General features: G+C 43.8%; 1 protein-coding gene across 1 annotated transcript; it reads left to right on the top strand.

Moving 5' to 3' along the window:
- The first annotated feature begins 18,401 nt into the window (after nucleotides 1–18,401).
- On the top strand, nucleotides 18,402–58,311 carry LOC147980240 (uncharacterized). Its single transcript, XM_087515528.1, has 4 exons — nucleotides 18,402–18,938; nucleotides 19,512–19,788; nucleotides 19,874–20,049; nucleotides 58,081–58,311. Exons 1-4 carry the CDS (start codon nucleotides 18,402–18,404, stop codon nucleotides 58,309–58,311), a joined length of 1,221 nt encoding a protein of 406 aa, XP_087371654.1.
- Nucleotides 58,312–72,089: the final 13,778 nt, after the last annotated feature.

Raw genomic sequence — 72,089 nt, 5'->3', positions numbered from 1 at the left:
CCTCGTTAAACACTGGTCCGATCCGAAGTATCAGGTACATTATATATATGTCATCAGATCACATGTTGAAGTCCTATTTACGCATGTGCCACACAAATCTATCTTCCTGTAGGTGAACTGTTCAAAGAACAAGGCCAACCATACGAAAGTGAAATTCCAACAGACGACAGGATCTCGTAGCTATATTGCACACTGCGAGGCTCTTGTAATTAGCTGCTGTTTCACTCTTTTCGCTGTACCATATTATCAGATCTATATTGAGTTGTTCCAAATGCAGAGGAAAGCCCTCAAGGACCAAAAAGTACTTGAACCAAATGCTATGGAAATCTTCAAGGACTGTCACACCAGCAAGAAGAAGGGCATGACTACACCAGTCAAAGCCGCTGTTGTAAGTCCTTAATCCTCATGCCTTTTAACTACTACTTACTCTGACTTGCGCCTTGAACTGCATGGTTTGCAGCCAATGTCTATTACTCTTTTCAATTTTATACACAATTGTCTTAGCGTATCATTGCACCTTACAACGTTTAAAAGAGAGGAGTGATGTTCCTTTGATCTTGACCCGTAATCTAGTTCCGTGCTGGACTTGCCCACACAATGTTACAATTGCATATTTGTCTGTTCTCAGTTATTTTGTGATATGAATGACGTCATACTATGCTTACCTTATTATAAACTTCGTCTCTTTATCATTAGCCCTCAATACAGTGTGAAGAAATAGACAATACAATAGCGATGGTACATGGTGAAAGTGCTAGTGATCGACTAGAGGGGGGTGAATAGGCGATTTTTATGAAAGTCTTCAAAACATGGAAGTTTCGAAGACAAATGATAGAAATAATCCTATTACCATGCAGCGGAAGGTAGACTACACTAAGCAAGCCATAGTCAAATATTCAATGAAGTGAAAGCACAATGACTAATAGCAGCTAGGCAGTTTAGATCAGATAGGAAGATAGTGTGAAGCCAATCAGAACAAGCAGTCACTCAGTGAAGACAAAAGATAATGCAATCATACAATGACTTCACCAGGGCCAACAGTAAGTAGAGGAGAGGGAAGGATGAAACCAATGACTCGTTGAAGACAATGATTTGTTGGACCAGTTCCAGTTGCTGTGACAACTGTACGTCTGGTTTGGGAGGCTGAGATTCAACTCAGAAGACTGCATCTTCACCTTATTCCCCTTGAGCTAAGGACACCCAGTCCTCGCCCAATCACTCTGGTAAGTCTTCAAGGTAGACTCCTAAACCTTCACAGACTTCGTTCATCGGCGATCTACAATGACTCTTGGATGCTCAGAACCCAATGCCTAACCGGCTGGAGGATTCACAGTCCTCAAGTGTGATAAGTCTTCAGATCACACAGACAAGAAGACTTCAATGATGCCTAACACTCTTTGGCTCTGGGTGGTTAGGGCTTTATCCTCGCAAGGAATTCTCTCTCAAAGGCTTCGAGGTGGGCTGCTCTCAAATGACAAAAGCCGTACACTAACTCTAAGCAGCCAACCGTTTATGGTTGTAGGGGGTGGGCTATTTATAGCCACTAGGCAACCCGACCTGATTTGTCCGAAATGACCCTTGGTCACTAAGGAACTGACATGTGTTCCAACGGTCAGATTTCAAACACACACGGCAACTTTACGTGGGCTACAAGCAAAGCTGACTTATCCAACTCTGGATAAGATTTGCTCTCATTGTCTTCACTCGAAGACATATGATTTTGGTTAAGAATCACGTCAGTCATTCTTACTGGTTCTCTTGGACCCCACTTAACAGTACGGTGGTTCCTATGACTCAACAAGGAAAAACACAGAACGACGAAACTGCTAAGTCTTCGCGCTCCATAGTCTTCACGTGATGTCCTATCTTGTCATAGTCTCCAATGTGAATGTCTTCACATACCACCTTTGACTTCAATGTCTTCATACATTTTTAGGGGTCATCTCTGGTAGGAAAACCGAATCAATGAGGGACTTCTACCTGTGTTATCCTGCAATTCTCACAAACACATTAGTCCCTCAACCAGGTTTGTCGTCAATACTCCAAAACCAACTAGGGGTGGCACTAGATGCACTTACAATCTCCCCCTTTTTGGTGATTGATGACAAACTGGTTGAAGTTTTCAACGGGAATAAAATATGTGAAATTGTAAAGGATAGGGTATTGTCTTCATAAGTTGCAAGGGCTCCCCTGGAGATGTGCATATAAGTAATTTGCTTTAGAATGCAAATGCACATGGTAGGTTGTACTTGTGGAGATCCTCTTCAACCTATGATGGCAATTCATTATGCAAGATATGATGTAACGAAGATAATGACATGCATAATGAAAAATGGACGTCTGCAAAATGATCTAAGTGCGGAATTTATCGTCATACATGCGGAATTTATCATCGCATCACAGAAAAGCAAATAAGTAGCAGACGACCATCGAGTTTGACTGTTACAACTCAAAGAACCAAATGTATCAAAACGCGAGAGTTGTACACACTAGGCAAAATATAAAACCACCGCCCATATGGACCCGCTTGAAGGCAACCAAACTCATATGCTTCTCCCCCTTTTGTCAGTAAGGACCAAAAAGGTTTGAAGACATAAAGCACCTACTCGTTCCCATGAGAAGTTGATGAAGCAGCAGGGTCGTCGGAGTTGGTTGGCGGTGCAGACGAACTCGGTGTAGTGGTGATTCGCGCCGAAGGTGGTGAAGTAGCATCGTCTTCATCATCGATGACACATGCATTCACTGTTGCAGCAGAGGAGGAGAACTCAGAATCTTCAAGAGACGGAGTACGCCGCAGCAAGGTCCTTCTCGGAGGTGTTGAGTCAAACTTGAAGCGTTCAGAGAAACCATCATCTTGAAGATCATCTTCAGAACACATAAGCGTCAGCCCATTCCATGTACGTCGACAAGTTTCATGGGCGACAAAGGCATTCTTGGTGGCAAGGTTGCGAATCCTGTTTACGTCCACCAAGAGGCTTTGCATTTGGTGCTTCAGCCAGTCATGATGCTTATCCTGTTTTTGATGAAGGGCAACCAGAAGCTCTCGATCATTGAGAACACGAGATCGCTTCTTGGGCCGTTGTGCAATGGTGCTTTCAGTGGCTTCAGTGAGGGCACGATGAGGTGCACGGGTAGTACCAGCCAGAGGATAAACACGAGTGACTGCTGGGTCGCCTTCAATGTGTTGTGAGAAACTTTGCTTATCAGCATTCTGAAGACTAAGGGGCTCCTTGGCAGGCTCTGGATAGATGGCTTCAACTGACATATCGACGTCAGGCAGAAAAATCCGATGATTGTGAGCAAAGGGCTGATAGGTGACAGCTGAGTGTAGTTTGATCAGACGCATAATCCATGGAGCGTAAAACTTCAAGCCAAAGAGATCAGATCCTGATGCAGCAAGTTGGCAGATGAAGAAGTCTTGTGCATTGAAGCTTTTGCCGTGAAGAATATGGAAGAACAAAGTCTTCATTGCACCTTCCAGCTTTGCATGTGGAGAATGTACTTTGATGGGCCAGAGAGTTCGCCTTATGATGTGATAGATAGTGCGTGGCAAATACTCAAGGTCTTCAACAAAGAACTCCTTAGGATATTCAGCATCTGGAGGCAAAGGCTTCATCATGCTAAGCATCTGACTCATGTTGGGTTCAGGCTTGTGAAAAATGCTTTCCATAGCAGCACTGTGAAGCTGACAACCAGATTCATAAAGATCCCCTCGAGTGGGCAGGCCAGTGAGCTCAATGATATCAAAGGCTTTGGCTTCGTGGTGAACATTGCCTGTCATCCACTCAAGGACCCAAGTCTCCGGATCCCTGTTGTAGCCACGAATATGAAGAGTGGCATAGAATTGGAGCAGCAATTCTTTGTTCCAGTGCTCCTTGTGAGTGACGAACTGCAACAAGCCAGATTCTCTGAAGCAATCCAGCGCTTCTTCCAAATAAGGCAGACCAGTTATGGCTTCAGTGTCAAGATGCAAATGGGGAAAAATGCGACCTTGATTGTACAAGATGCATGAGTAATAACTGCGCTGTTGATAGCTCCAGAACCGATCAGAAGATATTCTTGCCTTAGAGTAGGGGTTCTTGGCGCTATTGAAGAAGGTGTTGTGTGCTTTGAAGCCATTGATATTGAATGATCCGGGTATAGATGCAGTGCCTGGAAACCTAGGCAGCCTTGGCATTGGCTTCTGAACCCGAGGCCTGCGCTCGACGTGATAGTCAAATTGGGGACCAGCAATAGGTGGAGGAACAAGAAGAGGCCATTTGACGGTGATGAGCTGACCATAGTTGTATGCTTGCTCAATAGTATGTGGCCTTGGTGGCGGAACAGGAGCAGTGGCATCAACAGAGGCATTAGGCTGCACATCTGTTGCAGGTGCATCATTGGCTTCATTGGCTTCTGGCATAGTGTTAGGTGCATGCTCCACACTGTCTTCAGCCATGACCACGTCATTGGCTTCAGTGGCATTAGTGGTGGCAGCCTCAGGATTCTCAACCTCCACTTGAGGAGTTGGAGGGTCGGGCACTGACATGTTCACTTCAGGAACAACTTCTTCAGTGATGGGGGAAGTAGGGATACGTTCTTCTGCTTGTTTTTCTTCGGCTGATGCAGCCGGATTGTCTTCAGCAACTTTAGCTTCAGACTCGGAGACGTTCACAGTAGGAGTGGCTTCGGGGAACACCTGACGTGCAACAGCTTGGTGGTGCACTTCTCCTTCTGAAATGCTCGAAAGAGGGACTTGGGGCCTTGGTCATTTGCGAAGCCTGAGTAATGCTGGCGACGCCTGTGAAGATGGAGTTGGCTGGGCCTCAAAGTCATCCTCTTCTTCTTGCACTAGTGGGGTGACTTGTTGTTGGGGAGTACTAGGGGTTTCTTGTTGTTGTGGGTGATCAACCCATGATGCATCCTGAGCAATTGGCGTCAGAGGACAACCAATGCTGATGAGTTCGCTATTCGTGAGAACAGGCGATGATACCGAGTTGTGCTCGATCTGAGGAAGAACTACATCATCTTCAACATTGTCATGGTGACCAATGTCTTCAGCAGCGGTGGGGTCAACTGCTGGAAAGTCTTCAACTTCAGGAGCCTCTGTGGAAGCAGGTTCATGAACTATCATCCGTCGTTCTTGATGCGAAGAGTTAGGACGAGCAATCGAGATGGGCTCGACAACAAGGGGCTCTGTGGGAGCAGCCCAATCTTTCTTGGTTTTGCACTTCTTCTTGGAGGGAGCGACATAAGAAGCATCAGGATTTTTCCTCTTTCTGGCTTCAGCCTCGGCAGCCCTTGTCTTCTTCAAGTCTGAAGCGATGGACGTGACCTTTGGCTTTGAGCCGGACATGCTGCTTGGGAAGACAATGCAGGGTTCTTCCTGCCTTGAAGGTGCAGATTTGTCAGTCGATGGCTTCTTCTTCTTCTTTGCATCCATTCTGGGGTCGATGCCAGGACGCCCAAGAGCCTTGCGCTTCTCAGCTTCATTGTAGGCTTGCACACACTTGTCAGCCAGACTCTTCATGCGCTCACGAGAACCTTTGTCTTCTTCTTGTTTCTTGAGAAAGGCTTCCTTGAGCTCGTGCAGCATAACCTTGAAGTTTTTGACATCTTGCACGCTAATCTTTGCCATGTGCTTCTTGAACTGAGCTTTCTCATAGTCGATCTTTTGCTTCAGTTCAACGATGCGCTGAGCTAGAGCTAGCTCAGAAGCAATTGCGCCAGTGAAAGAGACGCTGGGGCCAATTGGAAGTTGCAGATCGTCATAGCTGAGATTGGGGGTTTCAAACCACTCATCAATGAAGTTGTGGATGATTGCCATGTCAAAGAGAGGCAAATCATTGAAGATTTCTGCTTCTTCCTTGCTCTTAATCAGTTGCTCAAGAGCGTCATCTGCAAGATCTTCATCACTGGACAGGTCAATGTGTTTGTCTCGCAAAATGGCAGTAGGAGTCAAAGCCTGATCAGTATTCTTTGTCATCTCCGTCTTCTTGGAGATACGTGATAGATCTTCAGACTGCACATTGTCTTCAGGAAGGTGCAATAGCCAGTGGCTTCACACGTGAAGCTTTTGGAGGAGCAGTTGACTTTGAAGCTCTAGCCTTCTTTGGGTTCTGTGGCTTTGGAGCAGGAGCTGGGGCTTCATCAGTGTCGGCATCATCATCAGAATGATCTACTTTGGCACCTTGAACAAAAATGTGAGTGATAAGGCCATCAAGGTTGTAGAAAGGTCCGATGATATTGGGTTCAGCATCGCGTGTGCCGTCAGCCCGTGGAGCAGAAGGACCAGGGTTGAAGTCTAGTCCCAATGACTTCTTGTTTTCCTTGGCCGATGCCTTTGCGTGCTGGAAGTTGCGCTTGAAGAGATTATCGTCACGACACCAGAGCAGTGATGATGGGTCAGCATTGTCAGGCTGTGGTCCACGGACCATACAGGGATAGAAACCCTGAGCAATGGCTTCAGCTCTGGTCTTGGGTTGAAGATTTCGGAAGAGAATGTCACCCCAAGGACTCTTGATGGCATTCTTCTCAGCATACTCCTGGGTCACAAACTTGTATTTAAACCATTGTTCGGCCCAATGTCTTCGAATCCATTGGATTCGTGTCTTGCGCTGATTGTAATCCTCTTCTAGATCTGTCTTGTATAGCTCTGAGAGGTCATCAGGCAGAACTCTAGATGTTCCCCCTCGACGCTGTCTGCCACCCTTCCTTGCTGATTTCTCTGTAGCCATGAACTTCAAATTGAATCGCATCAACATGTTCAAAGGCTTCAAAGGTTTCCACTTGCTGGTCAAACAGGAACTGGCTTTGGGAGAGTTAATGTGGTGCTGTAAGAATTCTTCAAACGAATGCAGACTATGAGAACCAAGGGATTCTCCCACGGACATGTACCTGTGACAGCATTAGAGATGCGAGGGAAGGGGAGAGGTCATATGCATTCTCAGAAGATTTTGAAGATAAATCAGTTTGAAGACATTGACCTCATGGTGCGAAGACATTCACTTATGTGTTTGGAGTTGGTTCCAGATTTGTACGAATCCAGGAATAGGTTCAAGTGAGGAATCTAACTCGTTATGAAGCTTAAGTGAATATACTAGGCATTATATGAGATGCAGACATGATAGATCTAGTATTGAGTAGGCAGAAACCACTTTTGGTAAACAGGATGAATTTCTTAGGATAAAAAAGATGGTAAAAAGAGAGTTTTATTTACCACACAATGAACTGCTAGATGGGAAGAGTAGGAGACTGAGCAGTTCAATCCACCGTGCCCTAACTTGGCGACGGAGGACACCTACGGTGGCGGCGGAGAGGACGAGGACCGCGGCCGGCGTGAGTACGGCGTCAGTGAAGTTGTGGTAGCTAAGCATTTCGTCGCCGGCGTCGTCGAGAGCTAGCGGTGGCGCTAGGGTTTTGACGAGGTGGAGAGGTGGAAGAAGGTTTTCTTGACCGCAGGGGACATGTATTTATAGGGAAGTATGCGGCGCAGCGTAATTACGCAGGTGCCCCTGGCGCTTCACATCTGAGGGACACATGGCAAGCATGCAACATACTCGGAGTTGTCCCACGTTCCCACGCCCGCCCGACCTGTCGGATGGTCGTTCCGGCTTCTCCGGATTTCAGGCAATAAGGATAGAGCATTTAAAACAGACTTAATGTTTGTCTCTGTATCTTCTGCTGACAAGGACGCAGAGAAGACATTCGACAGTTTCAATAGAATGCATATGATTTGGACAGATAGAGTTTGAGATAGAAAGCATAGAGACATTAGGGTCCGATCACATTCACTTAGTTCAAAAGATTCAACAAGGAAGACGTAACTATAAGTGAATGCTGTAGAGGACAGAACACTAATATGTATATATTAGAAGACAATAAAATCAACATAGTGAAGATAATCATGAAGACAAGTTGAAATTGAAGACAATCCAAATGTGAATACATATCAAATGTAACGCCATGAGTAAAACACTTCAAACAGAAGAATTTGGTGGTGGCGTTACCCACCGTATAGGAAGTATTAGACCCAGACACGACGCACAATTATCGTGGCGCTCCGAAGTCAAGTTCCACGTTAATGTATTCACACTCAGAATGTAAGTCTTCATTGATTGAAGATATACTTTACTTCGTGTGTTGCACATCTATGTCATCAACATGCTTAAGTGTTAGGATGTGTGCCTGATCACAGGACATTTGAGGATTCCAAGATATTTAGCTCACACCGTAACTTGCAAAACCTCTTCTCATCCAAGGGCTTGGTGAAGATATCTACCAATTGCTCTTCAGTGTTGACGTGTATGATATCAATATCTTCCTTCATTACATGATCTCTGAGAAAGTGATGACGAATTTCAATGTGCCTTGTCTTCGAGTGCTAAACTGGGTTGTTGGCAATCTTGATGGCGCTTTCGTTGTCGTAGTAGAGTGGCACTTGCTTCAGATGAATGCCATAGTCTTTGAGTGTCTGCTTCATCCATAGAAGCTGGGCGCAGCAAGATCCAGCAGCAATGTATTCAGATTCAGCAATGGAGAAAGATACACAGTTCTGCTTCTTTGAAGACCAACATACAAGTGATCGTCCCAGAAAATGACATGTGCCTGATGTAGACTTGCGATCCACCTTGTCACCAGCATAATCAGCATCCGAGAATCCAACTAGATTAAACTCTGAGCCCTTTGGATACCATAATCCTAGTGTTGGGGTGTGAGCCAGATATCTGAGAATTCGCTTCACAGCTAAGTGATGCGATTCCTTTGGTGTCGCTTGGAACCGGGCACACATGCAAACACTAAGCATGATATCTGGCCTAGATGCACATAAATAAAGCAAAGAACCAATCATGGAGCGGTATACCTTTTGATCGAACTCTTTACCATTGTCGTCGGGACCGAGATGATGTTTGGCTGGCATTGGCGTCGTGAAGCCTTTGCAATCTTGCATCCCAAATTTCTTCAGGCAATCTTTGAGGTATTTCTCTTGAGATATAAAGATGCTGTTGCGTTGCTGACGTATTTGAAGACCAAGGAAGAACTTCAGCTCACCCATCATGGACATCTGATATTGCTCTTGCATCATGTATCCAAACTCGTCAGTGTATTTCTGATTGGTGCAGCCGAAGATAATGTCATCCACATATATTTGGCACACAAACAGTTCACCATCATATGTCTTCGTGAAGAGAGTGGGGTCGAGGGAACCAGGTTTGAAGCCTTTGCTCTTCAGGAAGTCTTTGAGTGTGTCATACCAAGCCCGAGGGGCTTGTTTGAGGCCATACAGTGCCTTGTTGAGCTTGTACACCATGTCAGGATGTTTTGGATCTTCAAAGCCAGGTGGTTGTGCAACATACACTTCTTCTTCAATCTTGCCATTGAGAAAAGCGCTCTTCACATCCATTTGATGCAGAAGAATGTTATGATGATTTGCATAGGCCAGCAGTATGCGTATGGCTTCAAGCCTAGCCACAGGAGCAAATGTTTCTTCGAAGTCAATCCCTTCAACTTGAGTGTATCCTTGAGCAACGAGGCGAGCTTTGTTTCTGACAACTTGACCATGCTCATCTTGTTTGTTGTGATATATCCATTTTGTGCCTATTATATTATGCTTACGAGGATCAGGACGCTTAACCAGTTCCCATACATTATTCAGCTCAAACTGTTGAAGCTCTTCTTGCATAGCTTGAATCCATTCAGGTTCCATGAAGGCTTGATAAACTTTCTTGGGTTCAGATATTGAGACGAATGCGATGTGCCCACAGAAATTTACTAGCTGTGTTGCCCTTGAACGAGTGAGTGGACCTGGTGCATTGATGCTATCAATTATTCTCTCAATCTGTACTTCATTTGCAACACGAGGATGTACAGGACGAAGATTTTGCTCTTGCTGATCATTGTCATCGTTAGAAGGATTGTCTTCAGGCTGAGCATTGTCTTCAGGTTGATCAGGTGTGGAGATGATAAGTTCCTCTTTAGGCTGAGCTTCAGATGGTATGATTTCTCCAGTTCCCATAAGTTTGATTGATTCACTGGATGGAACTTCATCTAGCACATTTGGCGGGTGCTCTCTTTGCGAGCCGTTAGTCTCATCGAACCGCACATGCACAGTTTCAACCACTTTATAGTGAAAGAGGTTGAAGACTCTGTAGGAGTGCGAATCCTTTCCATATCCAAGCATAAAACCTTCATGTGCTTTCGGTGCAAATTTTGAAGTGTGATGTGGATCCTTGATCCAGCACCTGGCACCAAATACTCTGAAGTAACTGACATTTGGCTTCTTGCCAGTAAGGAGCTCATAGGATGTCTTATTGAGAAGCTTATGAAGATAAACACGGTTGATGATATGGCATGCAGTATCAATGGCTTCAGGCCAAAATTTTCTTGGAGTCTTGTATTCATCAAGCATCATCCGGGCCATCTCAATAAGTGTTCTGTTCCTGCATTCGACGACGACATTCTGCTGTGGCGTGTACGGAGTTGAGAATTCATGAGTGATGCCCAAAGTATCAAGATATGTATCTAGCCCAGTGTTCTTGAATTCAGTGCCGTTGTCACTTCTGATGTGATTTATCTTGACGCCATAGTTGTTCATGGCTCGATTGGCAAAGCGTCTGAAGACATCCTGCACTTCAGTCTTGTAGAGGATTATATGCACCCAAGTATATCTTGAATAATCATCAACAATGACAAAAGCCATAGAGACAAGCAGTAGTAGTAAGAGTTGAGTAATGAGTGGGACCGAAAAGGTCCATGTGGAGCAGTTCGAAGGGTTGAGTCGTTGTCATGATTGTCTTCGAGGGATGCTTGGCCCTCGTCATCTTTCCTGCTTCACAGGCTCCGCACAAGTGATCCTTCTTGAACTTGACGCCCTTGATGCCTATGAAATGCTTCTTTCTTGCAAGAGCGTGCATGTTCCTCATGCCAGCATGCCCTAGCCTTCGATGCCAGAGCCAGCATTCTGAAGCTTTTGCTAAAAGACATACGGCAAGTTGTGGTCCTGCTAAGAAATCTACCATGTACAAATCATCTTTCCGATACCCTTCAAAAACTAGAGACTTGTCAGATTCCATTAGAACAAGGCAACGATATTTTCCAAACATCACAATCATGTTTAAATCGCAAAGCATTGAGACAGACATTAAGTTGAAACCAAGGTATTCAACAACCATGACTTTATCCATGTGTTGATCCCTTGAGATTGCAACTCTACCTATACCCAATACCTTGCTTTTACCACTGTCAACAAATGTGATGTGACTTTTGTCAGATGGATGTAAGGTTGAGTCCATAAGAAGACTTCGCTTGCCAGTCATGTGATTAGTACACCCACTATCAATAATCCATTCTGAAGTAGCTCGTGTCATACCCTACAGTGTAGTTAGGGGGATAGGCTTCACGAAGAGAATTGTGAAGCAAAAACATTTGATGAGCAAGTGGATTATGAAAGCTTAGATCAAGGTTAGGACTGATAGGGCAAGTAGCAAGAGACTCAGGAACAAAATACATAATAAGACAATTTGGGCATTTGATCTTGTGCCCTGCAAGATGTTTAAGGTCACCAGCAATAGCTTCAGACGATTTTGGATTTCGGCTGGAGACCTTTCCCTGCAAAAAGAGAGTTAAGCTTTCTTAGCCACCCACATCTTCATGGGTGGCTTCGAAGCAATGCGTCTAAGTGCAGCATCTGAGAACTTTGGCTTTGGAGCCCTAGCAAAAAGTCTTGCAGGTGGACAATAGTACTCATAAGAATAAGCAGAGTAGTTCTTGGTCTTATGAACATGGCGGTTAGATGAAACGCGCTCATATTCATAGGCTTGAGTGAGGTTTCCCTGCAAAACATTTGCGTTAGTGCGACTCAGGTGAGTCCTCTGTCTGTATGAAGCCTTTGGACCGTATGAAGCCTGTGGTTTGGGGTTTGTCTTCTTCATGTGTGGTGTCATGACGACATTCACAGGAAGATTCTCCAAACATCTCTTCGGCACCCAGACTTTCTTCATAGGCGGCCCATTCCTGCAGTTAGTACCAATATACCTGGCAAACACTTCACCATTTTGATTCTTAAACAGTTTATAGTTTGCATCAAAGGATTCATCAATAACAATGGGGTTAGCACAAGTGAAGCCAGATAGGGTGGATGGATCCACTGAAGGTTCCTTTGCAGCAACCCATGTGGTTTTGGGGTACTGCTCAGGTTTCTAGTAAGAGCCATCAGCATTCATTTTCCTTTCGAACCCAACACCCTCTTTCCTAGGGTTTCGGTTCAGGATCTGCCTTTTGAGAACATCACATAATGTCTGATGCCCTTTGAGACTTTTGAACATCCCTGTTTCAAGCAATCTCTTCAACCTAGCATTCTCATCAGCAATAGCAGTGGCATCCTCAGCAGTGGGGTTAGTTACCACATCAGCAGTTGAAGATATTGCAACAGTAGCAGCAGTAGAACATTCAGCAACAGAAGTAGCGTTATCACACTCAATGCATTTAAGACATGGTGGTTCAAATCCTTCCTGAGCGGAACTGATCTGTTTGGCGCGAAGTGACTCGTTTTCCTTTTGAAGATCTTCATGAGCCGCTCTCAATTTCTAAAGATCTTGCTTCCTTTGAAGATAATCATAGGAAAGCTTTTCATGAGTTGTTGAGAGCGTTTCATGACGACTTTCAAGTTCCTCATACTTAACATGAAGATTTTTTATGTCTTCAATTAAGGACTGCGATCGAGTCATTTCAGCGTCTAACAGGTCATCGCTTTTGTCTAATAGTTTTTGAATATGTTCCATAGCTTTCTGTTGTTCAGTTGCAATTTTAGCAAGTGTTTTGTAGATGGGTTTGGAACCACAATCAGAGTCATCTTCACTTGATGTTTGATAGTGAGTGGCGCGTGAGTTTACCTTGGCACCACGTGCCATGAAGCAGTAGGTGGGAGTGGAGTTGTCCTTGTCATTAGCATCGGCGTTGGTGATGGAGTCATTGTCTTCAGTGTTGAAGATGGACTTGGCCACGTAGGCTGTAGCCAGACTTGCCACGCCAGAATAGGACTCCTCCTCAGACTCCACCTCCGCCTCCTCAGAAACGGACTCCTCCTCTGAATCCATTTCCTTGCCAACAAATGCACGAGCCTTGCCAGATGAGTTCTTCTTGTGTGATGAAGACTTTGAAGAAGACGTGGAAGAAGACTTTGAGTATTTCTTCTTCTTCTTGTCGTCAGAATCATACTCCTTGCTCTTCTTTTTCTTCTTGTTCTCATTGTCCCACTGCGGACACTCAGAGATGTAGTGGCCAGGTTTCTTGCACTTGTGGCATGTTCTCTTCTTGTAGTCATGAGCAGAAGCTTCATCATTCCTTGAGCTTGATCGTGAGGACTTTCTGAAGCCTTTCTTCTTGGTGAATTTTTGGAACTTCTTCACAAGCATAACAAGCTCCTTTCCAATGTCTTCACGATCATCAGAACTGCTATCAGATTCTTCTTCAGATGACGAGACTGCTTTTGCCTTCAAGGCATGAGTTCGCCCTTAGCTGGGACCGTAGATGTCTCTTTTCTCAGAAAGTTGAAACTCATGTGTGTTGAGCCTCTCAAGTATGTCAGACGGATCGAGTGTCTTGAAGTCAGGACGTTCTTGAATCATCAGGGATAGGGTGTCAAACGAGCTGTCAAGTGATCTCAGGAGTGTCTTGACAACTTCATGCTTGGTGATCTCAGTAGCGCCGAGGCTTGAAGCTCATTGGTGATGTCAGTGAGTCGATCAAACGTGAGCTGGACATTCTCATTGTCATTTCTCTTGAAGCGGTTGAAGAGGTTGCGAAGGACACTGATTCTCTGATCTCTCTGGGTTGAGACGCCTCCATTGACCTTGGAGAGCCAGTCCTAGACTAGCTTAGATGTTTCCAAAGCACTCACACGGCCATACTGTCCTTTGGTCAGATGACCACAGATGATGTTCTTGGCAGTGGAGTCCAGTTGAACGAACTTCTTGACATCAGCAGCGGTGACACCTTCACCTGCCTTGGGAACGCCATTCTTGATGACATACCATAGGTCGACATTAATGGCTTCAAGATGCATGCGCATCTTATTCTTCCAGTAGGGATATTCAGTTCCATCGAAGACTGGGCATGCAGCGGAGACTTTGATTATCCCTGCAGTCGACATAGCTAAAACTCCAGGTGGTTAAACCGAATCACACAGAACAAGGGAGTTCCTAGCTCTGATACCAATTGAAAGTGCTAGTGATCGAATAGAGGGGGGTGAATAGGCGATTTTTATGAAAGTCTTCAAAACATGGAAGTTTCGAAGACAAGCGATAGAAATAAACCTATTACCATGCAGCGGAAGGTAGACAACACTAAGCAAGCCATAGTCAAATATTAAATATAGTGAAAGCACAATGACTAATAGCAGCTAGGCAGTTTAGATCAGATAGGAAGACAGTGTGAAGCCAATTAGAACAAGCAGTCACTCAGTGAAGACAAAATATAATGCAATCATACAATGAATTCACCAGGGCCAGGAGTAAGTAGAGGAGAGGGGAGGATGAAACCAGTGACTCATTGAAGACAATGATTTGTTGGACCAGTTCCAGTTGTTGTGACAACTGTACGTCTGGTTAGGGAGGCTAAGATTCAACTCAGAAGACTGCGTCTTCACCTTATTCCCCTTGAGCTAAGGACACCCAGTCCTTGCCCAATCACTCTGGTAAGTCTTCAAGGTAGACTCCCAAACCTTCACAGACTTCGTTCACTGGTGATCCACAATGACTCTTGGATGCTCAGAACGCGACGCCTAACCGGCTGGAGGATTCACAGTCCTCAAGTGTAATAAGTCTTCAGATCACACAGACAGGAAGACTTCAGTGATTCCTAACACTCTTTGGCTCTGGGTGGTTAGGGCTTTATCCTCGCAAGGAATTCTCTCTCAAAGGCTTCGAGGTGGGTTGCTCTCAAACTACAAAAGCCGTACACTAACTCTGAGCAGCCAACCGTTTATGGTTGTAGGGGGTGGGCTATTTATAGCCACCAGGCAACCCGACCTGATTTTTCTGGAATGACCCTTGGTCACTAAGGAACTGACACGTGTTCCAACGGTCAGATTTCAAACACACACGGCAACTTTACGTGGGCTACAAGCAAAGCTGACTTATCCAACTCTGGATAAGATTTGCTCTCATTGTCTTCACTCGAAGACATATGATTTTGGTTAAGCATCACTTCAGTCATTCTGACTGGTTCTCTTGGACCCCACTTAACAGTACGGTGGTTCCTATGACTCAACAAAGAAAAACACAGAACGACGAAATTGCTAAGTCTTCGCGCTCCATAATCTTCACGCGATGTCCTCTCTTGTCATAGTCTTCAGTGTGAATGTCTTCACATACCACCTTTGACTTCAATGTCTTCATACATTTTTAGGGGTCATCTCTGGTAGGAAAAACTGAATCAATGAGGGACTTCTACCTGTGTTATCCTGCAATTCTCACAAACACATTAGTCCCTCAACCAGGTTTGTCGTCAATACTCCAAAACCAACTAGGGGTGGCACTAGATGCACTTACAATGGTCCGCAAAATCTTGTGGGCATTTAGTTGGGCAGGCCCATTTAAACTTGTTGGGCCGTGCCACGTGTCGACGTATCATAGGCACCTTCTGTCCAGTGAGTGGATGACATCTGTCCCGACGATGAGCCGACACGTGTTTCCTCTAGCCAATGATGATTTTACACATGGAAAATCCCCATTGGTCGGGGCTGTTAACAGGTTATTGGATCCAAAACCCGACCCGATAGCTTAACGACGTTTCGTTACGGTGGATGCCACATGTTGGCCACCCTTGACGAAAGCACTTCTGTGACGCGCGATTTATCGTCATGGAAGTGGACACTTCCGTGATGATAATTTTGGTAATGTCATGGAACACTTCTACGATAGCACAGGTATGACTATCTTGATTCTGTCATAAATTTGTCATGGATGTACATGCATGACAAAAAAAAGCGACCTACTGTGACAAACACGTATCATCACGGAAGTGTATTTTTTTGTAGTGCCATCTGGGACTTATCCGGCTTCAAGCTAATATGTTACGGTGACTTCTCAAAACCCTATCTCAAGGGCCCGTTCGCCGATCACTATTACCTCTAAAATATTACACTGCGTTTCTATTCCTATGTATGCTGCCGAGCTAGGAGTTGATCCTCAGGCCGATTTCATGACCTGAGTCTCAGAAGCTACTAGGATCAATGGTTTTATATTTTCCTTCAGGTGCATCTTGGATTTTAGGCCGATAGACACCTTGAGGGCTACTGGCCATACATCTCATCAGCAAATAAATTTATACACATCGAAAATAGAATCCACAAACAATCAGCCCATGATCGAGGTGCTGAGCCACCTCGGAAGCAGTTCGGCATATAGCTCGGATGCAAGTGGCTGGTCCCTTAGAGGGCATTTCCGGCATTAAGCTCAGCTAAAACTTTTTCAAGACCAAGGTAATCTATGACACCTCAAATACAGTCCAACATTGGAGCTCGGATACATTCCGGCGTTGAAGCTTGGAAGCGGTCCAGCGTTGGTGCTCGGCTGCAAAAGATACCTTGAATGCAGTCCAGCATTGGAGCTCGGACGCGAGAGGACACCGCCGCACGAGAAACACTTCAAACCCGAGGTGGGTGTAAAAATAACAAGGCATTGATAACGGCCAATGACTTAAAGGGGCTCCTCGGATACCCGACGTGTAAACTCTTAGGATTTACTTCGGCGATCCTCAAGATCGAAGATAAGAAGATTTGTTGAACCAGTTTTCAAGACCGACGACCGAACATGAAGAACAGTTCAGAAGAATCCAGGAGCGTCCCCTACTTGAAGACCGGTTCAAGGGGCTACTGATGGTGTCCTGGACTAGGGGGTACTCACCACGTTGTCTCCCGACCAGTGAGTCAGGCCGAGGACCCCAACGGCGGTTCACTAATGGGCCGGTTTGGATAGCCGATGACATATACGAGGAAGATTCCACAAGACTTGGTGATCAAGACAAGGACTCCTCTCCACCGACGTATTCTACTAGGACTCTTGTTATCCTAGGCCTTTGATATGTTATATAAGCCGAGGCCAGGCTAGTCGATAGATCATTATGACATTATTCATCATACCCTCAGGTTTTAGACCACAACATATGATCTCGAGGTAGATCAACTCTGTTCTTGATACTCCATCAATATAAACAAGAGCATGACATAGGGTTTTACCTCCATCAAGAGGGCCCGAACCTGGGTAAAACACCGTGTTCATCGTCCCTATTACCATTGCTCCTAAATCCACAGCGCGGGACCCCCTACCCCGAGATCTGCCGGTTTTGACATCGACACCTCCCCTTCCGGCTTAGCCCTAGGCATGAACTCCCTAACCGGATCACTACCGCAGAACGGGCCAAGTACGCGCCTACCTTTTCAAAAATAAGGGCTTTATTAGCCAACGACTTAACTAGAGTTGACCTGATCCGCTGCTGGGTCGCCTAGAGGATTTTACCTTTGAGCCGTCGCACCGGTTTAATGTACCAATATACATGTGATGTAAAGGACCCGCAGCGATACAACCAAGTATGCTTGAGGATCAGCAAATCAATGAAATGACCAAGACATTGCTCGGGGAGACCTTAGAAAGCTGCAGTAAAGCGGGACGGAACCCTTTCCGCGCTCTTAATCTAGCTCCCGACGTAAGTATTTTAAGTCATTCTTTAACTCATTCATCATTCTCTCATAAACTGCATATCTTCTCATTGTCATTTATGTTCTCAGGTTGGCTCTTCCTTCTGGAACAAGAAACTACAAGATAAGCCGGCTAAAAAGGCCAAAGGAAAATCTCGAGCTCCAAAAAAGACCAAAGGAAAGAAATAGGATGTTGAAGACTTATTTGCCCTTGACAATGAGTCGGAGGTAGAACTCGACTCTCTTGGCTTTCTTTCTATGCAACTTATTGACGCCGACTCCTCTCAGGATGATGTGGAGACCAGCCATGTAGACCCCGTAGAGGTAACTATAACTTCCTCCGACTCAGAGCCCTTGCCAAGACAGAAAACTCGGCGGGTCATCCGGAAGGTGAATTTTTCTCATCCTCTTGCTTACTTGGATCCCAACTTCCTTTTGAAGAAATAACAACATGAAGCAAGGCGTCCAACCCAGAGCAGCAGCTCTTAGGACCTTATTTTTGGCTTACCAAATACACCTGTTCCTCACAAGCGTCAACATGAGGTGCCACATGATCCAGACTCTCTTTATCCCTTAATTAGCCGGCTTCATACGTCAACCTCTTAGTCCTTCTATCTCAAATTATTAGAAGACACCTCCATCGTCTGGCGACTCTTCTGGAACCCAGATGCCTGTCTTCAAGGTTGCCCGAGGGTAAGTGCCTCCATTTGTTTATCAATGATTTGTCATGGTATACTCATATACTTTGTATCTTTGTTGCAGAGGTATTGCCAAAGAAAGCAAGAAGCAGAAGCTTGGCGGGTCTTTGAAGGATCCCAGGACTACTGAGCCAGAAAAGCAATCTGCATATATTTCTAAGGCCCTCACTCAAGACTCGGAAGAGCCCATTAATGACCCACCACCATCAATTGACGCCACTGTCCTTGAACAGATGGGCACTGAACTTAACCCATCGGCAAGCCGTGATCCGCCGAGCCCTAAGTCGCCGACTCTCAAGCCAGCTGAAGAGACCCCTATTGAAAATGACTCCGATGATGTGACTATCACTGGGATGGCTTACACAACGCCAAGAGTCTCAACAGTGCTGGCTAAGCCCAACACTAAGGAAGAACCTCCTTCCTTAGAAAAAGGCAAGGCGAAGCTGGACCTGGAGAGCTATGCTGCTCTTAGTGCGAGCGACATCCATGCAGGTTATCTAAACCGCCTTCATACTAGCCGTGACCTGGATGTCGTCTTAGTGAACCTTATGAAGGAACGCTATGAGGTATGTTACCAACACCTTTGCATATATAATTATATAGCCGCCAAGTCTTAAGTATAGGAAAAGACATTAAATATGCTTGAGACTTTATGATAATTTCCAAACTGTAGCCTCTCAAGGCCGACTTATCTTATCAAGATGAGCCAGGTCTTCAAATATTATTCTTGAACAAACTTTGTGCAATTTTTCAACCATAATTTCATAGTAACAAAATGAGCCATACTCACAATTATTTCTAAGATCCAAATATGTAGCCCCCAAGGGTCGGCTTAAACTGACAAGTTGAGCCGGGACTTACAGTCACTTAAGAAATCCAAACATGTAGCCCCCAAGGGCTCGATAAATCTGATAAGATACGCCGGGTCTCAATAACCTTAAATAGAATTAATCATGTAGCCCCCAAGGGCCGGCTTAATCTGACCAGATACGCCGGGTCTCAATCAAAAAAGTGAATTGACCAACATTAGCCCCCAAGTGCCAAGTAGAGTACCTGTAATGTGATTGGGACTTTAACAGAATAACACCACCAATAGTTAATCCTTGTTTTGTAACCATTGCTTCATCATTGTATTTCAGACAATATTGAGCATGAAGGAATCGCAAGTGGGCGTTTTGTGGAAGAATATAAAGTTGCAGCAGGCAGAGACATCCAAGGCCAAGCTAGAGCTGAAAACTTCTTTGGAGGAAGTCAAGAAGCTTAAAGCAAGTTTTGATGCCGAGAGAGCCGCCTGGGAATCTGACAAGACTGGACTAGTGAAAAGAGCCGAAGAGGCGGAATCACAACTTAAGCCGGTTGCTGAAGAGCTTGCCGGCTTAAAACAACATATGACCCATATGACAGCCACCATCTTTGGTATGACTCATATGCAGACATTACTTCAAACCGCCCGGCGATTCGCAATTCCTGCTGTTTAACTCACTTCGCAACTTATGAACAGGCCCTAGAAGCCCCAGCCTTGGCGAAAATACGTTGATGAAGCTCAAGGCAGTATATTCATTGACTGAGCAGCTATACACTGGAACCTTGCGAAGCCTTGTTGCTCTATCAGGTGGCAGAAAGCCTCCAACTCAGATCAAAACCATGCTAGATCAGCTCTCAACAGCATCGGCTCAAGTAATGAAATACAAAGTTGTCAGCCACCCGAGCCAGAGTCATTGTTGCTCTAGGCCGGGCCAAAGCGTGGAAATGAGAGCTTGACCTTGTTGAAATAGCCACCGGCTGCCCAGAATCCCAGGATGATAGGTCTGCCTTTGAGGAACAAGATTTCAACAATTGTGTCAGAGAGATGCGGCATGTGGCTTGTAAGCTGATTGAAGATCTAAATTTAAACCACTACACGCCGGCTTATAGCGAGAACAACCAGAAGATTAAGCCACCGGATCATGATGTTGTCAATCTTATTCCTCCCCAGCGTAAGCATACCTTCACCCCTGATGTTTATCATTCTATTATACTCAATGATGAAGCCACTTTCGAAGCTTTTAACCGGCATCTTGGGTCTGGCCCGTGGGCCGACGTCGTCTTGTGTTGTAATCGGGGCACGAGTATTCGAAGTAGAAGCGCTAACATTCCCCCTTCCTTGAGAAAGCGCTTGACCCCAAGCCGGTGCATAAGGAAAATGAGTCTTCAGGTCGACTAGACAACGACTGATCTTCAGATGATCGACAAAGAGAACCAGCGTAGTATGATCCACAATCCTCAAGGCGGCCAGACAAAAACTAATCAGTGAAGATGGCCCCCATGTCAACCTCGTAATCGGGTCAGGTTTGGTCGGGTCGACCATTACCAGACCCATGCCCGGAACACTTATCGGGTCTGCCACAAACCCACGACCCTACCCATGGGTCGAATCTCATGCCCATGCCCGAACCCATCGGGTTACCCGACTCAATCGGGCACCCATCGGGCGTAATTCATATTTATTATTTAATTTATATGCTCCCTGCCGGGACATGTACTTCCACGGAACCAAGGATTTCTACTGGCCAACTGCTTCTTCTATTGACTTATATAGGTGACACGTCTCCGTCGTATCTACTTTTCCAAACACTTTTGCCCTTGTTTTGGACTCTAACTTACATGATTTGAATGGAACTAACACGGACTGACGCAGTTTTCAGCAGAATTACCATGGTGTTATTTTTGTGCAGAAATAAAAGTTCTCGGAATGACCTGAAAATCAACGGGGAATTATTTTGGAATATATAAAAAATACTGGAAGAAAGATCCACGTCAGGGGGCCCACACCCTGTCCACGAGGGTGGGGGGCGCGCCCTACCCCCTGGGCGCGCCCCCTACCTCGTGGGCCCCCTGATGCTCCACCAACGTCAACCTTCACTCCATATATTCACTTTCGGGGAGAAAAAAATTAGAGAGAAGGATTCATCATGTTTTACAATACGGAGCCGCCGCCAAGCCCTAAACTCTCTCGGGAGGGCTGATCTGGAGTCCGTTCGGGGCTCTGGAGAGGGGAATACATCGCCATCGTCGTCATCAACCTTCCTCCATCACCAATTTCATGATGCTCACCGCCGTGCGTGAGTAATTCCATCGTAGGCTTGCTGGACAGTGATGGGTTGGATGAGATTTATCACGTAATCGAGTTAGTTTTGTTAGGGTTTGATCCCTAGTATCCACTATGTTCTGAGATTAATGTTGCTATGACTTTGCTATGCTTAATGCTTGTCACTAGGGCCCGAGTGCCATGATTTCAGATCTGAACCTATTATGTTTTCATCAATATATGATGATTCTTGATCCGATCTTGCAAGTCTATAGTCACCTATTATGTGTTATGATCCGTTAACCCCGAAGTGACAATAATCGGGATACTTGCCGGTGATAACCGTAGTTTGAGGAGTTCATGTATTCACTATGTGTTAATGCTTAGGCCCGGTACTCTATTAACAGGAGGCCTTAATATCCCTTAGTTTCTAATAGGACCCCGCTACCACGGGAGGGTAGGACAAAAGATGTCATGCAAGTTCTTTTCCATAAGCACGTATGACTATATTCGGAATACATGCCTACATTACATTGATGAACTGGAGCTAGTTCTATGTCACCCTAGGTTATGACTGTTGCATGATCGATCACATCCGGCATAATTCTCCATCACCGATCCAATGCCTACGAGCTTTTCCTATATTGTTCTTCGCTTATTTACTTTTCTGCTGCTATTGTTACAATCACTATAAAACCCAAAAATATTACTTGCGTTACCGTTACCTTTTGCTATCGTTACCACTACTATCATATTACTTTGCTACTAAATACCTTGCTGCAGATATTAAGTTTTCAGGTGTGGTTGAATTGACAACTCAGCTGCTAATACTTGAGAATATTCTTTGGCTCCCCTTGTGTCGAATCAATAAATTTGGGTTGAATACTCTACCCTCGAAAATTGTTGTGATCCCCTATACTTGTGGGTTATCAAGAACATTTTCTGGCGCCGTTGCCGGGGAGCGTAGCTCTATTCCTTGAGTCACTTGGGATTTATATCTGCTTATCATTATGAAGAACTTGAAAGATCAAAGAACCAAGATTTTTCCCTCAACTATGAGGGGAGGTAAGGAACTGCCATCTAGCTCTGCACTTGGTTCACCTTCTGTTTTGAGTAAGCGTGCGACACCTATACCTGCTTCTGCTATTAATTCTGATATGTCGCATGTTATTGATGATGCCACTTCTGCTATCATCATACTTATGATGAAACTACTTCTATGCTTGATACTACCGTGCCACTTGGTGAATTTCTTGATGAACAACTTGCTAGGGCTAGAGAGAATGAAATTATTGAAACTGATAATATTCATGAAAGTGATGATGAAGATTCTCCCCAAGATATGAATTGCCTGTTGTTCTTGAGGGTTATGTTATGGATGAAGAAACTGCTAGAGACTTTCTTGCCTGCAATGATAGAAGTGATCTTAAGAAGTTATTAGTAAGCTTAATGAAAAAACTCTGAATGCTAGAATGAAATATGATCCTGCTTATGCTACTTCACCTATCTTTATTACCGATAAGGATTATGATTTCTCTGTTGATCCTGAGTTAATTACTTTGGTTGAATCTGATCCTTTCTATTACTATGAATCTAAAACTATTGTGGCACATCTTACTAAATTAAATGATATAGCTACCCTATTCACTAATGATGAGAAAAATCGCTACTATTATATCCTTAAATTATTTTCGTTCTCATTAAAGGGTGATGCTAAGATAAGGTTTAATTCTCTTGATCCTGGTTGTGTGCGTAGTCCCCAGGATATGATTTATTACTTCCCTGCTAAATATTTCCCCGCTCATAAGAAACAAGCTGCTTTAAGGGAAATATATAATTTTGTGCAAATTGAAGAAGAGAGTCTCCCACAAGCTTGGGGGAGGCTTGTCCAATTAGTTAATGCTTTGCCTGACCATCCTCTCAAGAAAAAAAATAATACTTGATATCTTTTATAATGGACTAACCGATGCTTCCAGAGATTACCTGGATAGTTGTGTTGGTTGTGTTTTCAGGGAAAGAACTGTTGATCAAGCTGAAATTCTATTGAATAATATGTTGACCAATGAAAATAATTGGACACTTCCTGAACCAACTCCTAAGCCAACTCCAAAGAGAAGGGGTATTCTATTTCTCAGTCCTGAAGATATGCAAGAGGCAAAGAAATCTATGAAAGAAAAAGGTATAAAAGCTGAAGATGTTAAGAATTTACCTCCGGTTGAAGATATACATGGTCTTAATTCATCACCTATTGAAGAAACACACGATCTTGATAACCCGACACAGGTAGTAAAGGTAAATTCTCTCTATAGATATGATAAAGCTGAAATCCCTCCTGCTAAGTTTGCTAGCCAATGTTTGGATGAATTTGATAACTTTATGGTTAAGCAACAAGATTTCAATGCTTATGTTGGTAGACAATTGAAACATAATGCTTATATGATTGAACACTTGAGTGATTATATGGCTAATGTCAAAGGTGAACTTAAACTTATTAGTAAACATGCTTCTATGGTTACCACTCAAGTAGAACAAGTACTTAAAGCTCAGAATGATTTGCTCAATGAATTGAATAATAAGAATAATGACTTTGCTATTAGAGATGAGACTAGAGGTGGTAAAATGACTTAGGAACCTTTGTATCCTGAGGGCCACCGTAAGAGAATTGAGCAAGATTCTCAGAGAGCTAATGTAGATGTACCTAGTCCTTCAAAAAGGAAGAGAAAGAAAAATGATAGGACTTTGCATGCTTCTAGTGAACCTGTTGTAGACACACCTGAGAATCCCAATGATATTTCTATCTCCGATGCTGAAACACAATCTGGTAATGAACATGAACCTAGTGATAATATTAATGATGATGTTCATGTTGATGCTCAACCTAGCAATGATAATGATGTAGAGATTGAACCTGATGTTGATCTTGATAACCCACAATCAAAGAATCAATGTTATGACAAGAGAGACTTTGTTGCTAGGAAGCACGGTAAAGAAAGAGAACCATGGGTTCAGAAACCCATGCCTTTTCCTCAAAAACCATCCAAGAAAAAGGATGGTGAGGATTTCGAGCGCTTTGCTGAAATGATTAGACCTATCTTTTTGGGTATGCGTTTGACTGATATGCTTAAAATGAATCCTTATGCTAAGTATATGAAGGATATTGTTACAAATAAGAGAAAGATACCGGAAGATGAAATTTTCACCATGCTTCCTAATTATACTTTGAAGGGTGGAATACCAAAGAAACTTGGAGATCCAGGAGTACCAACTATACCATGCTCCATTAAAAGAAACTATGTTAAAACTGCTTTGTGTGATCTTGGAGCCGGTGTTAGCGTTATGCCTCTCTCTTTATATCATAGACTTGATTTGAATAAGTTGACACCTACTGAAATATCTTTCCAAATGGCTGATAAATCAACTGCTATACCTATCGGTTTTTGTGAGGATGTGCCTGTTGTGGTTGCAAACGTTACTATTTTAACGGACTTTGTTATTCTTGATATTCCCGAGGATGATAGTATGTCTATTATTCTTGGAAGACCCTTTGTGAATACTGCAGGGGCTGTTATTGATTTCATCAAAGGCAATGTCACTTTTCATGTTAATGCTAATGAGCATACGGTACACTTTCCGAGGAAACAACCTCAAGTCCACAGTATCAATTCTATTGGAAAAATTTCAACAATTACTATTGGAGGTTTTGAATTTCCTCTTCCTACTGTCAAGAAGAAATTTGATATTCTTATTGTTGGGGACATGCATATCCCCGTTGAGGTAACCTAGTGTTATTCGAAAATTCTCCGATTTCATGCAATTCGGAATGAGTTTGTTAACAAGACTTGATCAACCTTGTTAGTGGATTCCTTTTGATGAGCATGAGATGGATGAATTTAGAAAACACAAATCTCTGTACCCTCTTTTTACTTTCTGTTATTCATATTAAATAAAGCAAAAATACTATTTTTCTGTCTGTTTTATGAATTATCAATGCAATAAAAAATACCCCGAAAACAAAAGTTCTCCAAATGCCCTGAAAATTAAATATGTTTTTTTCTAGAATATTTGAGAATATCTGTCACTGAAAACACAGCAGGGGGAGCAAGCACCTGGCCACGAGGGTCTAGGGCGCGCCCACCCCCTTGGGTGCGCCCTGCCTCCTGGGCCCACGGTGGCTCCCCTCCACTTATTACAACTGCCACACACTCCTTCCTCCCACAAAAATCACCAACCAGCTCAAACCCGAGTCCAAGCTCATCTTGCTGCCATTTTTGATCTGCTTGCTCAAAGCTCCATTCACAAAACTGCTTTGGGGGATTGTTCTTTGGTATGTGACTCCTCCAATGGTGCAATTAGTTTTTGTTCTAGTGCTTTATTCATTGCAAATTTTTGCTGCTTAGGTGACCTTGTTCTTGAGCTTGCATGTCAAATTTATATGGTCAAAAGTTGTTTCAATGCATGATATAGACTCTAGGCACTTGTAGGAGTAGTTGCTATCAATTTTGTTGAGGTTGGTTCACTTTTATTTTGAAGTTACTAAAAAATTCAGAAATTTTCAGAAAAAGATGAAGAGATTTTTGAGGGGCTCATCGAGCCGAAGCTCGAAGGATAAACAAAGTGAAGAGAACAAGAAGCCCAAGTATAATCTCCCTCGCACCGCGGAGGTTCGGCCGTGTGAACGGCCTTGTGATAATTTCTTGAGAGCAGCTGAGATTTATGATGATATCTATGAATTGGCTGAGAATGCAGGCCTCACCGCCTTCCTCCATGACCAACGTGAAAAGTATCTCTTACTCACCAGGATCTTTGTGCAAAACTTTCATTTCCATGCTAGGAGCTCACCACCTACGGTGGAATTTTATTTATATGATGAGCATAAGGAGATGTCACTTCACGATTTTTGTCGGGTTTGTTTGATACCTTTTGAGGGCAGCATAGAGGAACCACATCGTGACGATGTGGAAGGGTTTATTGATACAATTGTTGTTGGGGAAACGAGGAAAGTTTCCGATGCAAGAATTACTAGCATACATTTTCCTGTTTTATGTTACTTCGCAATATTTGCTAGTAGATGCTTAATTGGTCGCGGAAATTGTGGCAACTTTAGTGCCCCTGATATTGTTATTTTGTGCCATGCCTTGTTCCGTGATGACAGATCTAGTATGGGCGCTATTGTTGCACAGTGGTTAAATCTTGACCGTACTAAGGGCCCCGTCCTTGGAGGCATCTTCGCCTCGCGCCTCGCTGCACACTTTAACATACCTATTAGGCATTATGAGAAGGAAGAGAAGTTGCTTCCTCCTGTTTTTCTAGACTATAAGAGTATGGTAGCACATGATTTTATCGTTAAGAATAAGGAAAAGATGCTTAAGTACAAGCTGATATTTGATAAAAATCACCCTGAGACTATTACTTTGCCTACTCCTTCCTTGTTTGACTTATCTGCAGGCAAGTACCTTGTTCCGCCAGAGGCCATTTACGCCTACCAAAACCCCACATCAGCTACAGAGCCAGAGCCGGAACCACAATTTGATCCTCACCGGCAGTCTGTTTATCAGTGGAATCCGGAAGAGATCGCCAACCAGTGGCACCAGGGGGATTCTTCTCAGTACGACCCCAACTATTACTTTGGATATCCGCCAGGCCAGCCGTGGCCACAGACCAACTTAGGCCAAAAGCCTAAGCTTGGGGGAGTACGTATTTCTCATCGACATTACATTCATGTTCACACACTCATGCTAGTTGTCGGTGCTCATACTTTTTCATTGTAATATCCATGCTAGTTTATTCCCCTTTTTATGTTGTCTTCTTGTGTGCCGTAATAAACCTTAAGAAAAACCAAAAAATCAGTTGTAGCTTTTAGTTAGTTTACTTTCCATGCCTGTAGTAGTAATTAAAAGGAGAACCCAAAAATATTTATCGTTCTTCTTTTGCTTGTTGGGAGCTTTCCCGTGTAAATAGTTTTATTTCTTTTCTTGCTCTTTGGGGGTCGAGAGGAGAAGAACATGACTAAAATGTTGAGTGGCTCTTATTTGCATTATTGTTGATCTAACAAAGAGCCCATATTACCTTGTCTTCTCTCTCGAATTGAATGCTTGCAGATTCTAGCTTAGTCCAATGCACGTGCACTATTATTATTATCCACACTATTCGGTCGTGCAAGTGAAAGGCAATAATGATGAATATATGATGAACTTATTGAGATGAGAAAAGCTGGTATGAACTCGACCTCTCTTGTTTTTGTAAATATGATTAGTTCATCGTTCCTGATCCAGCCTATTATGAATAAACATGTTTGCAATGAAAATTAGAGATTATAGTTGTTTATGCCATGCTTAATTAGCTAGGAGCTTATAATGGTTTACCTTGCGTGCCAACATGCTATTAAAATGGTTGTGATGTGGTATGATAGGGTGGTATCCTCTTTTGAATGATTAGAGTGGCTTGACTTGGCACATATTCACGCATGTATTGAAACAAAATCAACATATCCTCTATGATATTTATGTTCATGGTGCATCATATCCTACTCATGCTTGCATTCGGTGTTGATTAATTTTAATGCATGTTCATGACTGTTGTCGCTCTCTAGCTGGTCGCTTCCCAGTCTTTCTCTAGCCTTCACTTATACTAAGAGGGAATACTGCTTGTGCATCCAATTCCATAAACCCCAAAGTTGTTCCATATGAGTCCACCATACCTACCTATATACGGTATCTACCTGCCGTTCCAAGTAAATTTGTAGGTGCCAAACACTAAACCTTCAAATAAACATTCTATTTTGTATGCTCGAATAGCTCATGTATCAACTAGGAATGTCTGTATCTTCCATGCTAGGTGGGTTATTCACAAGAGGAGTGGACTCCGCTCCTCACTCATGAGAAAATGGCTGGTCACCGGGATGCCCAGTCCCATGATTTATGCAAATCAAATCAAAATAACTGCAAACAAAACTCCCCCGGGACTCTTGTTAGTTGGAGGCACTCATTGTTTCGAGCAAGCCATGGATTGATGCTTGTTGGTGGAGGGAGAGTATAAAATTTACCATTCTGTTTGGGAACCGCCTATAATGTGTGTAGCATGGAAGATATCGAGATTTCTCGGTTGTTATGTTGACAATGAAAGTATACCGCTCAAAATATTATTCATATCTATTTCAAAACCGAGCTCTTGCACCTCTACAAATCCCTGCTTCCCTCCGCGAAGGTCCTATCCATTTACTTTTATGTTGACTCATCATCCTCTTATTAAAAGGCACCAGTTGGAGAGCACCGCTGTCATTTGCATCCATTACTGTTAGTTTACATTGAGTATGACTTGACTGGATCTCTTTTACCATGAATTACAATGTCTAGTTGAAAGTGCAACAATCCCTAGGTGGTTTTGGTAATTCCTAACAACATATAGCTCATTGAGCTAATGCCATTTCAAGATTAATATCTCAGGAAAGTTCAATGTTTGGCATGGCATGGATGAGAAAAGTGGACCCCTCAAAATGCTAAGGACAAAGGATTGGCTCAAGCTCCAAGCTCAAGACTCTACATTTTCTATTTTAGTGAACCAAGATCACATTGAGTCTATAGGAAAAGCCAATACTATCAAGGAGGGATGAGGTGTTGCTTGATGAGGCTCTTGCTCAAAATGCTTAGTGATATGCTCCAAAGCGCTCAACTACTTTCTCACATCCACATATGACCTAAACCAAAAGTCAAACTCGGCCCCACTGATTCTTTCTATCCGGCACCAACGAGTTCAAATGTCATAGCCACTGCCACAAACCCTAGGCAAATCGGTCTCACCGATAGGGATCTCGATCTCACCGAGATGGGATTGTAATCTCTCTGTTTCCCTTCGTAACGTTTTGGTCCCACCGAGATGATCGATCGGTCCCACAGAGATGAGCGATCAGTCCCACCGAGATTGCAATGTAAACTCTTTGTTTCCCTTTTATAACATTTCGGTCTCACCGTAATGAGCGAATCGGTCCCACCGAGTTTACCTGACCAACTCTCTGGTTAGCTTATTACCAAAATCAGTCTCACCGAGTTTGTGTAATCGGTCTCACCGAGATTACGTTATGCCCTAACCCTAACCACATCGGTCCTACTGAGTTGCATGTCGGTCCCACCGAAAACCCTAACGGTCACTAGCTTTGCTGAATCGGTCCGACCGAGTTTATCAATTCGGTCCCACCGAGATTTGAAAGTTGTGTGTAACGGTTAGATTTTGTGTGGAGGCTATATATACCCCTCCACCACCTCTTCATTCGCGGAGAGAGCCACCAGAACAAACCTACACTTCCAACTTACCTTTCTCTGAGAGAGAACCACCTACACTTGTGTTGAGGCCAAGATATTCCATTCTTACCATATGAATCTTGATCTCTAGCCTTCCCCAAGTTGCTTTCCACTCAAATCCTCTTTCCACCAAATCCATATCCTGTGAGAGAGAGTTGAGTGTTGGGGAGACTATCATTTGAAGCACAAGAGCAAGGAGTTCATCATCAACACACCATTTGTTACTTCTTGGAGAGTGGTGTCTCCTAGATTGGCTAGGTGTCACTTGGGAGCCTCCGACAAGATTTTGGAGTTGAACCAAGGAGTTTGTAATGGCAAGGATATCGCCTACTTCATGAAGATCTACTGCTAGTGAGGCAAGTCCTTCGTGGGCGATGGCCATGGTGGGATAGACAAGGTTGCTTCTTCGTGGACCCTTCGTGGGTGGAGCCCTTTGTGGACTCGCGCAGCCGTTACCCTTCGTGGGTTGAAGTCTCCATCAACGTGGATGTACGATAGCACCACCTATCAGAACCACAACAAAAACATCCGTGTCTCCTATTGCGTTTGAATCTTCCAAACCCCTCCCTTTACATTCTTACAAGTTGCATGCTTTACTTTCCGCTGCTCATATACTCTTTGCATGCTTGCTTGAATTGTGTTAAGATTTCTTGACTTGTCCAAAGTTGCTAAAATATGCCAAGAACTAAAATTGGGAAAAGGATAAGTTTTTATTTGGTCATGTAGTCTAATCACCCCCCTCTAGATATACTTTCGATCCTACAAGTGGTATCAGAGCTTTGGTCTCCATTTGCTTTGATTTCCATAGCTTTTGATTGTCATAGCCTTGGTTTCACAACCTAGGAGAGTATGACGTCTAGCGAGGGAAATTACCACTGTAGAGGTCCTTGCTTTGATGGTACTAATTTTGCTAGTTGGAAGCATAAGATGAAAATGCATATTCTTGGACATAACCCTGTCATATGGGCTATTGTGTGTATTGACTTGCAAGGTGAATTCTTTGATGGGAGAGAACCGAACCGTGAAGCTACCGCGGAAGAGTTGAAGATGCTGCAATACAATGCTCAAGCTTGTGATATCCTCTTCAACGGATTGTGCCCCGAAGAATTCAACAAAATCAGCCGTCTTGAGAATGCAATGGAAATTTGGGATACTTTAATTGATATGCACGAAGGTACCGACTCCATCAAGGAATCCAAGTTGGATGTGCTTCAAAGTCAGCTTGACAAGTTCAAAATGAAGGATGGTGAAGGTGTCGCTGAAATGTACTCTAGGCTTGCTCTTATCACAAATGAGATCGCCGACTTAGGAAGTGAAGAGATGACCGACAAATTCATCATCAAGAAGATCCTAAGAGCTTTGGACGGAAAATATGATACCGTATGCACATTGATCCAAATGATGCCCAATTACAAAGATCTCAAGCCAACGGAAGTCATTGGAAGAATTGTTGCTCATGAGATGTCACTCAAGGATAAGGAGGAGCTCCATAACAAGTCAAGTGGTGCTTACAAAGCCTCATGTGAATCTCCCACATCATCAAGTGAGAAACAAACCTTCAATGAAGAATTGAGCCTAATGGTGAAGAACTTCAACAAGTTCTACAAGAGTAGAAGCAAAGAGAGAAGTTCCAAGTCAAGGTCCTACAATGGCAAAAGATCTTCTAGTCGAGAGCGAAATTGCTACAATTGCGGAAGACCCGGACACTATTCCAATGAGTGTACGGCACCCTACAAGAGAAGAGAAGATTCTCCAAAAAGAAGAAGTAGAAGAGAAGAATCACCATCAAGAGATGGAAGGAGTAGAGATGATCGTTATGAATGAAGAATATCCCAGAGAAGCAAGGATTCGGAAAGGAAGGACAAGTCATCAAGGAGCTACACAAAACGAAGACATCAAACTCATGTTGGTGAATGGGTATCTGACTCCGACAATCACTCCAAAAGAAGCTATCACTCCGACTCCGAATATACTCAAGATGAAGGTGTTGCCGGTCTAGCACTTGTGTCAACCAACTCCTATGACATATTTGATTCGCCAAATGAAGGACTTGGAAGATGCTTCATGGCTAAAGGCCCAAAGGTATCACACCCCGAGTATGTTGATTTCAATAGTGATGAAGATGACTTGTTAGGTGATGATGATTTACTTGTTGACAACTCTAGTGATGAATACTATGATGAAACTTCAATTAATCATGCTAATCAAGATAAAACTAATGACAATTATAAGGAGAAGATTGAGTTACTAACTAAAGAACTAAACACTCTTAAGTTAGCGCATGAAACTATCTTTGGAGATCATCGAGAACTTTTAAGGACTCATGAGAAATTACGTTTTGAAAAGCTCAACCTTGAGCAAGAGCATGAGTTCTTAAAGCAATCAATGATGATCTTCGCAAGAAAAGTTCTTCTTACATTGCCAAGCTTTTACTCTTATCCACTTACATGCCTCAAGTCAAGTCTAGTAACAAGAACAAGAAAGATTCTTCCTCTAGTAGTAATAATAATCACGCTAAATCCAATGTTGTTGCTTCTAGTAGTTCTCTTGATTCCACTAATGGTTCTCTTAGCCAAGTTACACTTGAGCAAGAAAATAGCTTATTGAAGGGAATTATAGAGAAAGGTGTTTACAAGAGCCTTGCCGGGAGTAAGCAATTCAAGGAAATTGTACGCAAGCAAGGAAGACACCGGAAGAACCAAGGTGTTGGTTTAGAACGAAAGTTCAATGCCAATGGAGTTGAGTGGGAAGAAGATCAATACCCAAAGACAAAGTTTGTTCCCCAACAAAAGAAGTATGATCCTACTTCCTCCAAAGGGACACAAGATCAAGATGATCTTCCACCACAAGACCACGAGCAAAAAGGCAAGGATAAGCTTCAAGAGGAAATTGATGCATTTGAAGAAGCACCTAAGGCCTTGGTCAAGTGGGTTCCCAAGACTACATCAAGTTCTACTTCATCAAGTACGACTACAACTCCAAGGATTCCCATCAAGATGATGTGGATCCCAAAAAAGAAGAACTAGAGAGTTCTTGAGGGTGACTCTGCCAACATACTTCACTCTTATCATTTTGGCAAGAACAAGTGCAATCAACTTCCACATCTTGCACTAGTTCAAGGAGTCACAAACCCTCTTGTTGGTAAGACAAGGGACAAGGTAACCTAATGCTTTCATAGACATCATCTTGTGTGTGCATCACTCTATGTCTATGGATATCCTTGTTTGTTCCTTGTGGGACTAACCCGTGTAGGTATTGAAAGTGCAACTCACTCTAAAGGATTGCTCGAAATGATCTACATCAACATTGAGCATCCACATCTTCAAAACCTACATGAAGTCATCATCGACAAAACCCAAGGCTAGTTCATCCCTCTTAGGGGGGATCTCATATCTAGGGGGATCTTTACTCTAAAAATTGAGCTAAAGCAACTCTAATGGTGTGAACACAACAACGCTTTATGTAAAAGTGGTAACCCCACTTGTGCTTAAACGATGAGTATGACCTACGATCAAATGTTCTCATTTGACTCCTAAGTCAATATACTCATATATAGATGACCTAGTCATTGCCAATTGCTTGATAGATGCTAGAATTGGTTGTGCATGCTTTGCCACATATTTCATTTGCCATTTTATTGTGTGAGCATGTTGGTTGCATAATTTACTCATTCGAGGACATCCACTTGTTGTTTTGATTGTTTGGTTCCTTTTTCTTTTTGCCAAGTGGATGGACAAGAATGCCTAAGAACCTTCTCTAGCTATCTATGCTTTTCTTGTCTCAAACTCTATTCATGCTACATCACAAAGTTTGATCAAGTCAGATTCGAACCACTCTGTGTGAGGAGCACTCGGAGTCCCCGATTCTTCATAGACTTAAACTTCCAAAACTTCTTTGTGCATTTCGGTCTGACCGATTCATCCATTTCGGTCATACCAAGATCACTATGTCGATCTAGGTTTTCAATCTCAGTGCAACCAATTTGAACTTTTCGGTCACACTGAGTTGCAGTAACTGCTTGCAGTTATGCATCTCGGTGCCACTGAGTTGTTCCACTCGGTCACACCGACAGGGTCAGGCTATATATATCCCCAGGCCAAAATTTGGAAAATTTTCCGAACCCCTTCGCACACGCTTAGCCTACTCTGCTTCCCTGGGTCTCCGGATCGTCCTCCTCATCGCCAGCTGCCTCCCGCTGCTGGTCTCCGCAGCCGTCAACGGGATTCGTCTCTACCGTTGCCACCGTAGCAGGTCCATCGCCGAACTAGGGTATGGACTTGATCCTTGTGCTAATCCCTCTACAATTCCTAGCACATTGTTCTGCCATGTATCTTGCCACGATTGAGATCATTCTATCCAGTGAAATCACTCCGTAGTTTAGTTGTGGATTGAAAATTTAGGGTTAGGTTTCCACCGAAATCATCTCGGACCAACCAAGTTGTTGAAATCGGTTCCACCGATTTGGCTAAGGCCATTGCACATGTGATTCTCGGTCTGACCAAGAATTGCACATCGGTGTGATCGAGTTCAATACTTTGTGAAACCCTAGAAGTCTCGGTGCCACCTGATGTCTACTACACAACCTTCTTCTTGTAGACGTTGTTGGGCCTCCAAGTGCAGAGGTTTGTAGGATAGTAGCAAATTTCCCTCAAGTGGATGACCTAAGGTTTATCAATTCGTAGGAGGCGTAGGATGAAGATGGTCTCTCTCTCAAGCAACCCTGCAACCAAATAACAAAGAGTCTCTTGTGTCCCCAACACACCCAATACAATGGTAAATTGTATGGGTGCACTAGTTCGGCGAAGAGATGGTGATACAAGTGGTGTATGGATAGTAGATAATAGTATTTGTAATCTGAAATTATAAAAACAGCAAGGTAACTAATGATAAAAGTGAGCGTAAACGGTATTGCAATGCGTGGAAATAAGGCCTAGGTTCATACTTTCGCTAGTGTAAGTTCCCTCAACAATACTAACATAATTGGATCACATAACTATCCCTCAACATGCAACAAAGAGTCACTCCAAAGTCACTAATAGCGGAGAACAAACGAAGAGATTATGGTAGGGTACGAAACCACCTCAAAGTTATTCTTTCCAATCAATCCGTCGGGCTATTCCTATAAGTGTCACAAACAACCCTAGAGTTCGTACTAGAATAACACCTTAAGATACAAATTAACCAAAACCCTAATGTCACCTAGATACTCCAATGTCACCTCAAGTATCCGCGGGTATGATTATACGATATGCATCACACAATCTCAGATTCATCTATTCAACCAACACAAAGGACCTCAAAGAGTGCCCCAAAGATCTATCGGAGAATCACGACAAAAACGTGTGCCAACCCTTATGCATAGGTTCATGAACCCGCAAGTTGGTCACCTTAACATACATCAAGTGGCATGCGATATCCCATTGTCACCACAGATATCCACGGCAAGGCATACATCAAGTGTTCTCAAGTATTTAAAGACTCAATCCGATAAGATTACTTCAAAGGGGAAACTCGATTCATTACAAGAGAGTAGAGGGGGGAAGAAACATCATAGGATCCAAATATAATAGCAAAGCTCGCGATACATCAAGATCGTATCATCTCAAGAACACGAGAGAGAGAGAGAGATCAAACACATAGCTACTGGTACATACCCTCAGCCTCGAGGGAGAACTACTCCCTCCTCGTCATGGAGAGCACTGGGATGATGAAGATGGCCACCGGTGAGGGTTCCCCCCTCCGGCAGGGTGTCGGAACAGGGTCCCGATTGACTTTTGGTGGCTACGGAGGCTTCTGGCGGCGGAACTCCCGATCTATCTTGCGTTCTGGAAGTTTTAGGTCACGTAGGTATATATGGGTGCAGGAGGTACGTCAGGGGAGCCACGAGGGCCCCACGAGACAGGGGGCGCGCCCTAGGGGGGCGCCCCCACCCTCGTGAGCACCTCATTCCTTCCTTGACGTGGGCTCCAAGTCCATCAGGTGTGTTTCCTTCCAAAAATAACTTCTCCAGTTGATTTCGTTCCGTTTCGACTCCATCTGATATTCCTTTTCTTCAAAACACTGAAATAGGCATAAAATAGCAAATCTGGGCTGGGCCTCCGGTTAATAGGTTAGTCCCAAAAGTAATATAAAAGTGGATAATAAAGCCCAATATTGCCTAAAATAGTAGATAATATAGCATGGAGCAATCAAAAATTATAGATACGTTGGAGATGTATCAAGCATCCCCAAGCTTAATTCATGCTCGTCCTTGAGTAGGTAAATGATAAAAAAGATGATTTTTGATGTGGAATGCTAGTTGGAATAAATTCAATGTAATTCTTATTAATTGTGGCATGAATATTTAGATCCATAAGATTCAAGACAAAAGTTTAATATTGACATAAAAATAATAATACTTCAAGCATACTAATAAAGCAATTATGTCTTCTCAAAATAACATTGCCAAAAAAAGTTATCCCTACAAAATCTTTTAGTCTGGCTATGCTCCATATTCACCACACAAAATATTTAAATCATGCACAACCCCGATGACAAGCCAAGCAATTGTTTCATACTTTTGATGTTCTCAAACTTTTTCAATCTTCACGCAATACATGAGCGTGAGCCATGGATATAGCACTATAGGTGGAATAGAATGGTGGTTGTGGAGAAGACAAAAAGGGAGAAGATAGTCTCACATCGACTAGGCGTATCAACGGGCTATGGAGATGCCCATCAATAGATATCAATGTGAGTGAGTAGGGATTGCCATGCAACGGATGCACTAGAGCTATAAATGTATGAAAGCTCAACAAAAGAAACTAGTGGGTGCGCATCCAACTCGCTTGCTCATGAAGACCTAGGGCATTTTTGAGGAAGCCCATCATTGGAATATACAAGCCAAGTTCTATAATGTAAAATTCCCACTAGTATATGAAAGTGACAACATATGAGACTCTCTATATGAAGAACATGGTGCTACTTTGAAGCACAATATATGAGACTCGCTATATCATGGTGCTACTTTGAAGCACAAGTGTGAAAAAAAGGATAGTAGCATTGCCCCTTTTTATTTTTTTTATTTTTTTATTTATTTGGCCTTTCTTTATTTGGCCTTTTTTATTTGGCCTTTCTTCTTTTTTTATTTGGCCTTTCTCTTTTTTGCGGACAATGCTCTATTGAATGATGATCATCACACTTCTATTTATTTACAACTCAATGATACAACTCGATACTAGAACAAAGATGACTCTATATGAATGCCTCCGGCGGTCTACCGGGATGTGCGATGATGCATGAGTGACATGTATGAAAGAATTATGAATGGTGGCTTTGCCACAAATACGATGTCGACTACATGATCATGCAAAGCAATATGACAATGATGGAGTGTGTCATAATAACGGAACAGTGGAAAGTTGCATGGCAATATATCTCGGAATGGCTATGGAAATGCCATAATAGGTAGGTATGGTGGCTGTTTTGAGGAAGGTATATGGTGGGTTTATGGTACCGGCGAAAGTTGCGCGGTACTAGAGAGGCTAGCAATGGTGGAAGGGAGAGAGTGCGTATAATCCATGGACTCAACATTAGTCATAAAGAATTCACATACTTATTGCAAAAATCTATTAGTTATCGAAACAAAGTACTACGCGCATGCTCCTAGGGGGATAGATTGGTAGGAAAAGACCATCGCTCGTCCCCGACCGCCACTCATAAGGAAGACAATCAATAAATAAATCATGCTCCGACTTCATCACATAACGGTTCACCATATGTGCATGCTACGGGAATCACAAACTTCAACACAAGTATTTCTCAAATTCGCAACTACTCAACTAGCATGACTCTAAGATCACCATCTCCATATCTCAAAACAATTATCAAGTATCAAACTTCTCATAGTATTCAACACACTCATAAGAGAATTTTATTATTCTTGAATACCTAGCATATTAGGATTTTAAGCAAATTACCATGCTGTTTAAGACTCTCAAAATAATATAAGTGAAGCATGAGAGTTCATCTATTTCTTCAAAATAAAGCTACCGCCATGCTCTAAAAGATATAAGTGAAGCACTAGAGCAAATGACAAACTACTCCGAAAGATATAAGTGAAGATCAATGAGTAGTCGAATAATTATGCAACTATGTGAAGACTCTCTAACATTCAATAATTTCAGATCTTGGTATTTTATTCAAACAGCAAGAAAGGCAAAATAAAATGACATTCTAAGAATATAAAACATCATGTGAAGAAGCAAAAACTTAGGATCAACCGATACTAACCGATAGTTGTTGAAGAAGAATGGTGGGATGCCAACCGGGGCATCCCCAAGCTTAGATGCTTGAGACTTCTTGAAATATTATCTTGGGGTGCCTTGGGCATCCCCAAGCTTGAGCTTTTGTGTCTCCTTAATTCCTCTCATATCACGGTCTCCCTAAATCTCAAAAGTTTCATCCACACAAAACTCAACAAGGACTCGTGAGATAAGTTAGTATAAACCATTGCGAAAACCTTATCATACTCTACTGTAGCAAATCACTAAAATTATTATTCAACATTGCATACTAAATGCATACACAGGGTGTACGCATTATATATGAATGAAACATATTCATTAACCTAAGAATGCCCTCAATTTTCTCTAATGAGTTGATATTATATTAATTGAATATCCTTTTTGTTTTACGAGATTTTTGACCTTTCGCTTTGGAACGTGGAGAGATGGCTGAGTGGACTAAAGCGGGGGATTGCTAATCCGTTGTACAATTTTTTGTACCGAGGGTTCGAATCCCTCTGCATATTTAATAGTCCTATCCTCAAATAGAATCATTAAAGAAGCAAACATATGCAAACAATGCAAACATAACAGCAATCTGCCTAAACAGGATAGTCTGTAAAGAATGCAGCAACATCCATACTTCCCTAGCTCCAAAAATTATGAAAGAAAATTCCCACTGTAGTAAATTTATCAGAGCTTCATATTCAAAAGATTTCAACATTTTATCACATTCTGACTTTTCTAGGGAATTATTGCAACAGAGGTAAACTTTCTGTTTTCAAACAGCAACATGTGTACTTGTAACATAGGCATAGTAAAGACTATTAATGCCACTTTTATTGAAATAAAAGATGCAAAACATTGTTCTAAATAAAATCAAGCAAATCCTAAGAAAATAAATAGATGCTCCAAGCAAAACACATATCATGTGGTGAATAAAAATATAGCTCCAAGTAAAGTTACCGATGAACGAATACGAAAGAGGGGATGCCCTCCCCAAGCTTTGGCTTTTAGGTGTCTTTAGATTATCTTGGGGGTGCCATGGGCATCCCCACGCTTAGGCTTTTGCCACTCCTTGTTCCATAATCCATCAAATCTTTACCCAAAACTTGAAAACTTCACAACACAAAACTTAAAGTAGAAAACTCGTGAGCTCCGTTAGTATAAGAAAATAAATCACCACTTCAAGGTACTATAATGAACTCATTATTTATTTATATTGGTGTTAAACCTACTGTATTATAACTTCTCTATGGTTTATAAACTCTTTTACTAGCCATAGATTCATCAAAATAAGCGAACAACACACGAAAAACAAAATCTGTCAAAAACAGAACAGTCTGTAGTAATCTGGATCAAACGTATACTTCTGGAGCTCATAAAATTATCAAATAAATTTCTGGACCTGAGGAATTTATCTATTAATAATCTTCCAAAAGAATTAACTAAATATCACTCTCCAAATAAAAATGGCAGCAGTTCTCGTGAGCGCTAAAGTTTCTGTTTTTTACAGCAAGATCAACAAGACTTCTCCCAAGTCTTCCCAAAGGTTCTACTTGGCACAAACACTAATTTTAAAGCATACAACCACATATAAACAGAGGCTAGATGAATTATTTATTACTAAACAGGAACAAAAAGCAAGCAGCTAAAATAAAATTGGGTTGCCTCCCAACAAGCGCTATCGTTTAATGCCCCTAGCTAGGCATGATGGTTTCAATGATGCTCACATAAAGGATAAGAATTGAAACATAGAGAGAGCATCATGAAGAATATGACTAGCACATTTAAGTCTAACCCACTTCCTATGCATAGGAATTTTTTGAGCAAACAACTTGTGGGAACAATAATCAACTAGCATAGGAGGGAAAAACAAGCATAACTTCAAAACTTTAAGCACATAGAGAGGAAACTTGATATTATTGCAATTCCTACAAGCATATGTTCCTCCCTCATAATAATTTTCAGTAGCATCATGAATGAATTCAACAATATAAACAGCACCTAAAGCATTCTTTTCATGATCTACAAGCATAGAAAATTTACTACTCTCCACATAAGCGAAATTCTTCTCATGAATAATAGTGGGAGCAAACTCAACAAAATAACTATCATGTGATTGAAAATTAAGATCAAGATGACAAGCTTCATTGTTATTATTATTCTTTAAAGCATACGTGTCATCACAATAATCATCATAGATAGGAGGCATGCTTTCATCATAATAAATTTGCTCATCAAAACTTAGGGGACAAAAAATATCATCTTCATCAAACATAGCTTCCCCAAGCTTGTGGCTTTGCATATCATTAGCATCATGAATATTCAAGGAATTCATACTAACAACATTCCAATCATGCTCATCATTCAAATATTTAGTGCCAAACATTTTATAGATTTCTTCTTCTAGCACTTGAGCACAATTATCCTTTCCGTCATACTCACGAAAGATATTAAAAAGGTGAAGCGTATGAGACAAACTCAATTCCATTTTTTTGTAGTTTTCTTTTATAAACTAAACTAGTGATAAAACAAGAAACTAAAAGACTCGATTGCAAGATCTAAAGATATACCTTCAAGCACTCACCTCCCCGGCAACGGCGCCAGAAAAGAGCTTGATGTCTACTACACAACCTTCTTCTTGTAAACGTTGTTGGGCCTCCAAGTGCAGAGGTTTGTAGGACAGTAACAAATTTCCCTCAAGTGGATGACCTAAGGTTTATCAATCCGTAGGAGGCGTAGGATGAAGACGGTCTCTCTCAAGCAACCCTGCAACCAAATAACAAAGAGTCTCTTGTGTCCCCAACACACCCAATACAATGGTAAATTGTATGGGTGCACTAGTTCGGCGAAGAGATGGTGATACAAGTGGTGTATGGATAGTAGATAATAGTATTTGTAATCTGAAATTATAAAAACAGCAAGGTAACTAATGATAAAAGTGAGCGTAAACGGTATTGCAATGCGTGGAAATAAGGCCTAGGTTCATACTTTCGCTAGTGTAAGTTCCCTCAACAATACTAACATAATTGGATCACATAACTATCCCTCAACATGCAACAAAGAGTCACTCCAAAGTCACTAATAGCGGAGAACAAACGAAGAGATTATGGTAGGGTACGAAACCACCTCAAAGTTATTCTTTCCAATCAATCCGTCGGGCTATTCCTATAAGTGTCACAAACAACCCTAGAGTTCGTACTAGAATAACACCTTAAGATACAAATCAACCAAAACCCTAATGTCACCTAGATACTCCAATGTCACCTCAAGTATCCGCGGGTATGATTATACGATATGCATCACACAATCTCAGATTCATCTATTCAACCAACACAAAGGACCTCAAAGAGTGCCCCAAAGATCTATCGGAGAATCACGACAAAAACGTGTGCCAACCCTTATGCATAGGTTCATGAACCCGCAAGTTGGTCACCTTAACATACATCAAGTGGCACGCGGTATCCCATTGTCACCACAGATATCCATGGCAAGACATTCATCAAGTGTTCTCAAGTCTTTAAAGACTCAATCCGATAAGATTACTTCAAAGGGGAAACTCGATTCATTACAAGAGAGTAGAGGGGGGAAGAAACATCATAGGATCCAAATAGAATAGCAAAGCTCGCGATACATCAGGATCGTATCATCTCAAGAACACGAGAGAGAGAGATCAAACACATAGCTACTAGTACATACCCTCAGCCCGAGGGAGAACTACTCCCTCCTCGTCATGGAGAGCACCGGGATGATGAAGATGGCCACCGGTGAGGGTTCCCCCCTCCGGCAGGGTGCCGGAACAGGGTCCTGATTGACTTTTGGTGGCTACGGAGGCTTCTGGCGGCGGAACTCCCGATTTATCTTGCGTTCTGGAAGTTTTAGGTCACGTAGGTATATATGGGTGCAGGAGGTACGTCGGGGGAGCCACGAGGGCCCCACAAGACAGGGGGGCGCGCCCTAGGGGAGGGGGCACCCTTGTGAGCACCTCGTTCCTTCCTTGACGTGGGGTCCAAGTCCATCAGGTGTGTTTCCTTCCAAAAATAACTTCTCCAATTGATTTCGTTCTGTTTTGACTCCGTCTGATATTCCTTTTCTTCAAAACACTGAAATAGGCATAAAACAACAAATCTGGGCTGGGCCTCCGGTTAATAGGTTAGTCCCAAAAGTAATATACAAGTGGATAATAAAGCCCAATATTGCCTAAAATAGTAGATAATATAGCATGGAGCAATCAAAAATTATAGATACGTTGGAGACGTATCACCACTGAACTGTGACTCGGTCTCACCGAGTTCACTAGTTTAGGATCCAAAAGCTGCTTCGGTATCACCGAGTTTTCAAATCGGTAGATCCGAAATGCTTTCTATGGAAATCTAAAACTAAGTTTTTAACTCATTCTTTTGCAAAATCCTCTGTACTTTGTGATGCTCATCCAATCTACCTCATCTATAATCTATTCACAGGGTCTGCTGTCAGTGTTTGCATCATGTCAGATCAGAGTGACAGCCAGAACAAGTCTGAGGAGCAAGTCAACATGAGTGAGGGCACTAGTCCCTCTAGCAGCTTTGATGAGGGAAGCAGGAGTACACCCAGCAACTTGCCTAAGGCAGCCACCAGGACCAGGAAGAAGAGAACCTCAGATTCTGAGGATGAGGACTATGTGGCTGTTGCGGAAGAGGCCACCTCAAAGAAGAAAGTTCTGAAAAAGGAATATGGCACAGCTGCTACCACCAAGCCAGGAATGAAGCAAAAGGTTCCTGCCAAGAGAGTGCCTATGTCAAAGGCTAGAGCATCCACTGCTGAAACCTCCAAGCCATCAGAAGAGGCAGTTGGAGAAGGCAAGAAAAGGAAAGAAAGGGTCAAGAAGACCACTGCCAGAGTGCTTGGCAGATCTTCAATAATGAGAGATTCTGAAGAAGAGGAAGAGGATGTAGAACCAGGACCCAGAGCTCAAAAGCTTATGGGAGATGCTATAAGGGCAGGGGCTGCTCCATCTAAGCCCAAAACTGCTCCTAAGACTGCTGCTCCAGCTCCAAAGCCAAAACCCAAGAGGAGCACCAGGAACATCCCTGCTGAGGAGAAGAACAAGGCCCCAGTGCCTCAAGCTGCTAAAGAAGAAGATGATTCTATTGTTCTGAGGAAGTTGAAGCCCAAAATTCCTGATCACAACGATGCTCATCCAGTTGCAGAGAATATGAAAATCAGGAAGGATTCAGGATTGAGGCTATGGAGAGAGTATGATCCATATGCCACCAGGAGAAGGACTGCTGTGGACTATAGGTTCCATACAAAGGAACAACATGACTTCTATGAGACTATTTTACTTGACAAGAAGCCCATAGTGTGTGACATGAGATGGGTTGATTGGAAATTCATTGAGGAAAATGAGGATCACTTCCCTGGTGTATATGACAGCTTCAAGGCGTGTGGAGTTGATGAGTTTGTGGCTCAGAAGCTCACAAAGTGGAATGATGAGCTTATTATGCAGTTCTACTCCACAACTCATTTCTACCCACATGGCAGGATTGTCTGGATGTCTGAAGGTACTAGGTACCAGTCAACAGTTGCAGAATGGGCAAAATGGATCAATGCTCTTGAGGAGAATTAAGATGACCTGGATGTCTATGCCAAGAAGAAGAAGGATCACATAACCATGGCACATATATATAAAGAGATCCCAGATGCTACTCTTGAGACACACAAGTTTGGATTAGTACATTACCTTCTGTCAGGCTTGCCAACAATCAACTGGATCCTCAGGCACACTCTCTTGCCAAAGTCAGGTGATCACAAGATGATCAGAGGCCGTGCAATTAACCTGCTCCACATATTTGATGTGCCTCAAAAGTTCAAAGTTATGAGCCTAATTGTGGAAACCATAAATAGAACAGCTGCAGATCAGAAGAGAAGTTGTGGGTATGCCCCACAGATCCAGGAGCTAATCAACTCCAAGATGGGCACTGGCACATATCTCTTGGACAAGGAACACATGCCCATCTACCCAGACTTTGAGGACAACACCGTGGTGATGGATGAAAATGAACCATCTTCTGTGCAAGCACAAGCAAAGAGGGAGAAGGCAAGGGCTGAAAAGGCTGCAAAGATGCCAACCACTGATGAGGCATCTCAGTACCTTCTGAAGAGAAAGCAAGATCAGCTTGGCTACTTGATTGCCTCCACTCTGAGGATTGAGAAGGGATTGGCCACCCTGACTCAAAACCAGGAGAGCTTGGAGAGGATCGTGGAACAGAAGTTCTATGATTTAGATGTGAAGATCACTGAGATCCAGTCAGTCGTTGAGCAGCTTCAGGATGAAGTACAGGAGAAGAAGGGCAAGTCTACCACTGATGCTTTTGCTAGAGTGCCCAAAGGACAGAGATCTGCTGCAGTGCCTGTTACAGACACCAGAGCAACTTCATCTGCACCAGCTACAGCTTCAGTGCCACAAGCTCCAGCACCCACTCCACGAGCTCCATCTACATCAACTGATGCCTTCGTCCTCGGAGTTTTATCTACACCACCACCTGAAGACCAAGCCTGAGAGTCGATCTAGCACTATGCATTTTTTATGAACTTTTTGGTAACTTGTTGCCAAAGGGGGAGAAAATGTATAGATCATAGGCTTCGAGAGAGAGTGTTGCTTTTTATTCTCTCTTTTTGTTTGGTGGTTGAACTTTGTTTTTTTGCTTGTTTGAGATACTTTATGCTTGTGTGTGATACTTGGATGATCATGTGTTTGATCATATGCTACCTTAATGCTTGTTGGATGACATTATTCTTTTATATCCCCATAAAATCATTCACTTTGCTTGGTGATGAGTGCATGTATTTAATTATTATCATTTTGAGCGCTCCACCAAGATGTATGTGACGTGGAAGAGTAACCCATGATCCTAACTCGTTGTGCATTTGCAGTCCAAATCAAATCTTAAACTATGCACAAATTTAGGGGGAGCTCTTGCTTTTCACATACTTCTCAAAGCGACAATGTTTTTCATTCTTATTATCATTTGTTGAAGCTTTGATCTATATGTTGTCATCAATTACCAAAAAGGGGGAGATTGAAAGTGCAACTATCCCTAGGTGGTTTTGGTAATTCCTAACAACATATAGCTCATTGAGCTAATGCCATTTCAAGATTAATATCTTAGGAAAGCTCAATGTTTGGCATGGCATGGATGAGAAAAGTGGACCCCTCAAAATGCTAAGGACAAAGGATTGGCTCAAGCTCCAAGCTCAAGACTCTACATTTTCTATTTTAGTCATCCAAGATCACATCGAGTCTATAGGAAAAGCCAATACTATCAAGGAGGGATCAAGTGTTGCTTGATGAGGCTCTTGCTCAAAATGCTTAGTGATATGCTCCAAAGCCCTCAACTACTTTCTCACATCCACATATGACCTAAACCAAAAGTCAAACTCGGCCCCACCGATTATTTCTATCCGAAACAACCGAGTTCAAATGTCATAGCCACTGCCACAAACCCTAGGCAAATCGGTCTCACTGATAGGGATCTCGGTCTCACCGAGATGGGATTTTAATCTCTCTGTTTCCCTTCGTAACATTTCGGTCCCACCGAGATGAGCGATAGGTCCCACCGAGATTGCAATGTAAACTCTCTATTTCCCTTTTGTAACATTTCGGTCTCACCGAAATGAGCGAATCGGTCCCACCGAGTTTACCTGACCAACTCTCTGGTTAGCTTATTACCAAAATCAGTCTCACCGAGTTTGTGTAATCGGTCTCACCAAGATTAGTTATGCCCTAACCCTAACCATATCGGTCCTACCGAGTTGCATGTCGGTCCCACCGAAAACCCTAACGGTCACTAGCTTTGCTGAATCGGTCCGACCGAGTTTATCAATTCGGTCCCACCGAGATTGGCAAGTTGTGTGTAACGGCTAGATTTTGTGTGGAGGCTATATATACCCCTCCACCACCTCTTCATTCGCGGAGAGAGCCATCAGAACAAACCTACACTTCCAACTTACCTTTTTCTGAGAGAGAACCACCTACACTTGTGTTGAGGCCAAGATATTCCATTCTTACCATATCAATCTTGATCTCTAGCCTTCCCCAAGTTGCTTTCCACTCAAATCCTCTTTCCACCAAATCCATATCCCGTGAGAGAGAGTTGAGTGTTGGGGAGACTATCATTTGAAGCACAAGAGAAAGGAGTTCATCATCAACACACCATTTATTACTTCTTGGAGAGTGGTGTCTCCTAGATTGGCTAGGTGTCACTTGGGAGCCTCCGACAAGATTGTGGAGTTGAACCAAGGAGTTTGTAAGGGCAAGGAGATCGCCTACTTCGCGAAGATCTACTGCTAGTGACGCAAGTCCTTCGTGGGTGATGGCCATGGTGGGATAGACAAGGTTGCTTCTTCGTGGACCCTTCGTGGGTGGAGCCCTCCGTGGACTCACGTAGCCATTACCCTTCATGGGTTTAAGTCTCCATCAACGTGGGTGTACGATAGCACCACCGATCGGAACCACGACAAAAACATCCGTATCTCCTATTGCGTTTGAATCCTCTAAACCCTTCCCTTTACATTCTTGCAAGTTGCATGCTTTACTTTCCGCTGCTCATATACTCTTTGCATGCTTGCTTGAATTGTGTTAAGATTGCTTGACTTGTCCAAAGTTGCTAAAATCTGCCAAGAACTAAAATTGGGAAAATGATAAGTTTTTATTTGGTCAAGTAGTCTAATCACCCCCCTCTAGACATACTTTCGATCCTACACTAGTCAGTCCTTGATCTTTAAAGGTGCTCTGCATTTATGTTTTGCGGTCTCGGAAAGGGCTAGCGAGATACCATCTTCTCATATCATATTATGATTGTTTTGAGAAAGTGTTGTCATCCAAGATTTATTATTATTGCTCGATAGTTGATTATGCCATTGATATGAGTAAACATGAGACCTAAGTGTTATTGTGAATATGGTTAGTTCATAATCTTTGCTGAAAACTTGAATGCTGGCTTTACATATTTACAACAACAAGAGCAAACAGAGTTTGTAAAAGTTTTTCTTTATCACCTTCAGTTTATCAACTGAATTGCTTGAGGACAAGCAAAGGTTTAAGCTTGGGGGAGTTGATACGTCTCCGTCGTATCTAATTTTCCAAACACTTTTGCCCTTGTTTTGGACTCTAACTTGCATGATTTGAATGGAACTAACCCAGACTGACGTTGTTTTCAGCAGAATTGCCATGGTGTTATTTTTGTGCAGAAATAAAAGTTCTCAGAATGACCTGAAAATCAATGGAGAATTATTTTGGAATATATAAAAAATACTGGAAGAAAGATCCACGTCAGGGGGCCCACACCCTGTCCACGAGGGTGGGGGCACGCCCTACCCCCCTGGGCATGCCCCCTGCCTCGTGGGCCCCCTGATGCTCCACCGACGTCAACCTTGACTCCATATATTCACTTTGGGGGAGAAAAATATCAAAGAGAAGGATTCATCATGTTTTACGATACAAAGCCGCTGCCAAGCCCTAAACTCTCCCGGGAGGGCTGATATGGAGTCCATTCGGGGATCCGGAGATCCGTCGCCATCGTCATCATCAACCTCCCTCCATCACCAATTTCATGATTCTCACCGCCGTGCGTGAGTAATTCCATCGTAGGCTTGCTGGACGGTGATGGGTTGGATGAGATTTATCATGTAATTGAGTTAGTTTTGTTAGGGTTTGATCCCTAATATCCACTATGTTCTGAGATTGATGTTGCTATGACTTTGCTATGCTTAATGCTTGTCCCTAGGGCCCGAGTGCCATGATTTCAGATCTGAACCTATTATGTTTTCATCAATATATGAGAATTCTTGATCCGATCTTGCAAGTCTATAGTCACCTATTATGTGTTATGATCCGTTAACCCCGAAGTGACAATAATCGGGATACTTACCAGTGATGACCGTAGTTTGAGGAGTTCATGTATTCACTATGTGTTAATGCTTTGGTCCGGTACTCTATAAAAAGGAGGCCTTAATATCCCTTAGTTTCCAATAGGACCCCGCTGCCACAGGAGGGTAGGACAAAAGATGTCATGCAAGTTCTTTTCCATAACTACGTATGACTATATTCGGAATACATGCCTACATTACATTGATGAACTGGAGCTAGTTCTGTGTCACCCTAGGTTATGACTGTTACATGATCGATCGCATCCGGCATAATTCTCCATCACTGATCCAATGCCTACGAGCTTTTCCTATATTGTTCTTCGCTTATTTACTTTTCCGCTGCTACTGTTACAATCACTATAAAACCCAAAAATATTAGTTTTGCTATCGTTACCTTTGCTACCGTTACCACTACTATCATATTACTTTGCTACTAAATACCTTGTTGCAGATATTAATTTTCCAGGTGTGGTTGAATTCACAACTCATCTGCTAATACTTGAGAATATTCTTTGGCTCCCCTTGTGTGGAATCAATAAATTTGGGTTGAATACTCTACCCTCGAAAACTGTTGCGATCCCCTATACTTGTGGGTTATTAATAGGCAGCGCCCCACTTCCTCTACGCTCGCTAGGCGAGGTGGTACTAATCCAGCCGACAAGTTGCGTATTTTGCTTGCTATGTGCATGCAGAGCAGCACATGGGCTGGCTTTGGAGGCCCAACAAGCCAAACGTGTAGCTCTACTGAGATAAGATTTCTGTTATTTCATGCTTTTGTCTGTCTATAGCACTAACAAAGCAACATGGGTGCGTGCTTTCCTAAAAAATCTCACCAAAAATGTTCACAAGTCATGTAAAATAAACATGTATATACTTATTAATATTAATTGGGCGACCCATGGGTTACCCACGGGCACGAATTCGCACCCATACCATACCCATGACTAATCGGGTTACCCATTGGGCTTACCCATGGGTGAAGATGGCGACCCATACCCTACCCATTCGGGTCGGGTGCCCATGGGCGCGGCCGCCCATGGGTCGGATTGCCAGGTTGACCCCGGCGGCTATCGAGCCGGCTTAAGGTGTGCAACTCCAAAAACATTTGAAGTTTAGAACTTTTGCGGGCTCAAAGCAATGCCTTGTAATAGGATAGTTGAAAACAATGGTCTGCCATGTCATGCCTTCGTGCTTGTTAAACTTTGAATTTTGAGCCACCAATTTAAACTTTATGACCTTCCTGATGTAATCACTCATATGGGCCATACCAGTACTCATATTCCCGCACAAACTTTAAACAACATATGCCCTAACAAAATATATGCCCTAACGACTTAACTTCAAAAGCCAGGGCGGGTAACAACCCAAACATAATATAGTCTTATACAATTACGGAAAATACTAGAAATCAAGGCCATTCAAGCTGAAACATACTGGCGACTTAAAGTCAAAAGCCAGGACGGGTTACAAAACCTCGAATATTCATAGAACAATTGAAGACATACCTGTAGATTTGGATTATTTTGATGTCTTAAACATCAATATCCAGAGCAGGTTGATAACCGACAAGTATAGGGGATCGTTTGTAGCCTTTTTCGATAAATAAGAGTGTCAAACCCAATGAGGAGCTAAAGGCAGAACAAATATTCCCTCAAGTTCTATCGACCACCGATACAACTATGCGCACACTTGAAGTTTGCTTACCTAAAACAAGTATGAAACTATTTTGCAAGAATAAAACTATGAGTACTTTGCAAGAATAAAACCATGAACAAATTGCAAGGTAATAAAAGTGGATAGCTTTTGTCAACAAGAAAGTCATTTGTCCCTAGGTAATCAATAACAAGTACCGGTAATCATTCTTGCAATATTACATGAGGGAGAGGCATGAGCTAACATACTTTCTCTACTTGGATCATATGCACTTATGATTGGACCCTTAGCAAGCATCCACAACTACTAAAGATCATTAAGGTCGTGAAACACAACCATATCATTAAGTATCAAGTCCTCTTTACTCCCATACGCCATAACCCACTTATCCGCGTTTAGGCTTGATACGTCTCCAATGTATCTATAATTTTTTATTGTTCCATGCTATTATATTATCTATTTTGGATGCTTTATATGCATTAATATGCTATTTTATATTATTTTGGGACTAACTTATAACCTAGAGCCTAGTGCCAATTTCTGTATTTTCCTTGTTTTTTAGCTTCGCGGAGAAGGAATACCAAACGGAGTCCAAACGACATAAAACCTTCATGATGTTTTTTCTTGGACCAGAAGACACCCCGGAGACTTGAAGACCAAGTCAGAAGAGCCACGAGGTGGCCACAAGGGGGAGGGCACGCCCAGGGGGTAGGGCGCGCCCCCTGCCTTGTGGGCCCCTTGGTGACCCCCTGGCCTAATTCTGCCTCATATATATTCACATATATTCCCAAACCACCAGAGGCATCCACGAAAACACTTTTCCACCGCTGCAACCTTCTGTTCCCGTGAGATCCCATCTTGGGGCCTTTTTCGGCATCTTGCTGGTAGGGGATTGGCTTATGGAGGGCATCTACATCAACTCTATTGCCCTTCTGATGAAGCGTGAGTAGTTTACCTCAGACCTGCGGGTCCATAGCTAGTAGCTAGATGGCTTCTTCTCTCTCTTTGATTCTCAATACCATGTTCTCCTCGATGTTCTTGGAGATCTATCTGATGTAATCTTGTTCTGCAGTGTGTTTGTCGAGATCCGATGATTTGTGGATTTATGATCAGATTATATATGAATATTATTTGAATCTCCTCTAAATTCTTTTATGCATGATTTGATATCTTTGTAATTCTCTTCGAACTATCGGTTTAGTTTGGCAAACTACATTGGTTTTTCTTGCAATCGGAGAAGTGCTTAGCTTTGGGTTCAATCCTGCGGTGTCCTCACCCATTGACAGTAGGGGTAGCGAGGCACGTATTGTATTGTTGCCATCGAAGATAAAAAGATGGGGTTTACATCGTATTGCTTGAGTTTATTCCTCTACATCATGTCATCTTACTTAAAGCGTTACTCTGTTCTTCTTGAACTTAATACTCTAGATGCATGCAAGAGTCGGTCGATGTGTGGAGTAATAGTAGTAGATGCAGGCAGGAGTCAGTCTACTTGACACGGACGTGATGCCTATATTTCATAATCATTGCCTTAGGTATCGTCATAACTTTATGCTTTTCTATCAATTGCTCCAAAGTAATTTGTTCACCCACCGTGTTATTTGCTATCTTGAGAGAAGCCTCTAGCGAAACCTATGGCCCCCGGGTCTATTTTCCATCATACTAGTTTCTGATCTTCTATTTTCCATCATACTAGTTTCCGATATACTATTTTGCAATATTTTACTTTACGACCTATAAACCGAAAAACCAAAAACTATTTACTTTATCTTTTGTTTAGTTTTATCTATCTCTACCAGATCTCACTTTTGCAAGTGACCGTGAAGGGATTGACAACCCCTTTATCGTGTTGGGTGCAATTGTTTGATTGTTTGTGCAAGTATTGGTGATTTGTGCGTTGTCTCGTACTGGATTGATACCTTGGTTCTCTAACTAAGGGAAATACTTATCTCTACTTTGCTGCATCACCCTTTACTCTTCGAGGGAAAAACCAATGCAAGCTCAAGAAGTAGCAAGGCTGCTGTCACCCCCGCAACACCAACAATAAGCAAACCATGAACACATTGCAACATCCTACAGTGGGGGCCGCCACGTTTGCGCGACACGGAGGGCACCGTAGGACAACACCATAAATAAAATATACAATCATACCAAGCAAGATCACGGTTAACCCATAGGACAAAACAGATCTACTCAAACATCATAGGATAACCATAGATCATTGGGAAATAATATATGGATTTGAGCACCATGTTTAACTAGAGATTACAATAGGGAGAAGAGGTGTTACACCGCTGCATAGAGGGGGATAAAGTTGGTGTTGACGGTAGCAAGATTGTTGATGTAGATAGTCGTCACAATCCTTCCCCCAGCGGCACTCTGGTGCCACCAGGAGAGAGGGGGAGAGACCCCCCCTTCTTATTCTTATTCTTCTTCTTCTTCCTTGGCCTCCCCCTAGATGGGAGGAGAGTTCCCCCTCTGGTCCATGGCCTCCATGGCGGTGGAGGGGCGGAAGCCCCTCTGAGATTGGATCTCACTATCTGTTCTCTTCTGTTTTGCGTTCCCAAGATCTGGCCCTTCACCGTTTTTTAAATTCCTGGAGATCCGTAACTCCAATTGCGCTAATTTTTTACACGATTTTCTTCCATAATTATCTTTCTTGTGGCAGAAGAAGGGCCCCAACCGACTTTCGAGTAGGGCATAAGACACCTGGGCGCGCCAGGGGGTGCCCGGTGCGCCCTGGTGGGTTGTGGTCACTGTGGGCCCCCGTTTGCATTGATTCCAAGTCCCAAAGATCACATATATTCCAAAATAATTATCTGTAAATTTTTATCACGTTTGGACTTCATTTGATATGTATTTTCTGCGAAACAAAAAACATGCAACAAACAGGAACTGGCACTAGATCAATATGTTAGTCCAAATAAATCATATAAAATGTTGCCAAAGTATGTGAAAGTTGTATAATATTGGCATGGAACAATAAAAAATTATAGATACAACAGAGACGTATCAATATCCTGATGTCTGCTAGAACTACGTCGGTATTTCCCCAAAGAGGAAGGGATGATGTAGCACAACAGCGATAGGTATTTCCCTCAGTGATGAGACCAATGTTATTGAATAAGTAGGAGAACCAAGCAACACTACATAAACAACACCTGCACACAAATAACAAATAATCGCAACCTGACGTGTTAAAGGGGTTGTCAATCCCTTTCGGGCAACGGTGCCAGAAGTTGGCAAACAAATGTGATAAAAATATGATAGATGGGATAAATAGACCTCGAATAAAATAAATTGCAGCAAGGTATTTTTGGTTTAATAGATCTGGAAATAAAAGCAAAGGAAAATAGATCGCAAAGGGAAAAATATTAAGAAAGAGACCCGGGGTGAGGGAGTCCTGGACTAAGGGGTCCTCGGGCGTCCAGCCTGTTGGACATGGGCCGTACTGATGGGCTATGAAGATACAAGACCAAAGACTCTCACCTGTGTCCGGATGGGCCTTTCCTTGGTGTGGATGGCAAGTTTGGCGTTCGGATATGAAGATTCCTTTCTCTGGAACTGACTTTGTATAACCCTAGTCCCCTCCGATGTCTATATAAACCGGAGGGTTTAGTCCGTAGAGGCAGGGACAGTCATAATCACATAGGCTAGACTTCTAGGGTTTTAGCCATTATGATCTCGAGGTAGATCAACTCTTGTAATACTCATATTCATCAAGATCAATCAAGCAGGAAGTAGGGTATTACCTCCAAAGAGAGGGCCCGAACCTGGGTAAACATCGTGTCCCCTGTCTCCTATTACCATCAACCTTAGATGCATAGTTTGGGACCCCCTACCCGAGATCCGCTGGTTTTGACACCGACATTGGTGCTTTCATTGAGAGTTCCGCTGTGCCGTCATCAGAAGGTTCGATGGCTCCATCCGTCATCTACAACAACGTTGCCCGGGGGATGTCTTTCTCCCTGGCCAGATCTTCGTATTCGGCGGCTTTGCACTGCGGGCCAACTCTATTGGCCATCTAGAGCAGATCGACAGCTACACCCCTGGCCGTTAGGTCAGGTTTGGAAGCTTGAACTACATCGCCGACATCCGCAGAGACTTGATCTTCGACGGATTTGAGCCCATGGTAGCCGCTCCCTGCCACCATGATGAACATGACCTAAATCTGTCATCGCACCATACCCAGGAGATCGCACCTGTAAGCGCTCTGGCCCTAGATCTAGAGCAGCTTATGCCATCCGAAGACGGGAAGCTTAACCTCGCCACGGAAGCCGCAGACTCAGCGGCGTTGGAGCCGCACACAGACCCAACCTCGAGCGGGGTCTGCGTCACCGGGCCCTCGGATTCATCTCCGGCCATTGGTTCCGAACTATGTGCATCCGCGTCCGCCAAGCATTACCAGGCGCCGATCGTCGAATTCAGTTCCGTAGACATCTTCCGGCACTCACCTTTAGGCGATGTGCTAAACTCATTAAAAACCCTCTCTTTAGCGAGGACTCACAGCCGAATTATATACGTTTTGAACTGGGGGCTGATGACGGGGAATTTCGCTTCCCACCCACCTCCCACTTAATAGCCACTGTCGAAGATTTCCCGACATGCTCTACTACGACTCTAGAGACATCAATGGTATGGACGACGATGCCAAAGAGGAGCAGGCCCAAAACTCGCCATTTACCGGGCACTGGACGTCCACCTCCTCCTACGACGTATACATGGTGGACACACCCAAAGAAGTTAATGGCGATGACAAAGAAGACCCAGAGGAAGATAAACCTCCTGAGATACAACCAAAGCACCGACGACAACGGCGCCACTCTAAGTCACGCCGTGAAAAAGACGGCAATACCGGCACGGGAGAAAACAATACTCTAAACGATGCCGGAGACAATGAAGACCCCGTTGAGCCAACTTCCGAACAGGATGAACGGGAAGATGGGCGAGTCAGCCGTGATGAACAGGCCATGCACAAAGACTCGGAGGACAGTAATTATCTTCAAGTATCCGAGGATGAGGTGAGCCTCGGCAACGGGGATTTTATCGTTCCTGAGGAACATCTCGAGTAGGAGCGCTTTAAGCGCCGGCTAATAGCCACTGCAAGGAGCCTGAAAAAGAAGCAGCAACAACTTCAAGCTGATCAAGATCTGCTCAATGATAGATGGACTAACGTCCTGGCAGCCAAGGAATATGGCCTCAAGCGACCACCCAAAAGTTACCTGAAGCACAAATTACTACCTCAATTCGATAACGAGGCGTTGGAGCCCGTACCATCAGCGCACAATGCGGCTAACCGACCTCCACGTGGTCGGGACAAAGCAACAACCCAAGCTGAACACCAGCCCGTACTATCTCGCTATAAAGGAAGGGATAAAATAGCTCAGGCATATACATATGACCTTCGGCAGGACCTAGATAGTAGATCAGGACATACCAGATCGATCTATGGATCGCGGGGGCATGCCCCGGCACGCGATGATGGCTATCTATTCAGACGTGACAAGCCTAATCACGCCCAGTCCGAATGCCACAGACGGACTCCATCTGAGCTACGTCGCGATATGGCTCGATATAGAGGCGCCACACACCCTCTTTTCTTCACCGATGAAGTAATGGGGCATGAATTCCCTGAAGGGTTTAAACCCGTGAACATCGAATCATACGATGGAACAAAAGATCCCGCGGTATGGATTGAAGATTTTCTTCTCCATATTCATATCGCCCACGGTGATGACCTTCACGCCATCAAATACCTCCCACTAAAACTCAAAGGGCCAGCTCCGCTCTGGTTAAACAGTCTACCTGGAAACTCTATTGGCATATGGGAAGACTTGGAAGACGCATTCCGCGACAACTACCAAGGTACATACGTACGACCTCCAGATGCTGATGACTTAAGTCACATAGTTCAACAGCCGGAGAGTCAGCCAGGAAATTCTGGACCAGGTTCCTAACTAAAAAGAACCAGATCGTCGACTGTCTGGATGCTGAAGCCCTAGCGGCCTTTAAGCATAGCATCCGCGACGAATGGCTCGCCCGTCACCTCGGCCAAGAATAGCCGAAGTCCATGGCAGCCCTCACGACACTCATGACCCGTTTTTGCGCGGGCGAGGATAGTTGGCTAGCCCATAGCAAAAATACTGCAAGCGAGGCTCGCACGTCTGAGACCAAAAACAGCAACGGCAAGCCCTGACGCAACAGGCACAAGCGTCGAAGCAACAGTGACAATACCGACGACACGACGGTCAATGCCGGATTCAGTGGCTCCAAGTCCGGCTAGCGGAAGAAGCCATATAAAAGAAACAATCTGGGCCCATCCAGCTTGGACCGCATACTCGATCGTCCATGCCAGATCCATGGCACCCCAGACAAACCAGCCAATCATACCAACAGGGACTGTTGGGTATTTAAATAGGCCGGCAAATTAAATGCCGAGAACAAGGAGAAGGGGTCACAAAGCGAGGACGATGACGAGGAGTCCCGTCCACCGAACACAGGGGGACAGAAGAAGTCCCCCCCCCCCAAGTTAAAACAGTAAACATGATATACACTACAAATATCCCCAAGAGGGAGCGCAAACACGCACTCAGGGACGTCTACGCGATGGAGCCAGTTGCCCCGAAGTTCAACCCATGGTCTTCCTGCCCGATCACTTTCGATCGCAGGGACCATCCGACCAGTATCTATCATGGCAGGACAGCCGCACTGGTCCTTGACCCAATCATTGACAGATTCCATCTCACGCGAGTCCTCATGGATGGTGGCAGCAGCGTGAACCTGCTCTATCAGGATACAGTGCGCAAAATGGGTATTAATCCCTCAAGGATCAAGCCCACAAAGACTACCTTTAAAGGAGTCATACCAGGTGTAGAGGCCCGCTGTATGGGCTTAATCACACTAGAGGTTGTCTCCGGATCCCTGGACAACTTCCGAAGTGAAGAGTTGATCTTTGATATCGTCCCTTTCCACAGTGGCTATCCCACACTGCTGGGACGAACTGCATTTGCTCGATTAATTGCGGTGCCACACGATGCTTATCTCAAGCTCAAGATGCCCGGACCATGCGGCGTCATAATAGTCAGTGGAAACATGGGACACTCCCTCCGTACCGAGGAGCACACCGCTGCTTTAGCAGTAGAAGTACAGAGCGGCCTCTTCACGCAGAACCTTAATTCGGTGTCCGAGCTCCTGGAAACTATCAAATGAGTCTGCACTACTCCGCAGCAAGACAGCCTAGCTCGTCAAGAGCTCGACTAGCAATTCGGCCTCCGTCCCAGACTCTACTAAGTGGCGGCGTTCGTGCGGCGCGTACATAAATGCGCACTCAAAATAACATGGGCATAGCGGAGGCATAACTAGATTGTGATCCATAATACGGCTCGACCTCCCCTGGGCACACATACTTTCACTTTTTCTTTTCTTTTTTCTCCTTTTAGGTTTATTTTCTACAGGCCCTTCCTGACGGCCTGATCACATGTCCTTTCGAAAGGATAGATACACCAAGACAGCAAAAAGCACTGACGTATAAGGGAATTTCTAGGTGGTCTTTAATGATCACTCTACCTGTTTTCAGGACCCGCACGCAGCTCTCCCTTGGTTGTGGCATATTAAATAGCCCTGTTTCTTATTGCACTACTTGTACAAATACGCTTCGATGTATCAATCAAACCATAATGGAAACAGTTTGCAGCCCAACTTCTGTGGCACTAGCTTGCTCTTTTGATAATCTTATCAAAATTGCACCCGTACACTTTGGTACGCTTTAATCCGCCAGGGGCTTCATTGCACCCCATAATACGACAACAAAGTCCGAACACTTTTTACAGTATAGTTCGGCACCCCAAATTTAGCATTATATGCATTGGCTCCGAATCATGTCTTTGGTCAATAGTTGGGTTGCTTGGCTCCTGTGCTTACTACCTTACGTTCCATTATATTGGCTAGGGTAGTAAAGCGAGAACTCTTGCGATTGTGTCCTGGTTTATCCGAATGAGCACCTCAGTAGAGAAAGCTGAAAACTGACTGTCATGATGCGGCATGAGCCGATCAGCTCTTCGGAGGTTTCAAATCTTTAGCGATTTTTTCCGCATTATGCGATGAATCGGTTCCTATCCGATCAGTCGTTTACAGCACACTAGTTTGGATACTAGGGGCTGCGCCTAAATTTTTATTCTCAAACTCCTATGGCTAAGTGAGAGTGATAAAGCCACATAGTCCGATTGTCTAGTTCGTTGCGCTAAACACCTCCTTCAAGGACCAAATTCTTGGATAAAGAGTGTTCAGATTCATCCCGAACACCCTCGTACTACCTACATGGGGGTTGAAGCCGACAACTGGCCAACTCACAGACTTGATAAAATGACCACACGTGAGGTAAAATTTTAAATAATAAACAGCAAAGCATTATATTACATATCAGCCTTGTTTTCATCATACAAGACGGGATAACATGAATGTATTCATTCAAAAATAATGTCCTTAACAATTGCTCCACCACAATGTGGGATCCCTTCAGAACATCTTCAAAATACCGCTCGGGCGTGCGGTGCTCCTTGCCCGCGGGCGGTCCTTCGGTCGTGAGCTTGACAGCGTCCATCTTTGCCCATTGTATCTTGACACGGGAGAAGGCCATCCGTGCACCTTCTATGCAGACCGACCACTTGATAGCGTCAAGCCGAGGGCAGACATTGACCAGCCACTTCACGAGTCCGAAGTATCTGCCGAGTATAGCTTCTGTAGGCCATAGCTGGATTATTAAATCCTTCATGGCTAGTTCGGCCACCCTATGCAGCTCGACCAGCTGTTTTAGCTGGTCACTAAAGGGCACCGGATGTTCTGGCGCAAGGTATTGCGACCAGAACAGCTTATCCGTTGAGATCTCCTCTTCGGCTCGGAAGAATCCCACAGTGTCAGAAACACTACTACGTGGTAGATCCGCAAATGCCCCTAGAGAACTCCAAATCCAGGTTAGCAAGAGATATCTCTTCTTCACATACTTGCTCTGTATAATAAAAGCCTTACCCACCGCGATTTTCTTGGCCTCTTGGATTTCCTAGAGGGCACCCTGGGCTTCGACCCGGGCCTCTTGTGCACTTTGACGGGCCTTGGCAAGTTCAGACTGTTGGTCCGCATTCTTACGCTCCAAGGACTCGCATTTCTTCACGGTGTCCTGCAGCTCGTGCTGGACCTCACCGACCCTGGCCTCGTGCTTTTCGCGAGCGGCCTGTTCATCTGCCTCCCTCTTCTGGGCTTCGGCCAGCACTGCCTTGAGGGTTTCCACCTCGGATGCCACTCCTACAAATTATCATACGATCAATACAAGCAATTCATATCTTGCTATACCTGAATGGGTCATTACATACCCTGCTTGTCCTCCAGCTGCTTTTTCACTCGGCCGAGCTCTTCCTCGGCCCGCTCCAGACTCTGCCTTAGTCCAGAAACTTCGACAGCATGAGAAGTCGCGGCTAGTAGCGACGCCTGCTTATTCACATAGACATATCTAGTTAGTCTCCTGCGAAAAACTATTTGATCCTCTGTTCGGCTCTTCTTTCCGAACACTGGACAGAGTCTCAGGGGCTACTATCTACACTGTGACTTTCTTTTCAGAAATTGCATTGCTTACCTCAAAACCTGTTAAAAGGCTTGTGCAGGCTTTGATCAGTCCCCTCTTCATGGACTGAATCTTCTCAATCACCGCACCCATGAGGGTACGGTGTTCCTCAACGATGGAAGCACTTCGCAGCGCTTCCAGTAGAGTATCCGGTGCCTCTGGTTGGACAGAGGTCACTGGCGGAATGGGCACGCCTCCTTCCGACGAAGGAGGCTGCTTGCTGGATTCCGGAGCCATATAGGTCTTCGGGGCCGTATTTGGCTGGGGGCCGAATTGGACATGGCCCCCATCGCCAGTCTCCATGGGGATCTGCTCCCCCATGTGTTCGGCGGCCGAGGTCTCGCCCTCTGGGGCCACCCTGATGGCCTCCAACGTCTCTCCCTGGCCTGGGATCCTTCGAGACAACACCTCAGTGTCGTCCATGGCCCTGGGAGAGGAGGCCGCCGGAAGGGACCCGCTGTCCATCACCTTTGGGTCCAGCGAGTTCCCCGAAGACGAGGATCGCTCGAGGGCGGAATGAGCCGGACTGCAAGTACATGATTCAACATGTTAAAATTATGAAGTGAAGAGGCTGATATATGAATGCGTCGAGGTCTTTGAATACTCACAATTCAGCCAGGGGCTTATCTTGGGGGCACCGTTCTGGGCTGCTATCGATGTCCCATGCGGAGCTATCCGCGAGGGAGACCTTCCCCTTCTTGGACGCCTCCGCCTCCAGATTTGTGGAGGCCGCCCTCTTCTTTCCCCCCTCGGGGAGGGGGGAGTTGCTTTCTTCTTCCTCTTCCTCCTCCTCATCATCTTCGACGGTGGAGGAGTGAGTTTCGGCATCTTCGGACGCCATGTCTGAAGTACCCTTGGGACGGAGGCCACCTCTGGTCCCCTTGGCCTTCTTCTTGGCCTTCCTCTCCGGCGCCTTGCAGGGCGCCGGAACCAGCATCTTCATCATAAGCGGGATGGCTTGTTCCTCGGGCAGCGGAGACGGACACCGAATCCGCTCCGCCTTCTTCGTCCAACCCTGAAAAAACAAATAGGGAAGTTCGGACATCCTCCTTGAGTATGCAAGTAAGGGATACACCTTGAAACACGGAAAACTTACTGAACTGGCGGGATGAGCCAGGTCATGCCCACGGTCCTCGGTCATCTTCGGCCATGTCTCGTTGGCCTTGAAGAGCACCTTCCAGATATCTTCGTGCGTAGTTCGGAAGAACCGTTGCAAGGTCTTGTGTTCGTCCGGATCGAACTCCCATAGGTGGCAAGCCCGGCTCTGGCATGGAAGGATCCCAACGAACTAGCATCACCGGAATCACATCGACAAGCTTGATTTTATTGTCCATCATGCTCCTGATGCGTGTCTGAAGCGCTGTCAGCTCGTCCAACAATGACCAATCCAGGCCCTTCTCATGCCAAGAGGTAAGCCGTGTTGGCGCCCTGGATTTGAATTCGGGAGCCGCAGCCAAGTTACTGTCGTGGGGCTCTGTGACGTAGAACCACAACTTCTGCCACCCCTTGACGGTCTCCACGATGGTGCCTTTGGGCCACGGGACGTTGGACATTTTGCTCACCATGGCACCTCTGCACTATATGTGTTGGCCAACCACCACCTTTGGTTTTACATTGAAGGTCTTCAGCCACCATCCGAAGTGGGGTGGGATGCGGAGGAAAGCCTCACACACGATGATGAATGCCGAGATAGTGATTAAGGAATTTGGGTCCAGATCATGGAAATCCAGCCCATAGTAGAACATGAGCCCGCGGATGAAGGGGTGGAGTGGAAATCCCAGCCCGCGGACGAAGTGGGGGATAAAAACTACCCTATCATGGGGCTTCGGGGTAGGGACGATCTGTCCCTCAGTCGAAAGCCGATGGGCGACCTCCTTGGCCAAATATCCCCCCCCCGAAGCTGGGTGATGCCCTTCTCCTTGACGGTGGAGGCCATCCACTTGCCATGCGCTCTGGACATGGTCAGAGTGCTTTCTTGAGCCAGAAAAGATGAGAAATTGGGCGTTGGAGCTCGAGAGTGGGTAGGCGCAGAGAGAAGGCGAGTGTAAAAGAGGTGAATCCTTATCTCCTTATAAAGGCAGTGAATATCAAGCGCCTCCCTACTCGCCATAAAACTCGCCTATTCCCCAGGGGCCGTGCAGGCGACACGGTTGGATTACCCATACCCGTGTTGATGAGAATCCCACAATAAGGGGAAACGATCTCTGCTTTGACAAGATGTGCCAATAAAGCCGCATCTCGAAATATGGGGCGGTAGGCCAAAAAAAAGTTCAAAATAATAACCAGGCAGGGACATGATATCATGTTACAAAAAATTGTCAGCAGATTGGACTCATGAAATATTATACTCTCTGCGGTGGTGTGTGGTACTTGTTTTGCAGATCCGGACATGTTCGTTTTGTTCAAAAACTGTGTTGGGGTATTCGGAGGAGGAACCTGCCTTGCAATGCCGAAGACAATCTGCGCGCCGGACACCTCATAATTGAAGCCTGGTTCAGGGGCTACTGAGGGAGTCCTGGACTAAGGGGTCCTCGGGCGTCTGGCCTGTTGGACATGGGCCGGATTGATGGGCTATGAAGATACAAGACCGAAGACTCTCACCCGTGTCCAGATGGGACTCTCCTTGGCGTGGATGGCAATTTTGGCGTTCGGATATGAAGATTCCTTTCTCTGTAACCGACTTTGTATAACCCTAGTCCGCTCCGGTGTCTAAATAAACCGAAGGGTTTAGTCCATAGAGGCAAGGACAGTCATAATCACACAGGCTAGAGCCACTAGACTTCTAGGGGTTTAGCCATTACGATCTCGAGGTAGATCAACTCTTGTAATACTCATATTCATCAAGATCAATCAAGCAGGAAGTAGGGTATTACCTCCATTGAGAGGGCCCGAACCTAGGTAAACATCGTGTCCCCTGTCTCCTGTTACCATCAACCTTAGATGCACAGTTCGGGACCCCCTACCCGAGATCCGCCGGTTTTGACACCGACACGGGGGCCGTAGTTTTCACTAGTGGCTTCTCTCGAGAAAAATAGCAAACAGTGGGTGAACAAATTACTGCTGGGCAATTGATAGAACTTCAAATAATCATGACGATATCCAGGCAATGATCATTATATAGTCATCACGTCCAAGATTAGTAGACCAACTCCTGCCTGCATCTACTACTATTACTCCACACATCGACCGCTATCCAGCATGCATCTAGTGTATTAAGTTCATGGATAAATGGAGTAATGCAATAAGAACGATGAAACGATGTAGACAAGATCTATTTATGTAGAAATAGACCCCATCTTGTTATCCTTAATGGCAATGATACAAACGTGTTGGTTCCCCTTCTGTCACTGGGATCAAGCACCGTAAGATCAAACCCATCACAAAGCACCTCTTCCCATTGCAAGATAAATAGATCAAGTTGGCCAAACAAAACCCAAATATCGGAGAAGAAATACGAGGATATAAGTAATCATGCATATAAGAGATCAAAGAAGACTCAAATAAATTTCCTGGATAAAAAGACATGGATCTGATCATAAACTCAAAGTTAATTGGATCCCAACAAACACACCACAAAAGAATTACATTATATGGATCTCCAAGAGACCATTGTATTAAGAATCAAACGAGAGAGAAAGAGAGAGGAAGCCATCTAGCTACTAACTACGGACCCGAAGGTCCACAAAAAAGACTACTCACGCATCATCGGAGAGGCACCAATGGACTTGATGAACCCCTCCGAGATAATGTCTAGATTGGAAGGTTCTAGAACTTGCAGCGGCTGGAATTGATTTTCGTCGATTCCCGTAGGGTTTCTGGAATATTGGGGTATTTATAGAGTAAAGAGATGGTCCGGGGGCTCCTGAGGTGGGCACAACCCAACAAGACGCGCCTAGGCTCCAGGCGCGTCCTGGTGGGTTGTGCTCCCCTCGGAGCACCCCCAGGCGCTTATTTGACCCATTGGATGTCTTCTGGTCCAAAAAAATCCACAAAAAGTTTCGCTGCATTTGGACTCTGTTTGATATTGATTACCTGCGATGTAAAAACAAGCAAAAACAGCAATTGGCACTATGTCAATAGGTTAGTACCAAAAAATGATATAAAATGACTACAAAACATCCACAAATGATAATATAATAGCATGGAACAATAAAAAAATTATAGATATGTTGGAGACGTATCAGCATCACCAAGCTTAATTCCTGCTCGTCCTCGAGTAGGTAAATGCTAAAAACAAAATTTTTGATGTGGAATGCTGCCTAACATGTCATCTCATTTTCTTTATAGCATGGACATTTGGACTTTTATATGATTCAAAACAATAGTCTAGTTTTGACATGAGACTTAAATACTCAAGCATATCAAGAAGTAACCATGTCTTTCAAAATATCAATGCTAAAATAAGTTATCCCTAGCCCATTATGCTCAATCATTGATCCATTCATGAAACACACTCGCATATTAGCTACACCCAATGCTCAAGTACGATCATAGTGCCCCCTAGTTGGTGATTTATAAGAGAAGATGGAGACTCAAATAAAAATAAAAATTGCATAAAGTAAAAGAAAGGCCCTTCACAGAGGGAAGTAGGAATTTGTAGAGGTTTTAGAGCTCAAAGCAAAAATTGAGAGATAAAAATATTTTGAGAGACATACTTTTCCCACCAACGAAAACGACTTAGAGTTCCCAACACTTTCCATGCTAGATATATCATAGGCGGTTCCCAAACAGAAATTAAAGTTTATTCCTTTTTCCACCATACTTTCACTTTCCATGGCTAAATGTATCCACAGGTGCCTTCCATACCAACACTTTCCAAATAATTTATTATTTGACAACATAAAGTAAATTCATTTTTCATTTCGGGGCTGGATATCCCCAATACCTTTGCCTTACTCTCGTGCAATGACAAGTGAATAGACACTCATCATGAGAATTGTCGGGGATATACCCCGCGGTGTAACCTGGCCAGATATATGACCCGACCGGACTTGGCGACTCACGTGTGACCCGCCCTGACCCAGGGACTCACTAGTGACCCGCCCAGAGTTGGTGATTCATTGGTGACCCGGCATGCGGATCCGTGGAGCGACAAGACCCGGTGGCCCAGAAGGCGGCTCATGGAAGGTCGACTCATATTATGGTGGGCCGGCTTGAGAAGGAAGGCATGAGGAATATTCCTTTACAAAGGAAGCAAGACTAGGACTCCACTTGTAATAAGAGTAATCCTAATCCTACTAGGACTAGTCATATGACCCGCCCCTTCAAACTTATATAAGGAGGGGCAGGGCATCCCAAGAGGGGCACGTTGAGACAGACAAGTCAATAGCTCTCAAGATAGAGCGACATTGTAATCATGATCATCATCATCAATATAAATTAAGCAGGATGTAGGCTTTTACCTCCACCGTGAGGGGATGAACCTGGATAAAACCTCGCATCTCTCGTCCCACTCAACCCTCTCAAGTTACCGCATATATGCATTGGCCTCACGATAAAGTCCTGCCACTAAGGTCATCTGTCGTGGCAAATCCACGACAGTTTGCGCCCACCGTGGGGCCTACGCACGGTGATGTTGAGTTCTTGGAGGGCGCTTTCCCAGGGATCGAGAAGTTCTGCCCGGCTCATCGAAAAAGTTCCGCTCGGCTTGTCAGAAAGTTCGGGTCGGCTTGTCGAAAAAGTTCCGCCCGGCTTACTAGAAAGTTCTGCCCGGCTCATCGGAAAGTTCCGATCGGCTCGTCGAAAAGTTTTGTCCGGCTCGTCGCAAAGTTCTGGCCGGCTCAATGAAAAGTTTCGATGCCTTAACAAAAGGTTCCGTTCGAATCGCCAAAGAGTTTCGACTGCCTCAACAAAAGGTTCCATTTGAATTGTCAAAGAGTTCTGACTTATAAAAAAGGGGGTCAAACACGACCCGGAAGATCTCATCCCGAGCCGCCCTGCTCCGGCCCTGCTGCGATCGCGCTTCAGAGCCGCCGCCTCGCCGTCATTGGTGTAACCTCGGGCTGAGCCACCCCTCTCATCTTATTCTGAGCCGTCGGGCGTTACCTACGAGCCGCCTCTACTTCAACATCCGAGTCTCACATTGGGGTGTCCGTGGTCTCATTTTGAGCCGTTTTCATCGCTATGAACCGCCGTTTCCACCGAGGCCTAGAGAGATTGATTAAATTGTTGTTGAAATTACTGGAGGTTGTCCACGTCTACTGTATACGGATCATCTATCGTTCGGACAAATCAGGTGAATTCTGTCCAGTCAATTTTTGTTAATATGTTTTTATTCTTTAAGGAACAAGTACTCTGGCTTGTGATATTTTTTTGATGCAGGATAATTGTTCACTGCAAGAGCGATGGCCGTGGATGTATAGCTAACGCCAAAATTATCAGGCGCTAGCATCTGACTATGCCATAATGCTCGACGAATGTATGTGCAAGCCGCGGCTTCTATGGACCACTTTACATCAACACAACGCGATCGACTTGCCCGCCCACGTGGTTTATCACGCCCATGATTGACTCGCCCATCCGTACCAGCTTACAATGGCATGGCCGGCTCATCTGTCCGTGCCTACGGCTGACTCGCCCGCGTTTGTGCTGTCTTTGATGACGCGGTCGTCTTTAACATCCATTTTCGCGGTCTAGTCCACATGAGCACACTGGAGCTGCACCTATTTGCACGAGCTGTTTAAGTAAGTGCATGCAAGTCACTGTTCTTGTAGCCCGGTTTAATTCCAACAACCCTAGAGCAAATCATAATATGTTATCAGCATCCGCCTGCACCAGATCATTCAATGGATAGGCACGCAAAGTTGCCACCACTGTGGTGTGTTTAAATTCAACAACCAGCTGGGATGAACCGCTCGCCAGATTATAGACACAAATCATATGGGGTCATTTATAACCCGCCACGATCGACCTCAAGTTTCCGTGGATTCACATCGTGTTATCAACGCCAAGGATATACAATGAGTGTGGCAAAAATCATTAACTTGCCACCTTGCTTCCAGCTTCAACATATGACAGTGTTCTGCTGTTCAGCTATATGCCGGTTTATATCACGGCCAAGTATGAAGAATCTCAAGCCAACTCCTCGAGTCGTCTTGAGACTCGGGGGCTACGATGACATGACTTAACAAATATTGTGAAATTCAAGAACCCTGGGTCATTGGAGGGAAAGATAACCCGGTCCCGGAGGCTACTGCCATATTGATGAAAATTTAAAGGCCATGAGAAAATTTCCGGCTTAAAATGAAGGATTCTGGCTTAAAATCCGGCTCAAGGAAAATCTGTTTCTCACAAAGCTTTGAAGCTTTCACTATCCGGTTTAAAATTTCAACTCAAAAAGAATCCATCCCCCGCAAGTTTGAGTTCTTAGAAAAACTATCTCGGCCCTTTTGGATGAACGAAATGTATGTATGAATTCCTTACCCTCTATGCTTCTATTGACATACAATAAACAATGACTCAGTGGATTGTCTGTATAATTAGAAGAAAGCTCCTGGGATATTCACCATACTCGATCCTGGTTGGCATAAAAGGTAGTAGACTCAAAAAACCAGTGAGGATTTAACCGTCATACTATTCCATCAAGTTCTCTCATTCATTCATTCATACAAGACATACTATTACTTTTCCTTATCAAGACATACTATTCTTTTCCTTACCTGATGGGTTTCCTTGTCTCTCAATACTACCTCCATCGCACTAAAACATATGTTTCATGAATTATGAACAAGATGCATGCACATACAGTTTTCTGTTACAAATATGCTACCAACAAAGGCTACATGCCATGATCAGTTGTTTTGTTAGTAAAAATCACTCGACAAATGAATCACAGATACTTACATTTTCTTTCCTCACCACCCTACTGAACATAGCAAGGTAGTGTACATTCAGCAGAGAGCATAAAGCGAAAAGGTGTTGGAACTTCTAGGCACCCTAGATCTCTTTGGTTTGTTGTGCATGTAGCAACCTAAACAACCCAACATGATTTTATTAGCAGTCATTTCATCCATTTAGGTTGATATTCATTTGCCTTTGTCTACTACTGCAACTTCTCTCCTGGATGAACACCAATGTCCCGTGTTGTCATTACTTCAGAAGTATGTCATCTCACATTATAATCATGCAGGGACCATTGGGAGCACATATATGAAATGTTCCTCATGTACTCTGAGATATGAAATGATTCTTACCTACATCGAGAGATGGTGGTGTATTAAATGTTTTATTTACAAACAATGAAATATGCATGCTCTGCAATGCTAGTTTCTGAAGATCATAAATGGAAAAAGGTGTAGCTAGGAAAATCAAACTAATCACAAAGATCTGATTAACTGCCATCTTCCTTGATTTTCTCATTTTATTGTGCTATGCATATTACTTCATAGTGCGAATCCATGTCCATTGTTACTTGCCTGGACCAAACCTCACTGGACACCTCACACGACAACCATTCACTTATTCTCCCAAGTGCTACAGTCAACAAAGAAATCCGGCGTCACGACCTGAGCTACGCCATAGGCAACCTGGATCTAGTCTACTCCACTACACCACACACTACTTCTCCCAACATGCCACAACCACTCAATGCATGTTTAGTTCTAGCCGGTGTGGGTGAAAACCCTAGAGTGGCATGCCCTTGCAAGCAGCCCCTGCCAGGGTGTTGTTCCATATCTATGAAGATAAGGGAGAAGCTAGATGTGCATCTCCATTGTCAGCAGCACCTCTCTCCACTTTATGCCAGAGAGAGTTTTTCCTCTCTGCCTCGCTTCCTCACAGTTCCTGCTGCAACCCCCTAGCATCAACCTAAAACCTGAATCCACATATTTGGAAGTTTTGTAAAACTGAAATATATATTTTAAATATCACACTTTTTCTCATAATTACAAATTATCAGTTGGCCCTATTAAAACCCTTCAAATCAAACACCACAACTATCAATATGATACATATTAGTAGTCCATATCCGGTAAATCTTGGTGTATCCAGGATCAAGACAGTTGACTAAAATTCTAACAAGTCTACTTTACAATCAACAATCAGCACTGCATTATGGTTTTTTCACATGAACCATATGAGTGATGTATTTGTTGGAAATCAAATAGATCATCAACCATATCTAGAACAAACATTGCTCATGAAATTACAGAGTAGAGGTATATAAAAAACATTTTGCATATGTGATATCAACACACGGGAAGAAGAATGCATTTATCTTTGTAATTTCATAAGAGGGAAGATAAAAAGAAACAACATAAGCAAGGCATAGAGTAGAAAGGAGAGGAAGATATCAATGTGCAGCTTCCAACGATGGAGCCAAATGGATTTTTATTAGGTGCAGTAACGCCTCCAACAACAACAACAACGCCACTATAGGAGGGTATCCTATTAGTAGCACAAAGAGGCAGAATCAATTGGGCATTAGAAAAAATGAGTGAGAACTAGGGTAAGACGATATGCACACTGGTAGATGATAACCCACAAGTATAGGGGATCGCAACAGTTTTCAATAAGTAATAGTGTCGAACCCAACGAGGAGCTAAAGGTAGAACAAATATTCCCTCAAGTTCTATCGACCACCGATACAACTCTACGCACGCTTGACGTTCGCTTTACCTAGAACAAGTACGAAACTAGAAGTACTTTGTAAGTGTTGTTTGATAGGTTTGCAAGATAATAAGAGTAAGTAAATAAAAAGTAGGGGCTGTTTAGATAAGGAAACAATAAAGTAAATATAGCGAGTGTGGAAAAGTGGTGGTAGGAGTTGCGGAATTGCCCCTAAGCAATTGACTACTTTACTAGACCGATAGCAAGTATTATGTGGGAGAGGCCACTGCTAGCATGTCATCCCTGACTTGGAATTCTATGCACTTATGATTGGAACTATTAGCAAGCATCCGCAACTACTAATGTTCATTAAGGTAAAACCCAACCATAGCATTAAGATATATTGGCCCCCCTTCAATCCCGTATGCATCAATTTCTATGCTAGGTTGAAGCTTCTGTCACTCTTGCCCTCCAATACATAGTCCTATCAACATACAACTAACCCTAGGGTGTGATCCACGCGCGCAATCATATGATGGGCACCAAAGGACAACAACATAACCACAAGCAAATTAAATCAATCATAGCAATTCATCAACCACCGATAGGACAACGAAAATCTACTCAGACATCATAGGATGACAACACATCATTGCATAATAATATGAAGCATAAAGCACCATGTTCAAGTAGAGGGTATAGTGGGTTGCGGGAGAGTGGACCGCTGTAGATAGAGGGGGGAAGGTGATGGAGATGTTGGTGAAGATGGCGGAGGTGTTGGTGTAGATCGCGGTGATGATGATGGCCCCCGGTGGCACTCCGGTGCCACCGGAAGCGAGGGGGAGAGAGCCCCCCTCCTTCTTCTTCTTCCTTGACCTCCTCCCTAGATGGGAGAAGGGTTTCCCCTTTGGTCCATGGGCTCCATGGCACAGGAGGGGCGAGAGCCCCTCCTAGATTGGATCTGTCTCTCCGTCTCTCTCTGTTTTTGCGTTCTCAGATTCTTCCCTTTCACCGTTTCTTATATTCCCAGAGATCCGTAACTCCGATTGGGCTGAAATTGTAACACAATCTCTATACGGATATTAGCTTTCTTGCGGCGAAAGAAGGGCACCAACCGCCTTATGGGGTGGCCACGAGGCTAAGGGGCGGCCCCCCTACCTCGTGGGCTTTTCGAGCATAGTCTCGCGTGGATTTTTCTTCCCAAAAATCATATATATTCCAAAAAAAATCTCCGACTGTTTTTATTCCGTTTGGACTCTGCTTGATATGGATATTCTGCGAAACAAAAAACATGCAACAAATAGGAACTGGCACTGGGCACTGGATCAATATGTTAGTCCCAAAAATAGTATAAAAAGTTGCCAAAAGTATATGAAAGTTATAGAATATTGGCATGGAACAATCAAAAATTATAGATACGACGGAGACGTATCAGCATCCCCAAGCTTAATTCCTGCTCGTCCTCGAGTAGGTAAATGATAAAAAAATTTGATGTGGAATGCTACCTAGCATAATCTTGATCATATGTCTAATCATGGCATGAATATTAAGACACGAGTGATTCAAAGCAATAGTCTATCATTTGACATAAAAACAATAATACTTCAAGCCCATTAATAAAGCAATCATGTCTTTTCAAAATAACAAGGCCAATGAAAGTTATCCCTACAAAATCATATAGTCTGGCTATGCTCCATCTTCACCACACAAAATACTCACATCATGCACAACCCCGATGACAAGCCAAGCAATTGTTTCATACTTTTGACGTTCTCAAACCTTTTCAATTTTCATGCAATACATGAACGTGAGCCATGGACATAGCACTATAGGTGGAATTGAATGGTGATTGTGGAGAAGACAAAAAGGAGAAGATAGTCTCACATCAACTAGGCGTATCAACGGGCTATGGAGATGCCCATCAATAGATATCAATGTGAGTGAGTAGGGATTGCCATGCAATGGATGCACTAAAGCTATAAGTGTATGAAAGCTCCAACTGAAACTAAGTGGGTGTGCATCCAACTTGCTTGCTCATGAAGACCTCGGGCATTTGAGGAAGCCCATCATCGGAATATACAAGCCAAGTTCTATAATGAAAATTCCCACTAGTATATGAAAGTGATAACTCAAGAGACTCTCTATATGAAGAACACAGTGCTACTTTGAAGCACAAGTGTGGAAAAAGGATAGTAGCACTACCCCTTCTTGCTTTTTCTCTCATTTTTTTATTTTTTTTATTTTTTTGGTGGGCTTCTTTGGCCTCCTTTTTTATTTGGGCTTCTTTGGCCTCCTTTTTTATTTGGGCTTCTTTGGCCTCTTTTATTTTTTTGTAAATTCCAGAGTCTCATCCCAACTTATGGGGGAATCATAGTCTCCATCATCCTTTCCTCACTGGGGCAATGCTCTAATAATGATGATCATCACACTTTTATTTACTTACAACTCAATATTACAACTCAATGTCTAGAACAAAGTATGACTCTATATGGATGCCTCCAGCGGTGTACCGGGATGTGAAATGATCTAGCGTAGCAATGACATCAAAAAACGGACAAGCCATGAAAACATCATGCTAGCTATCTTACGATCATGCAAAGCAATATGACAATGAATGCACAAGTCATGTATATGATGATGATGGAAGTTGCATGGCAATATATCTCGGAATGGCTATGGAAATGCCATGATAGGTAGGTATGGTGGCTGTTTTGAGGAAGGTATATGGTGGGTTTAAGGTACCGGCGAAAGTTGCGCGATACTAGAGAGGCTAGCAATGGTGGAAGGGTGAGAGTGCGTATAATCCATGGACTCAACATTAGTCATAAAGAACTCACATACTTATTGCAAAAATCTATTAGTCATCGTAACAAAGTACTACGCGCATGCTCCTAGGGGGATAGATTGGTAGGAAAAGACCATCGCTCGTCCCCGACCGCCACTCATAAGGAAGACAATCAATAAATAAATCATGCTCCGACTTCATCACATAACGGTTCACCATACGTGCATGCTACGGGAATCACAAACTTCAACACAAGTATTTCTACAATCCACAACTACCCAGTAGCATGAATCTAATATCACCATCTTTATATCGCAAAACTATTGAAAGGAATCAAACATATCATATTCAGTGATCTACAAGTTTTATGTAGGATTTTATGACTAACCATGTGAATGACCAATTCCTGTCATCTTTCTAAATAGATATAAGTGAAGCAAGAGAGTTTAATTCTTTATACAAAAGATATGCGCACGCTCTAACAAATATAAGTGAAGCAAAAGAGCATTCTACATATGGCGGTTTTCTATGTAAGGAGAAACAGGAAATCCAAACTTCAAATGACATAAGCGAAGCACATGAA

The sequence above is a fragment of the Triticum urartu genome, chromosome 3A, assembly GCF_056163025.1.
Source record: "Triticum urartu cultivar PI428250 chromosome 3A, HENAU_Tu73, whole genome shotgun sequence".
NCBI classification, from domain to species: Eukaryota; Viridiplantae; Streptophyta; class Magnoliopsida; order Poales; family Poaceae; genus Triticum; species Triticum urartu.
Note: the sequence above shows the minus strand (reverse complement) of the source record. Positions and strands in the feature narration are given on the sequence as shown.

Bases quoted from the DNA above. Each gene is read 5' to 3' on its own strand.
- LOC147980240 (XM_087515528.1), top strand. From the start codon at position 18,402: ATGGTATACTCATATACTTTGTATCTTTGTTGCAGAGGTATTGCCAAA. The intron at 19,789-19,873 runs GTATGACTCATA...ACTTATGAACAG, and splicing joins TATGACAGCCACCATCTTTG to GCCCTAGAAGCCCCAGCCTT. The intron at 20,050-58,080 runs GTAATGAAATAC...GGATCCCTTCAG, and splicing joins TCTCAACAGCATCGGCTCAA to AACATCTTCAAAATACCGCT.